The sequence below is a fragment of the Poeciliopsis prolifica genome, unplaced genomic scaffold, assembly GCF_027474105.1.
Source record: "Poeciliopsis prolifica strain line A6 unplaced genomic scaffold, Auburn_PproV2 SCAFFOLD010, whole genome shotgun sequence".
Taxonomy (NCBI): domain Eukaryota; kingdom Metazoa; phylum Chordata; class Actinopteri; order Cyprinodontiformes; family Poeciliidae; genus Poeciliopsis; species Poeciliopsis prolifica.
The window spans coordinates 2,480,376-2,552,037 of record NW_026562385.1 but is presented as its reverse complement, the minus strand read 5'-3'; the positions used below and the strand labels follow the sequence as shown (position 1 = coordinate 2,552,037).

At 37.3% G+C, this 71,662-nt stretch overlaps 3 protein-coding genes across 7 annotated transcripts; 1 reads left to right on the top strand and 2 right to left on the bottom strand.

Annotated features, from left to right (window-relative positions):
- Positions 1 to 22,741: 22,741 nt before the first annotated feature.
- rnf213a (ring finger protein 213a) lies at positions 22,742 to 60,837 on the bottom strand. Of its 4 annotated transcripts, none has more exons than XM_055035412.1 (67): positions 60,710 to 60,837; positions 59,380 to 59,493; positions 58,397 to 58,554; positions 57,295 to 57,953; positions 57,043 to 57,191; positions 56,787 to 56,957; positions 56,164 to 56,369; positions 55,752 to 56,041; positions 55,412 to 55,668; positions 55,029 to 55,238; positions 54,743 to 54,935; positions 54,461 to 54,516; positions 53,377 to 53,551; positions 53,142 to 53,300; positions 52,956 to 53,054; positions 52,745 to 52,867; positions 52,353 to 52,536; positions 51,973 to 52,146; positions 51,726 to 51,878; positions 51,025 to 51,641; positions 47,612 to 47,771; positions 47,304 to 47,521; positions 47,040 to 47,177; positions 45,214 to 45,378; positions 42,913 to 44,179; positions 42,646 to 42,827; positions 42,231 to 42,386; positions 38,538 to 42,143; positions 38,330 to 38,454; positions 37,315 to 37,431; positions 37,110 to 37,234; positions 36,910 to 37,032; positions 36,671 to 36,726; positions 36,091 to 36,244; positions 35,671 to 35,806; positions 35,389 to 35,580; positions 35,180 to 35,310; positions 34,932 to 35,089; positions 34,636 to 34,842; positions 34,348 to 34,535; positions 34,140 to 34,260; positions 33,936 to 34,036; positions 33,118 to 33,300; positions 32,871 to 33,037; positions 32,685 to 32,787; positions 31,439 to 31,553; positions 31,128 to 31,335; positions 30,846 to 31,042; positions 30,629 to 30,751; positions 30,419 to 30,529; positions 30,053 to 30,295; positions 29,898 to 29,973; positions 29,764 to 29,798; positions 29,570 to 29,670; positions 29,320 to 29,476; positions 28,723 to 28,897; positions 27,298 to 27,392; positions 26,945 to 27,196; positions 26,337 to 26,469; positions 25,966 to 26,049; positions 25,710 to 25,890; positions 25,365 to 25,566; positions 25,199 to 25,276; positions 24,567 to 24,764; positions 24,255 to 24,344; positions 23,971 to 24,149; positions 22,742 to 23,459 (listed from the first exon to the last, which is right to left on the bottom strand). In XM_055035412.1, the coding sequence occupies exons 4-67, from the start codon at positions 57,790 to 57,792 to the stop codon at positions 23,303 to 23,305; spliced, it is 15,183 nt and encodes a 5,060-aa protein (XP_054891387.1). In that variant the 5' UTR covers positions 57,793 to 57,953; positions 58,397 to 58,554; positions 59,380 to 59,493; positions 60,710 to 60,837; the 3' UTR covers positions 22,742 to 23,302. The 4 variants fall into 4 exon arrangements, with proteins under 4 accessions (XP_054891387.1, XP_054891386.1, XP_054891388.1 ...); XM_055035411.1 differs by having other exon boundaries at positions 58,403 to 58,554; XM_055035413.1 differs by lacking the exon at positions 60,710 to 60,837 and adding an exon at positions 60,595 to 60,667 and having other exon boundaries at positions 58,403 to 58,554.
- Positions 60,838 to 65,177: 4,340 nt separating this feature from the next.
- LOC129363656 (B-cell receptor CD22-like) lies at positions 65,178 to 68,694 on the bottom strand. 2 transcript variants are annotated; one of them, XM_055035884.1, is made up of 9 exons: positions 68,445 to 68,694; positions 68,045 to 68,371; positions 67,717 to 67,962; positions 67,032 to 67,286; positions 66,804 to 66,894; positions 66,371 to 66,422; positions 66,004 to 66,140; positions 65,865 to 65,915; positions 65,178 to 65,782 (listed from the first exon to the last, which is right to left on the bottom strand). In XM_055035884.1, exons 1-9 carry the CDS (start codon positions 68,497 to 68,499, stop codon positions 65,776 to 65,778), a joined length of 1,221 nt encoding a protein of 406 aa, XP_054891859.1. In that variant the 5' UTR covers positions 68,500 to 68,694; the 3' UTR covers positions 65,178 to 65,775. The 2 variants fall into 2 exon arrangements, with proteins under 2 accessions (XP_054891859.1, XP_054891860.1); XM_055035885.1 differs by lacking the exon at positions 67,717 to 67,962.
- A 950-nt stretch (positions 68,695 to 69,644) lies between these two features.
- LOC129363694 (neuropeptide B-like) lies at positions 69,645 to 70,790 on the top strand. The gene is made up of 2 exons (XM_055035939.1): positions 69,645 to 69,966; positions 70,432 to 70,790. The coding sequence occupies exons 1-2, from the start codon at positions 69,709 to 69,711 to the stop codon at positions 70,558 to 70,560; spliced, it is 387 nt and encodes a 128-aa protein (XP_054891914.1). The 5' UTR covers positions 69,645 to 69,708; the 3' UTR covers positions 70,561 to 70,790.
- Positions 70,791 to 71,662: the final 872 nt, after the last annotated feature.

Genomic DNA, 71,662 nt, shown 5'->3' with positions numbered 1-71,662 from the left:
GATTACATACATAAGGTAAATCTGATGCGACCTGTCCATGGTGACCCAGTCTCTCGCCCAAAACATTCACTGGAGATAGACACCAGCACCCCTCTTGACCCCACTGGGAGATAGACACCAGCACCCCTCTTGACCACACTGGGAGTAAGGGTGAACAGAAAACAAATGGATGGACGGACGGGCGGACAGATGGACGGATGGATGAAGGTAAATCTGTGCAAGAAGACATGACAACTGACTCTAGTTAAGCTGTTTGATTACAAACATTCACAAATGTACAAAAACAGCACATCCTTGTAAATGCTGCCATGTAATTCACTTATAAATGTTGCAAATGTATAGGTCTTGTAAACCAAATTCTTGGATCAATTATCGCTTAAGAGTCCTATCAAGGTTACACTTTTGCTTTTGCTGAAGTGTCTTTCATTACCACACATTTCCCTGTGGAAATGAATTCATTAAATGAATATGATGTTACATTTTCTAATTATTTTTCAAATTTTTCAAGATACTGAATTTTGAGTTCCTAAAATCTAGTCAATATATGCATTTCATTTTTAAGAATAGGTGACAAAAATGGCACTTTTTCATTCACATTCAAAATTGTTAATGCATACTATTTTTTAGGATCCCCAAAAAATAGTATGGAAGTTAAATGTGGGTGAAGCCTTTTCTTTTTTAAGCTGATCTTATTTTCCATGGCACAGTTAATATTATTATCTATTTTTCTAAATGGGGAAAAAAAAGAAAACATACAACTGTAGTATAGAAAATGAGTATTCAGTTTCATAAGTCCAGACGTGGCTAAAACAGGACAGCCGCTTGCCTCAAACTTGGACATTTCTGCAGGGACAGCAATAGTTAAATAGTTAAAAAGAACTAAATCTGAAACAAACAAAGCTGGTCTTTGATCCAGGTTTATGTTCCCATTATGCACAGTGGGGAGGACTGTGAGGAAGGCAAAGAAAAAAAAAAACCCTTAAAGCTCACTGTTCAGGTACGATAAAGGTAAATGGTGCTGCAAACCACTTTTTGCTCAAGCACTTAAGCACTTACTGTTTAATTTATATCCAGCTAAAAAGGACATGTTAAAATATAAAAGAAAATAAATTGGTATTTGTTTGCTATTTTTTGATGAAAAGTGATTCATTTTTCAAATGTCATCAGTTTCTCAAAAAAGCACATAATTTGGTTGCATGTTGAATAGAAAACAACTGTTAATATATTGTTTTGTCTGTTTTTACTGTGCTGTATATATATATATATATATATATATATATATATATATATATATATATATAGATTTGTTGATTTTTTTTTTCTTAGCATTCACTTATTTACTCATTCATTTATCTACTTAGTAATATTTATTGTATTTGGTTATGCGTACCTGATTATGTTTATGTAAAGACTCAAAGTTCAATAAAACCCTTTAACAGTTCACTCAATATATGTAGGAAAATTGCTGGTATCTTAATAGTACTATATAGTGTCATTTTGTTGATGTGCAAGGATTACTATGATCAAATACTGATAACTTGGCCCTAAAAGTAAACAGTTAGATGAAACATAAGATTCCAAAAACGATGAATATTAACTTTGTCCAACCAAAACAGGACAGGAATTGAGATTTATACAACACTGTATGTTGTGTTAATTATATTTGAATTGTGCTGTTTAAATATTGTTGTTGTATTTCTTATTCTTTAACATCAAGAAAGCAAATGTAGTATCATGAAAGTCAAACTGCAATTGAAGTACTACCTACAGCTAAGCTGTAAAACTTTAGTCTTGGGGGATGAAGTGTATATGAAAGCCTTACTGGTTTTGTTAGCATACCTGTAGAGCTGTATTTATTTCTGTGTTTAATCAAGGAAAATTATTTCCATGTGCTAAGAGGTTATTGTTGTGCTTGTTATAAAAGGTTTCAGCAGAACACTTGATTAATTGGCCATGTCTTTGCTGCTGCAGTTGGGCTGAAGCTAACCGACCAATTATCATAATCCAGGGCTGTTTATTTTCCCTCCACTGCCAGTCATGACACATCAACTAAGCCACTGGTTCAACAGAGCAAGGCCTGATGACAAGAGATGCTCAGTAGCCTGGGAGATGGGGGGAGGAGGCAGGACAAGGTCTGTTCAGTATGTCAGTCAAATACAATACTGTGGTGTCTGCAAGATGATCTGTCTCTGTTGGCTTAGCTTGTGGACACCAATGATGAACACAGAGAAGAAAAAAAAAACTTTCACTTAGTTTATAGCATAATGTAAATCCTTTTTAAAGCTTTATTGTTGGAAATTTTAAGGCAAATTTTAAAAAAGCCACATTTTAACTCCTGTGTCTACAAAGTCTTATGGGTATGTCAGAGTCTACTCACAGTTAGAGAAAAAGTCTATGTTATTATGAGGTTATCGGGAAGGAAAAAGTAATTCAACTTCCGCCACTCAGAATGAGTCTTTTTACCATACATGCTGGCATATATTTCTCTCTTTTCCTCTGTCTAGACATGCAGAGCAGGACCGCAGCTTGCATACCGGACAATGGAGCCATACAGGTCTCTGGAGAACCATGAACAACCAATGCAAAGTTTTTAAGGCTCCCTTGCAGGAGTTGTGCAAGTTAAGTATATGTGTTAAAGTTTGCCTCAAATATCAAAATGCATTTTGATGGAGATTTACATCAAATGATAACACTGTTAGTCGACCTTGCTTATCCACGCTGTGGAAGGTAGATCAGTGGCACACGCACTTCTTCAGTTGTCATCCACATTTATTTTTCAGGAATCAAGAATTTTTATAAGTCCAGTTTAGGTCAAACCTAAACTGACCAGGTCAATCATGGATCTAATGCCAAAAAAGTAAGCAGCATTGCTTACTACATAATGATCAAATCTACTTCAGAATTGTTAATTTAGTGGTGGCAGTTCAAATGATGCTGCTACTGTCTGGTTGACAAGAATTTTGTTGCTACTATGTAGGTATCATTTCACCCCACCGGTGATCAGGAGGGAAATTGAATTTCCTTTCTTGCTTTACCTGTTAAAGGGCCTTGTCCAGAAACCTGCTACTTTCTGACCTTTGTTTCAACCTGTTACAACCATAGTGACACAGTCTGCCTCATGTCACTCACCTTGTAACATTGACTGCACTAGTCCACCAGGCGTTAATTGCCACATTTACTACTCAGGGCCTTAGTTAATCTTTGAGCTACATGCATTTCCTTACCCAGTAGCACCAACAGTCATTGTTGAGGTTAATAGTCGCAGATGTTGTGTTTTTGGAGCCTTTTCTAAACACCTTTTTTGTAATAATAATAAAAAAAAATTCTCATTTGGCTAAACAGAATATAAACCACAGGAGCAATGTAGAGTGAATCAGGTGTTTAAATCATAAAATCATAAAGCTTTTTTGCTAACATTTGATTCAAATCAAGAGGGGGACAACATTTGAACCAAAGTTTAGCCTTGTTATAATTCAACATATTAGGGTGAAATTAGTCAGACATAAATGTCATGTTAAGAAGATTTCAGAAATCTACCAAAGAAGATAAGATGTCTTACTTTGCAATTTACCTCCATCCCAACAGAAGCACAATTATTCAATACATGAAATATTCAGTGACTTGCTAAAGTATTTCAACACAAATAACTTTTCAACAATGTTAATGTGATGAATCAAATTTAGGTGGTAATAGACGAAAGGAAGGTGCATGAGTAAAAACATCTTGTTTCAGATATTTATTGGTAAAAAAAATTGTTGGAATTTTTTTTTTAATTTAAATACAACTACATTCTACTTTGTAGTTGTAGCATAACAAAACACAAACTATTTTTGCAACGCACCATCGATGACATAAGATTTTTCATAAAATTTGATAACATGCTAAAAAAAGTTTAAATCTTTACTTCAAAAAAATCCTAAACATCCATGTGTGAATTTTCCACTGTCTTTTATGACAAACATAAGCTCTTTCTGAGATATAATGTTGCATATTAAAATATGTGTTAAAGTGACTCTTTCAGCAGCTCATAAATTCCTCACACTGTACCCTCTCTGCCAAGAGACTTTCACTATTTTTCTTATCTTGAGCTCGACTCGCCGGAGCAGGGGCAGCAGTATAGCAGTGACTGTCCGCAGAGGAAATTAAAGTGAAATACATCCCCCTTTGTGGCTCTCACACTTCACACGCCAGTGAAGCACCTTTCCGTGAATGTCATATTTACAGCCAGCCAAAGCTACTATAAACACAATTTTTCATGCGACTGAATAAATCAGAGCTTCACTATTTTAAATCCACACCAATGTTAAAGCACGCTCTTGGCGCTTTTACTGCACCTAAATTTAAAGATCAAGAGCTGAAACTTTTTGTCATTGTCTAAGAAAATATATACCATTTTATAGGTTGGTGTGTGAAGTTCAGGTTGGAGAAGTAGAGCTTCTTCTAACACTGAATGGATCTTTTCATCTCTGACAGAACTGATCAGAAGGACGACTTAGAGAAACCTGCTGACAGAAAATCTCTTGCGAAAATATTTGAGTGCTCATACAGTCCGACAAACACATCATATGTTAAAAATATAAACATTCCGAAACAAGCGTGGTTGAGACTGAAGTCCGAGTCACCCTCTACCATCCCCATGTACTCTATAAATAACCTATAATTCTCAGGAGACTGAATACTCCTCAGTGCCATAACTGTCAGCATGACAGACTCATGTCTCATGTTGTTATTCCACAACTATTCCATCATCGGTCATGATTTATTCAAAGGTAACATTTCATTTAAGGGCACTTTTCATGAGTTTTAAGCTTTTTCTTTGTCATTTGTCTTGAAGCTTTCAGCTTAAAGGTGGATATTGCATATTTTCCAGGCACATAATGCCATTTTACAACTCAGGCAAGTAACTACGTGATCATTTGTTGCAGTTTTATGTCAAAAATAGCTTAAAAGAAATTAAACGATACCAATTAATGCCTTAAAATTGGGCCTTTGTCTCTTTAAGAGACTTCATCACGCACTTGCTAATTGGTGGTGCCACGAGTCTGATGGAGATAAATGTGTGTATATATAGGTATCTGTGTGCGTGTGTGTGTTAAAGAGACTCTTTCAGCAGCTCATAAAATATTAAATAAAAAATATACAATTGTATACAAATGAAAAAATACATTTTTTAATATATTTAAAAGTTTTAATTAAAAAAGATGATACCGCACAGAATCATGGGTAAAAATTGCCTCAGGAAAATAGTGAAACATTTCAAGTATATAAAACATAGTTTAGAATTTTGTCCTTCAACCAGAAATAGGTTGGTTAGTTTGTTCTTGTTAATGGAGAAACACCTACATTTATTTAAAGAAAAAGAGAAGCGAAAAAAATGAAGAAAGAAAGAAAATACCAGGACTTCAGATACAAAAACTTGCATTTGCACAAGTCTGCTTTATACTGATGCAGTGGGACTGTCCACAGTAAAACTGTCATGGTTCATAAATATAACTAACCAGTGCTTTTCTGAGAGGGAAAGGCATGCTCCAACTGCAGCACAGACCTTTGAGGATTAAACCCAGGATTCTCACGGTGATGCAACTGCTCAACAGTGAAATGCTGCTGCCTTGTCCATGGCTGCTCCAAAGAGAAGAGGGCCCCATGTGATTTCAGAGAGATTTAAATCACTTCACGTGGAATGTTCCTGCTGTTTGGTACCTACAGAAAACTGCATTTAAATTGCTCCTTTTCAGCCCTTGTGAGAGACACCACTGAAGAAATGGATTATTAATCTCTTTATCGTCAAAAAGAAACAAAACCAAATGTGTTTGCAGCATATCTGGCACCTCATCTGTTGAATCAGAAGAGTGTGAGAACATGTGAGGAGTTTGCTTTCTTTTACTTTCACTCTTCATTAGTCATGAATTTCAAAACTTGCATTCTGAACATTATAAAATTGCTGTGATTTATCCAAATCACGATTGTGTATGTTTGCACATGTTTAAATCCTTTAACTGTGAATTTAAAGGCATAATGGCCTGAGCTGAAATCGCCACAGTATTTCATTAAAATCTGATAGTTATAGCTGGTGACAAAGTTGCTGGCAAGGTTTGTGGTCTTGAGTAACAGAAAACAATGTTTAACAACTCTGAATCCCTAACCACTGTAACTTTGTGCAAATGGACTGCAAAACGTCAAGATAGACATCGCAGAGATACAGGACAAATCTGCTGATCTGTGGATGAAATAGCCAGTTCAGCTATTAACAAAACTGGCTACATTTGTCTGCCATTAGGGCCATTTATGTTCAAAGACATGGAAACAACAAGCTGATTAGCTTGACATTGCACCACCCTCATTTCAATCTACAGTAGGAGCCTGTATGCATGTGTGTGTGTGTGTCACCAAGGCCAAAATGAGAGGAAAAATTTTTTTCTTCAGATTGGATAATAACGTTGCAAATCTGATAAATTCAACCTTACTCGCAGCTTATTAGATCTGGTGAATTTAACACTAAATAATGGTCATTTAGTTCTGACCAGCAGTTTGGGGTACATTTGAAGGTTGTACATAGTGAGTTTAAAAGAGATTAAAATTTACTGAACATCACGTAATCCTGCTTTTAGGAAACTTCTTAATAAAGGTTAAGAAAATAAAAGTTTGGCTCTTATATAAATATGTTTAAAAATTAGAACACGTTTGAAATCCACCCTGCCTATTGATGTGTGCGTGTGTGATTGTGTGTGCTGTTTTCTATTTCAGTTTTCATAAAAATTCCTGAAGAATAATCCCATAATTAGAGCAGATAGAACATGAAGTTTATTCAGGTGGGTTTGCTTTAAATGAGCCTAACTACCTTCTCTTCTACAGTTAAGGAAAAAAGGCTTCAAGATGGAAGACTGTCACTTGCTTTAACTGGTAAAAGTCTGCTACTATTAATGTCTTCTATTTGAAATCATTAAGGTTTCTTATTCAGCTTCCATGACAATAAACAAAGGAAGGTGGACTGAACCAAAATTTGATGTCAACTTTTTATAGAAGCATTTTTTTTCTCTGCCAAATGTTGGCAAATATTTCATTGTTTATTGCTATAGAATAGAGACCTGTCACCACCTGTTGCCTGATGACCGCTGGAGGGACAAGCATGGACATTAATTGATCTCTGCAAATTTTCCTTTCGAACATGAATGTGCTTGGTTGTTTGTCCTGTGTGTGTGTCTACGTTGCCCTGTGATGGACTCCTGACCTGGCGGATGGGTAATTTAATTATTTTATAATTCCTTCATCTATCCATCAATTGTTTTATCTTTTAGTAGGTGACTATTGGTGAAACTAAATATCATAATGATCTGTTTTTATAAATTAATAAAAAAAACAGACAGTACTGGCAATATTAAATTACCTTGACAAAATATTATCCTTATTCCATGAGCTGAGCAGTAACTCTTTTCTCTACTGCCCATGCTTGTAACAAACATTTGTTTTTGTTGTTTCTGTTTTATACAACATATTCAACTACACAAAAACAGGAAAATGGTAATACATTTGTTTTAAACTCAATTTGCTACAATTTTAGAACAGCACTTCAGGCGCCTAGCATTAAACTCTTTGGTTTAGAGACAGGAAGCAGATGGCCTTCCTTCACCCTCCATGTGGGATCATATACCCTCCATAAGCCCATTAACACCTCAAATCTGGTAGCCTTGCTCATGTGGTGTGCATTAATCTATGACGCACATCTTCAATTTGCTCCATGTTGTTGTCTTGTCAACTACAAACAGTCTTGCTTTAGCTGGGTGAAGCCATCAGTTAAAGCTCATGCACGGTGTGAAAACAAAGTTGCAACCATGTGGTTTTAAACTGCCTCCTCCTCGCCATGTTTTTGGAATCATTTCCAGCTGTTCCACAGCCACTAATGGCACTGTGGGCCCACATTGGTGTTTTAACATGGGCCAAGTCTCAGCCTCTCTCTTGCCTGGTAGAAGCGGAGGAGGTTTTTAGCTACTGTTTAACAAATGGTTTTTCAACCCACATTGTGAGTAATAAAAGACATCCCACTGAGTGTCCTGAACACTATCCTCAAGCATAGCATTAGAGCTTTCTGGATGAAAATCATTAAAGATTTTGAGGTTTAATAGTTTTATGAACGGGCATAAACAAATCAGGGAGACAACAGTCTCAGAATAAACTGAATCTGCATATTTGTACAAACTGTTCAACCTGACATACTCAATTTAGTTTTACATACAGCTTCAAAACAAATTTGTGAAATTCTGCAGCCTTGGCCTCTTGTTCACATAATAATTGGTAAAGATCACCAGGCATATTGTTTGAAGCATGTTGTAAGTTAAACCTGTTTTTTTTTTTTGTTTGTTTTTTGGTTTTTTAATGCAGTATATCTGCACATTCATCTATAAAAAGAAGCAAGAATGGCATTTGTTTGGAAATAATGGTAAATCTGAATCTGTGGTATGACTTCCCAAGTTCAGTGATAGCATTTATTATGCTATATCAGTAAAAACAGAACAGGTTCAAAGAGAAAATTTGCTAAAGTCATTTAAATTGAGTAAATTAGTGATTTATTGAGTTGATACATTTTAGTGTATTATCAAGCCCTGAAATTGTACAAATGTCCATTTTAAAAACTTTATTTACATGTGCATTCTTGAGATTTTTTTTATTTCTTCCATGTGTAATCTTTGACCTGCTGGAGATTAAGCCAAATTAAATTAGAGCAATGCTTAATTTCTCTCATCTTGGCTTCTCGTGCTTAATAAAGGTTTATTTATGTATTTTTAAATCTGATTACAATTGTAAATTTACTTGCGAAAAGTAAAAACCTTAGCAAAAGTTTTCAAGTAAGACTGAAAACCAAGACTTTGTTCAAAGACTGCATAAAATGCTTTAGCCTCAATAGATCTTGTTTTAGAAAACATTAGCTCCTTCGTGAGGAGTTTATATAAACGTTTTATTTTGTGAAAGAAGGTCACATTCACAATGTTTCAAAATTGAAAAAAATAATTCTGAGTTTTAAAAGCAAACCTATAGAGCAAGTTAACCCATCAGCTCACTTTACAAATAACACTTGAACCAACTTTGTGAAGCTGAAAACCCCTGACTAAATCAAAAGGTGTCTTGATTAGCCTGGATCTTGACTAATGGTAGAAGCTCGAATATGTTTTAGAAAATGAACAATAGTTTAAGTCCTGCATGATTTAATCATTTAGAGAAACGTCAAGTCAAATTTATAAACAGGATATAAATGTTATCAATATTCTATGCAAAATAACTTTTATGAACTAGATGTAAACAAATTAATTTGTAAAGCATTAAGTTTGGAAAATGTTAACTGAAATGTTTTGGACTTCTTGCACAGGAGAAATCTATCATGAATAAATAAAAATACCTTTAAAGCTTAACTTGTGCAAGAATTTCTGATCTAGAGATCTGTTTCATTTTTTCCTCAGGATTGAATAGTTACAGTAATGAGAGTTATGACAATTGTATCCATAAACAAACCTGTTAGCATAAAAAATAAGTCATGCAGCCTCTGACACAAATGATTTTTGTGGATCATATCACATAAAATAAAAACTTTAGTTGATAACAGCTTGTTATCAAAGAAAAGCAGCATTTGCATCATTTAGCAAAAAAGCAACTGCAAAATACTGTTATTTATACTAATACTATAGTGTTTTAATTTTTCCATCATCTAATGACAAAAATAATTTCAAGTGGAACATTTTGGTTGACGCACGTGATTTAGTTGCCTTTTTAAAATACAATCATAATGATTCAGTACTGCAAAAGCTGCCAGCTTGGATCATATTTGTAGCATTTTATGCCTCATTGCAGGAGCAACTCATAGAAAACTTCATACATCAGTAGGGACTGGAAACATGACATTTCAATACTTGCCTTTATGCGTACATGCATGTGTTCATACACATTTATGATGATTGCTCCCCACAAATTTTGCCGGCTGCTCAGATGGCCAATTAGTATGTGAACCTTTTTGCCCTATTAAAAGAAAAGAGGCAGGACACATCTGGTGTCAATGCATCTAAAAAAACCTATTGTAATGCTCCTTTTCCTGGACTGAACGTGCTGGGAAAGAAGCCCATTTAAAAACGTGTCAGACAGCTAAGAGCTGCATTTGTTCAAGTGGAACCAGACTGCCATCATAAGCTCAGAAAAGGTACTGCAGCAGAGATGCTGCAAAGCAGAAATTAATTGAGAAAAAAAATAGTTGTGTAAATTCTGTATTTTATATTTTAAGCTATGGTAGAAATGTTCTCTGTAAGATTTTGTTTGATTTTGGCTAGAAAGGTGCAAACATAAAATATTGTTTGCTTGAGCAGATTATTAAATCGTCGTAGGAATATTAAATATCACCAGTTAAACGTGCAGAAAATATTTTTAGTAAGGCTTATCTTAGCAGATGTTTGGAAAAGCTAGAATTTCAAGCTCCATAAAAACTGCAGATCATAACGTCAGATTAAAAGACCTGTGCTGTTCAAGTGCTTGTCTTGTTTATATGGCTGGAAAACAGGGAATCAATGTGAAATGGCTTTGAATGGAGTCTTTGGAACAAAGTAGGTTGGTCTGCTATGTATTTGATTAAACTGATTCTCAGAGAAAAAAATAGGAAAATAAACATATGTCTGCCACAGTATTTATGTCAACAAAAATTACATGTTCCACTTATAGAATCAAAAGGAAAACCAATTGTTGGCGTCAAAGATACTGAAGTGGATTTGGAATAAGCTGAAACGTTAGTGGTTAAAACACAGGCTGAGGCGATAGAGAAACAGACGCTGGTCACTCTGTGACCCTGCCTATGTACACTCGCCAAACCGTAAATGACAGCGAGCAGGGAGGAGTGCCCCAGAGTCAGGATTACTTCATCCTGACCACCACAAGCATGCCATCATCTTTTGGCAGCTACCATCTTCGTCAGGAAGGCCAACATCTATGACGGCGCGGATATCTAAAGCTGTACTGTAGACATATGGGCGTATGGGATCATGCGTTGATGCAAACACAGGGAAAACACGAGTTATCTAAGTATATCTGAACATTTGCAATTGTTACAGGTCCTGAGTGTCAGGACTGCTATAACAATGTTGAACACAAGCTGGAGGATAATAAAATAGAAGTCACCAATGATGACCGAAGCGCTGTCTTTAGCATCCATATTGCCTTTTTTTCTTTATTTGTTAACAACCAAACTTTTTACAGTGTACATCTTGGTTTTCAGATTTGTGCATTTCAATATAAATATGTCTTTTGTATTCTGAGTTCCTTGTCTTATTCTCGAATTTTACATTTAGATCCTTTTCTGCTCTGCCTTGTTGGTTATTCTGTTGCCCATGGATTATTTCAATGCACTTCCAATGCCATTCTCCTTCTGCTCGCCAAGATATCTGAACAGATATTTGTCAGTGCCTGCTGGAATAGCAGTGCAAACATCTACCTAGTGCACAGATTGCCTTACCAAAGGCCTATGTTGCACTCCCACTGACTGTGGATATGTACACGGTCATGTAGAACATGTGGAGATAGAAAAGACCACTCAAACAAAAGGGAAGCTATGACTATAGCAAAAAACAAAACAACAACAACAACAAAACAGAAGCTTATCAATATGTTTAAAGCTTGAATTCTAACATTTGTAACCAAAAGAACATAAAAGCTTGGTTTTCTAAGAACTTTATTGGCTATTGCCCATGTTCATCAGTCTACTAGGCAAGGGACTGAAGGATTGTCCTATTTATGTAATGTATTTATAGGGAACTGTAACGGCATGCAATGCATGTAATCTTTACATTATTGTTTGTCTCTATGGGAATATCTATTGCTTTTTTCTCCAAAAATACTAGAATCATATTAAAGAGGTATTATTCTATTTTAGTTAGAGAGTAATTCCAAAGAAAGACCTTCTCAAAACAGCAAAAAAAAGTAAAAATTCAATAATAATCAATAAATAAATTGTGTATTTGTCACATTTTTTTTTCATTTAAACATTTTTGAGAGTAAAGCACAATTTGCTTGTTAAAAAAATTAAAGGTGACACAAAAGTAAAGGAACAGCAGCCTGTCTGGTCACACATGAACTTTCATCCTTCAGGCAGTAATACTTTCACCCTGAGGACCTGAATTTATTCGACACATAGATTCACCACGTTGAAGCGCTGAGGCCCAGAGGAGCCACACCACTGACAGACTCATAGAAAAGAAGGGGGAGAAACTCAGGGCTTCCTCCCTCGGAGAATAATGCCACTTCCCTTTCACGAGGATATGCATAAACACATGCGCTCTCCTCACAGCTGCCGAACACGTGCATTTCCATCCAGCTCCAGCTAAAGACATGGATACTGCTGCAAATTCACACCTGCTAGCAGTGGCAATGACGGCCAGGCCTGACAGTTTCCTTCTGGCCATCATCACTTCTCAATCGCAGGAGCACAGTCCAAGCAAACAGTCCATCAGCAATGTCCCGGAAGACTTTGCCATACGGCTTTATGATCAACATCCACATCTCTGCTAATTACCACACAAAACGCTTCACTGACTGAAGGCTGTTTGTTCAAATTTGAGCCAGCAGATAACATAACTTGATGTTGTTTATATAAGACCTGTTGATATTTAATCAATCAGCAAGATTTGATTGACTGCAGGTATTTAAAAGAAAAAAATCAGATGAACAAAAGAAAAATTCTATTGAGATTAAATTAACAAATCTTTCACATCATTAAAAATTTGTTTGAGAGATACATCTGCCTAAACAATGCTTGAACTTTAAACAGGTCTAAAGACAGTGAACTCTTACTGATGATGTACTGCACCACCTCGTTTTTACCTCTTTCTTTCCTAAGGCTGATAAAATCTACTGTATTGTTCAGCTAAGCTACCGTATGCACTTGATATTTTAGTTGCGTTGGCTTCCAGTGCAACTTATAAAAGCTCAAAATCAACTTCAACAATCTTGCTTTTGTGTTATTGGAGCTTTTCATATACAAGCACCAGAACCGGAAAAGTTCCCTCCATTATTTCCCAAGCAAGTCTTTTAAGTTGTGTAATCAGTCCAAACAGAAAATCTTCAACTGACCCCCTGACATGATATTTGTCTGTTTTTTCACCATTGTTTTTTTTATATATATAAATCAGCTAAAAATATGCATTTTTGTAAACAATAAAACTATTGTTTCAATAGTTTTATTTGTTTTTTGTTTGTTTGTTAGTGAACAACTTTGCAATTTCTATCCTGATTGCTGCTAGCAATCAGGAAAAATTGCACATGCAGTGAGATTAATTTGACCAACCATGATCAACCATTTTTGTCACTGAAAAAGTACTGGATGATAAATTGCATGTTGTCACTAATCAAGGTCGAAACATGCCGCTATAAATCTGTGAGATTTCTTCTGAAATGAGTGGAAATTGTCAGATTTACATGTTTGCATCGTGAAAAAGACCTCAACAGAAAATTTAATCCCATCTACACACAATGAAAGCTAAAGTAGGCTGTCTCCATGTCTGTCTGACTCCATAGCAGATAATAAATTGGCAGCTCTTACTCTACAGCGAGGGAGACAGGATGTTAAACGCCTTTCTGGCATGAACTCTGAATCTTCATTGTCTGCTTATCTGCACTAAAGACCTTCAGACGGATGACTCTGAAGGGGGAACGAAAGCTGTGTGGTAAAGTCATCACACTATGATGTAAAGCAGACGCATGCCGAGGCTTCTCTACAACAGTTCAAAACAAAATAAAACACTTGTTTAAGTTTTTACCCATTTCTCCCCTCAAGTCACCTCCTTTACTTCCATCTTTCCTCCTTTACTGGATTTATTAATGTTATTTCAGACATCAGCTGCATAATGTATGCCATAGATTTATATGGTTGACCAAATTTTGATCCGGTGTCAAGGTCTTACATAGAGAGCCTGACTTAGAAAGCCCTGCGACTGACCCCAAAGATATGAACTACGGATATCTCCAAGTGTCTTTAGAATAACAACCTCTTCAATTCCTCTTTCGGTAATGGTTTGAAAAAGAGGGCTCTTCAAAATACTTAAAAGCCAGCTATATTATCCCTCATAGTTTTTTCACGTTTTGTCATGTTACAACCAAGAACTTAAAAAAATTCCACTGAGATGTTTATGTGATGAACACGAACATCTCACAGAGGACCTTTTAATTCAACTTTAAAAACCTGTGGATATCTGCAACTCCTCCAGATATACCACTGGGTTTTTTGTTTGCTTCCTTGGGTTTTTTCAGCCTGACCTGCCAGTTGGGGTTGATGGTCATGTCTTGGTTTCGCCATTCTCTTTCCAGTTTTGAATAATTAAGTGTACAAAACTTGAAATTTTGCTTTATAACCTAATCCTGAATTAAAACACTCAATAATTCTATCTCTTTTATATTAATTTTTCTGTTAATCCAGAATTATGCACAACTTGCAACGGGTATGAATACTTTTGCAGGACACTGCAATTTGGTGTACTTGTATTTCAACTTTATTTGTGTGTGCATGTGCGTGTGTGTGGAAACAGAACCCTCCATGCTTGTGAGAAATGGAGGGAGAACAGCCCTGAGGTGTCAGAATACACTCACACAGGGAGGAAGTATTAGGCCAGTGTCTCGACCTTAAGGTCTCCTTGTAAAGACTGCCAGATTTTGGAGAGAGAGAAAGTAAGAATGAACTCATGAAAACAGCAGATGACCTCAGAGAGGGTACTCTTTACACATTTGTTATTTTAAACCACCAAATGATCGCAATATCAGTCTTGTCCAGGCTGTATACAAAACCCCTAACTTCTCCTGAGGCTAAAAGATTAAGCAGAGGTGGGAGAGGTTGATAACCTGGGATGGCCTCCAGCCCACACAGATGACTATTTCCTAACTGGGAGATAATCAAGGTCAGTGCAGCTGGTTGAAGATAGCTTGTTCTTAAGGAAGTACTTACTTCAAAATATATCAGTTTGTGTTCAGCAAAAACACAAAAACGTGTGGTTAAATGTGAGAAAACATTAAAAAGCTTAGGAGGAATGAAACATGTTGTAAGGTATGGGGTTTCTGTTTTCTCAGATGATTTGACAGAATTTACGCAAATTGAAACCGCATCAGGTCAGTTTATTTTAAAATCTATTTTCTCAAAAGAGAAGGAGCTGATTTATTTTAGATACTGGATACCATTTATTTTGGTCAGAACATTCATTTATAACATTTAATTACAGAACATGCTTCTGTTATCATGTGCTTGAAATCATGTAACACAAGATATTTTGAAATTAGTCTGAACTTGTGGAAATTTTAAGTATACAGTTTGGACAACCACCCCAGAGGCATTGCAAGGTAGCATAAACAGGCTGTTTGTCAAAGCTAAGAGCACTTGAGAAAAATATGCATAAATGGACTGCAACTGGCATTTTGTACATTTTATATTAAACCAAAAGTCGACTAAGACTCTATTTCTACTTTAACCACAATCCTAATTTGCCTGGAAATAATGCTGCTGTTGACTGGCAAAAAAAAAATACACGACTTATGTGTTTTTGGAAATTAGAGAAAGAACAGGTTGAGGCTGCCAGAGAGCAGCAGTAATAACGAAATGTCTGCTCCCAGCAGGAAATGACACGCATGTCGTTCCTGGGCATTGCAGAGTAGAGCTGAGTTGCCCAAATAAGGCTCTGCCAGAAATAACAACATTATACACAGATCTTTCTATGTGTGCATGTTAAAAAATAAAAAATAAATAAAAATCTGAAATTGGCCAGTGTACCTTCCTCTCATTATTTCCATCAACTTCCCCAGCACGAAAATCCTCAATCCTCTGATGCCATTTGTCAGAGCCAAAACAACTAACAAATCCCACGCTGATCTGTAGAACCAAAATGATGAATTACAGGCTAACCAGAAATGAGAAGGATGAGCTGAAGATACACACTGTGCTTAGTGGCACACATTAAAACAACCAGCACAGTAATGAGGCATATTATGACTACTTGGACCAAGCAAAAGGGTCCAAGCTAAATGTTGGGATTTAGGCAATGAATTACAAAGTTATAGTTGTATGTGAACATTTCCCTTTGTCTGTTTCTTTATTAAAGAAGCTCAATTTTACCCAAGCTTTTTGAGGGACATAGCAAATGGAGAAGGTCCTCTGATCAGATGAAACCAAACCTGAACTTTTTTTCCGACATGCAAAACAAAATGTTCTTTAGAAAACTCTCTGTGCACATAACTCTAAATAGCAGGTCAACTCTCAAACATGGTTGTGATAGTATAGTTATGCAGTGGGAAGGCCTTTTTCACCTGGCTGAGAGAAGCTGGAGAGAGCAGACTGAAGGATGAGGTTAAATATGAGGGCAGCCCTTTGTTGGCTGTCTATACACTGTGTATTAATAAAGTTATGAATGTTTTGGTTCTTTGTTTCTGTCTGGTGCCTTTGTTTTACATATGCCCCTACGGCCACTACTCACATGTCTCACAAGTGTATATTCAAGATGGTGTCGGATTTCCCCATAGCAATGCATGCATTCACCACCAGAACAAATATACAGCTAAGTGGTTCTATATTGCTGAGAATCTCTTAATGGTTACATTGCTTATTTTGCACTACAGCTCGGTAGAGTAAAAGGTTCTAGAGAGCAAAGGGGGAGCCCACTTCAACAAGGCTCAAGGTCGCCCTGCTTTGTCTGCTGCCACTGTACTTTGCTCAAGAATCCCTTCTGAGGAATTATAATTGAGGATAAATATTATCAAGTGCAATCCGAGAGGGTGTTGTGTATTTGTGCTGGGGCCAAGACGAGAAACTCAGTGAAACTGAACACCAGTTTGAGCCCTGACCACAGGAGAGCTTAGATGGAGGCAGGGGACCCATCTCGTTCTTTTGCCTGCCTCAGGCAGCAGGGAATACGGAGGTCAAAGGTCAAGGTAAGAAGTATAACGTCTTCAACAAAAACTCCATACTCGGGAGTACATCTAACAAAAAGCTGAACATTGAACAAGTTTTATAACAAACAAGGGGTAGGGATTACTTTCACTCATGACAGCCTTGTTCCTGGGGGTCTACATTCAGCCTTTTCTTCTAGTCTCTCATCACCAGGTGGAAGAACAACAATCCATAATCCATCCGCTCTAATCTTGTGGAGGATAACTGTCAGCACCTACATACACTGTGAAATGCTTTCCGGCCTGGTTACAACGCTGGCACCAGTGGTAATCACTCTAATCCTGATGTATCCATGGTAAACAAAACCCTTTTGCACAGTCATTATCTATTCACAGCCAAAGGCCGTCAGATAACAAAGCAGATCTGGGTAAAGAGAGTGAGTGAAAGAAGAGAGAATGAAAAATAGTTTTGGAGGAAGTCAATGAAGCTGACAATTGAGGGAACAAGAGAAGGTGGGATACTATTTAATTGCATTATATAACAATATGTGTGGTTTGCCAACTGGCTTTTGGTTTACTTCATGCGGATGAGGATTTTGTGTTGCAAAACCTACAGTTTTTCTCAGTCTTGATGTAAAAAGATATTTTATTGTTCCACTGAACCAGTGCAGTCCTAGAGCAAAAGTGCAGAATAGACACATTTCTAGGAATCTGAATTACAGTAATTCTCGAAACAATAAAAAAGCAGCAAAAACAACAAAAAACAGCTTCTTGAAACAATATCCGACATATTTTTTGTTGTACACAATAACAAGCAAGGTGCTAGCAAGATGATGGAGATAAAAATTGTGTTAAAAAATTCTAAGAAAACTCATAAAACTAACAGAATGGTGCAGAACTTTGGAGTTTGGATACACACAATGGCATTCGGTGAGGAGTAAATGAAAACAGCCTGTTTAAAGGCAGAGTGATCAGTGGCATTGACATCAGGTGAGGAATGGATGGTAGCGTCCACTGACACAGAGGACAGACAGACAAATACCCAACATAGAATAATTAACTACAAATTATCAAAAATAAATAAATCATCAAAAGCACAGAAATATCCTCAAAAAATAAAAATCAAACCTCAGTGAAATTTAAATTCAAAGTCCTTAGACCGACACAAAGAAGTTTATTATTGTGAAACAGATAGATAAACACATAATTTTCAAAAATTCTGAAAAAGCTGAAAAATGTTTTTCACCCTAAATAACTAATATACATAAAACCCAGTGTAACCACTTGCCTGCAGAAGTTAGTAATTAGTGTCCTCTTCAACCCAATATAATCTCAGTATAAATGCAGCTGTCCTGTGAAGGCTTCTAAAGTTTGATGGAGGAAATAAGAGGACAGCATTATGGATCCCAAGGACTACAGCAAAGACAATCTCTTGGTATGACCATGATTAGCCACACACATCACAAATCTGACCTCCTATACAAAGGAGGCAAAGGCAAAAACCATTGTTAGGAGAAAGCCAAAAGAACTTTTTGACCTCCATGTAAAATGGTGGAAAACTACCACTGCTCATTCCTTTGAACACACCGCACTCGTTTGCAGTTCCATATAGTGATTTTAAGAAGAGGAAAACGGCGTAGAGTTAATGGAAAAATGGGTGGAGCTAAATACAACACAATCTTGGAAGATACTCAGAGGTTTCAAAAGACCAGACATTCATTGATATGCATGTTTAGTGAGGCAAAATGTGAAGCTTAAGGCTTATGAATACTTTTGCAGGGCACTGTATCATAATTTGGAAGCGTCTCAAAATTTTTGAATAACACATGCCTCACTGGGCTGAAAAGAGAAACAAAGTAATGGTTTTCGGAGCAACCACAAAGTTTCCTTTATATCCATTAATTTAATTTGGATATGTTTACTAAAAGAAATTTAAGGATTAAATTCATGTTACATTTTCTTGTTCATTTTCATGGAGCTGAGAACATATTGGAGCGTCTTCATGCAGCATTATTGCAAACAAAAGTCAGTGAAGACAGCAAACATTTCCCACATAATGGACCTGGAACACACTCTTGACCTTGCTCCTTATTATTACTTATGGAATGGTAGACATATTTTGGGGCTCTCAAACGCCTTCTCGTCTTTCCATAACAATTTGATTCGATAATATATGATATTTATGTTATGGATTCAAAGAATGAGCTGTGGTGCTGTAAGAGACTTTTGAGTTGAAGCACTGAAACAGGTATGCTTGAAGGTAAAAGAGGTAAAGAAAAAAAATCTGCTTCAGCAAAAGCATCGTCAAACAGCAGTTTAAATCTCAGAAGCGTACTTCAAATGCCACACATTCGTATGAATGTCCTCTGTTGTCTGTTTGCCAGGCAAACATGCACACGGCATAGTTTTTAAATCTGAAATCTTTAAATGCTGAGCCCCCTTATAATCCCATGTGGTATGTTCCCACTTTACTAGTAATTGTATTTTCTCTTCACTTATTTAACAGAACAACATGGCGGCAGTGCTCCTAATTTCTTCCTTCTGCTTGGAGGACAACTCAAGTGTTGAGTGCAAAGAGAAGTGCACACAATTAGCTAATATAATTCACAGATGTGCTCATGGAGCATTTCTGCCTCTCTGTTCTTCATCTTAAAGCTGCACAGCGGGCCAAGCAACCTGAGAGTTATAACACGGCCCTCTGAGCTTTAACCTCACAGTGACCTTCTGGCACATACATTTCATATGACGTAGTAATTAAAATACACTAATTTGATAATAATGCAATAACAGCAGCACCTGAAGGGCTAATTTAAAGAAAACATTTCCGCAGACTCCCAGTGAAGCATAAAGCTCCATAGAAAATACAGTAGCCTGTCGGTGCTCTTTCTAAGGTCTCTGGGGTATTTTGAGGTACTGATTTCATACCAGAGTCATTAAAAACCTTGTTCCCCTTTGGCTGTGAGCGCCTGCCTGGCGTCAAAGCCTGTGAGTGATATTAGATCCCCAAGGTGTAAACCTGATGAATATCTGAGGTTGTTTTGGAAAGGGTTAAGGCTGAAGCTCTTTCATAGCTCACGGTACAGAAGAGATTCAAAGTCAAATATGAGCAGGTATCCCAGACTGGAGAATTGGTTCCATTTAAAACTTCTATACCTTTTAGGCCTGTTTTCTTAATATTTTTTTACACAACTGTTCAAAGTGATGAGTCTAGTGATGAACAAGATCAGGATAACAAAATGAGATGCGACAACACATCAAAAATGTTCTAAGAGAAATTCAGACAAAATTATTTCTTAGAACCAGTAAAGATACATGCATGTAAAAATATCAATTTTCTGTACATCCTTGTGCCTCGTGGGGGAGGGACGGGGGGGAAGGGACGGGTGCTGGTGCTCATCTCCAGTGAACTCTTCGGGTGAGAGGTGCGGTCTGTCGTCACACTCACTAAAATTGAACATCCACTTTTATATAATGGCAAAGACTGTCAAAGCTTGGAAAGCTATCACAGCTGTATTTTGCTTTCCAAACATTGCATAATTATTTTTATGAGGACAACTTTTGGGGTTGTCCTCAATTACTTCACGATTGCTCCTTTTCACTTTCACCACTTTTATACATAATTCTCAGCTTTAGATACTCTACCACCATCATTAGCAACAGACCCAAATACAATGAAGGAAATGTTGTCAAATTAATATATGTAAAAGCTAAAGCATTAAATAAGGTTTGCAAAGTAATTCCACCGTCTATTATTAACAAAGTTTTAGGTGCTGAAGTCGAAAACTCTTCACATCCTGGATGACTGAGAATCTACCAGAGTATTAACAAAGTTATGAACTCAGCCCCTCCCACAAGCTGTCCAGCTTCATTAATCATAACAAACCTCTCCATGGAAAGGCTCCAGACCTAATCCAAAGTGTGCATTGACCATGATTGTTATTGACTGCAAACTACCAAGTTGTCTCTGATTCTTCCTCATTAAAAACAAAGACAGGAAACTGAAAGCTGGAAAATAATTTGTTCCTCCCTTTCTTCCACAGGCCTGGTGGCTTTTGAAGCCTACAGGAGTGGAAGGGAACTGATTGAACTTATTCAGTGAAGCTTGCTCTACAAGACTAAGTTACACAAATCATGCCACTAACCCATTTGTGGGTGTGTTTATTGAGTCGATGTCCAGTTTCTTTTTCCTTCTAATGATCAGCACTGACACAATGAGGCAGGTGGGATGTCTGCATGATGCCATTGAACTCTACTGAAAAAATGAGAACATCAACTTAGAGATAGTTATTGTTTCCTCAAAAAAATTTTCATTATATTTCATCAGTTTAGGCACACTGGTAAGGATCTAAAGTGCATATCTAAAGTTTTGTGCCCTCCTCGAGGGTGGTCATGGACATAGTTTACTTTCACAGGCAAAGGCTTCCATTTGCCATTGTTGTGCTAAACACTGCTTTGGCACGGAGGAAATTGAATCAAGGAGCTATCCAGCGGCGTTCTTTGGGCTGTCTTGTCCTTATCATTTCCATCAGCCTGATCAGAAACACATTGGGCTCCCACCAGCCAAGGGTCAAAAAGGCACAAAACCTTTGGCAGGCAGACATTTCCTGAGCACTGCATCATAGGTTGCCAGTGCTGGATTTTTGCCGGTGGTGTAATTCGTAAAAAAGGACTAATTTATTTAGCCAGCAGCACTCAAGTTGTTGAAAACCATACATCAGTAGTGAAAAGGAAAGAAGGCTTTATTTACTTTTTTTTTTTTTTTTGGGCATAGTGTTATTTTGATGCAAATTGACCTTTTATATTAGTAGATCATTTGCAAGGTGATTAATAAAAAAAAGAACATAGAACATCTACAACAATAGTTTTACATTGCAAAATGTTTTTCTAAAAATATCTTTTGTCTTCATCGTCATAAAGCAGTATATCTACTTCTTTATATACTCCACCTTACTATAACTTGATTATTTTTAGTATGACCTAATCAGTTTCAAATCTTTAGAGGTGCTTTAGTTCACTCTTCTTTTTAAGACCCTTCAACTCGTTCCACACAGTCGCATCCCATCTTGCACACGTAATTGGAGTATCACATATTTTGAAGGAGTATGTGATACTCCAAAATATGTGGAGTATCACATATTTTGAAGTAATTGGAGTATCACATATTTTCTGTTTAAATGTCATAATTAGTTTTGTGCAAAAACATTGAACTTAAATCTGGAGGTGGAGAACATTTAAAACAACAACCAGAAGTCCAAGGTATGGTCATCTAGGCAAGTTCATACCAAGAGCACACTAAAGATGCCAAAACAAAGTCACTAAAATCTAAAACCTTAGTTTCAGCACTCGCATTACGCTTTTACCTCTGTTGATGAGAAGGTCCATGTCTGGATAATCGGAAAGAGACTGCACATGTTTAACTTCCATAAAAGGTATGAAAGACGCAAATACAGCGGATATATACATACTACAACGTCAATTTGTTTTTCCTAATGCGCAGTAGGAAAAAAATATTTCTATTAAACAGAACAAGTTTTCACTTTGTTCTGGGGAAGATACTTTTTATCCTTATGTCAAAATGGGATCAATGTAGGTTTCTCTGAGCCAGAATATATAAGGTCATATTAATCAGTATCTTAAGCTTCTTGCAAAAGAAGCTCCATTTTATTCACTGCATCCATGTGGATTTTTTTGGTTCAGGTAACAGAATGAACACTGCTCTTTGTTTTTAAAAGCAGGTATCATGGCTTCTTTCATTTTTTTTTCCCTAAAAATAAGGACACGCAACGTTTAACATAGCACCTCATACCATCGGAACAAGAAAAGAAACTACAGGCCACAACATATTATTATTATAAGGTGCCTTTTATGTCACATTGTTATAAGAACACGAATGCAATTAGGAATCAAACCACTGAGAAACAGCAAATCTAAATAAAAAAAAACTATTATATGAAAAAAATGGAATGACAGCAGAGTTCAAAATGGAGTAAACATGAAATAGAATTAGAAAACTGAATAGTGGTAAAACAAATATAAGCAGGCGAAATATATTATTCATTTTTAAGGGTTTGGGATGTTTTCAGCTTACATCTCCATATCTACCCCTACATTTTGTACCTGAGATTTTTTTTCTTCAATTATTCTTATTGCGAGTAAAGAAGTAAAGTACAATTAAAGAAATTTAAACTGCAAAAATCTATTCCCAACCTCATTGAGAGAAATGCAAAACAAAAAGCATACCAAAGTTTAGATTTTCATAAGGGTAAATGACACTCTTATTTCAAGGCTCTCTGCTCCTAAAAAGGCACAGCATTTTGATTTATGTGCAAAAACATGATACAACCATATTGTCATTTAACAAGAGCAATTGAATTTAAGTACAAAGGCAGCAAAAATAGCACTTTTGTTCCCAATCTCTTCATTGTCTCTGACCACGCTCCTGCTTAAAAGAAATGATGAACTTCCAGGCTTCAACATAGTGGGACAGCAAGATTTCTTCTGGGAAGTGCTCCTCCACATCTGGAGGTATGTCCATGTCTTTTTGTTCCATGTAAGACACTAAAGATTCTTTCAAGCTTGAGAAAGAAAAAAGAACAATTTCAAAACAGAGTAGTAAAAATGCTGCATAAGGCATGAAACAGTCATTAAAATTATCTCTATAAAAGTGAAGTAAAATGACATAAAAATTTTGATAGGTGTATTAGGTGTTGTGAACCTTTGTTTTGATAGGGATAATATTTTGTCCAACAGGAAGTCACAAAAAAGGCTTAACATGACAGATTATCTTCAATAAATTTGCCTAGACAGCTCCCCAACAGTACAGCTGACATGAAATCACAGACAGCAACAGGATATGTGATTCATCAAAACACTGGTAATTAAAAATGCCTTGATAAAACAATATTTTTGGAAAAGTAGACCAAATACTCATGGATATTAAGCAAAATAAATAAAATTTGAAGTTTAATATTCCTATGTAATTGAGGAAGATCTGGTAAAAAAAATCTTTAGTTTCCAAATGTATACAGTGTTTAAGAATTATACATCATCAACGATAAGAAAAATATTTAGTAAAAATTATATTACCCCCAGTCAGGCCTGTAGGCATCAGGATCATTGGACTTTTTAAGAACCAGAACCAAGAACTCGTGCATTTCTAACAGGAAAGTGTCAGCACTGTTCCTTGAGAAGAAGGCAGTAAGCAGCCTGTGCTCTTCCTCTCCCAGAGGCTGCTTGTACTTTTCAGGGACTCCCACAAATGGGTCCTGAAAAACAAAAGAATCAGCAACACAACATTTAGTCATTCTTCTAGAATAAACTAGAGAATGTCACCAACTGGACTAGTAGGAGAAGGGAAAGTGACATCTTACCCTCTTCAGCCGCAGCATGTTTTCCGATTTAAGCGAAACCAACAGCTGCCACAGAGCAACACAATGCTTTAGGCAACACATGCTGAAAACCTGTGAGCAAAGATGGAGACCATTCCCTGATAAACACCTCATGCACAAGACTATGTTCACTAAAATGAAATATCATAGCTTTAAATTTGGTTAACAAAAAAGTTGCAACAAGAGGCAAGTGTGTGTGCTTTGTGGATGTAGAATGTAACCAAACAGTCTAGACTGCGGAAGAGGGAGTGAACATGTAGAAGATAGTATGGCCGGTGTCTCAGATAGGCTGACCTTGACGATATGCTGAGCGACTTGGTTTCCCATCTGCAGCACTTCCTCAACGTAGCAGGACAGCTGCATGTGAGGCTCCCCCCCCGTCATGGCGAGGAAGCCGAGCGCCACTTCCAGCGTGGACAAGGCCTCGCACACCTCGCTGTAGGAGTGCAGCTCCCCAGCGACGGAGAAGAGGGTGAGGGTCTGCAGGGGCTCCTGATGGCATAATCAAAGACATTCCAGATACTCATGTGAGTTTGTATAGAAATACTTATACAATATGTCATGTATTATGCATGAACAATAATCAGAACCTCTCACAAGAACTGATACCACTGGAACTTTTTCACGGCTAGTCACGTTACAATGCCAAAATATTTTATTTTTCATTGGGATTCTAAATGATCGACCAACACTAAGTAGTACATAATTATTAATATTGATAATTAACTTTAAACTTTTTCACAACGTTATCCCTGACCTCTAGGCTGTTGGTCATCACGATCCTGTTTGTTCTACTATTGTCCAACATAAACCTCTGAGGCCTGCTTAGAAATGTAGATGGTTTGGTTAGACTGGACTTTATTAAGGTGAATCAGGATAAGGGCTGTAAATGCGATTAAATATTAATAATATTATTAATAACTTACTTGCTTGACTTTGGTTTTAACATCTCTGAGGATTATCTTGTAGTCACGATCGTGTCTGTTAACTAGTGTAGGAATACCCTGCAGTAAGAAGACATTCATATAAAGGTTAAACAAAGTTTTGCTGAACTTCAAAAAGTTGCTGTAGTTGTGTTTTGCATGTACTCACATCGAGAGTGATTCGAGGTTTTCCAAGCAGAAAGCGTGAAATGATCTGCTGCTGGATCTTGACCAAGTCATATTCATGAAGGGTCTCTTGGCCCTTCTCGATGGTGTACTGAGTATTGGACAGAATCAGGGGCATCAAGTCCCGCTCCAGCTCATAACGGATAACATGCAGATCAGAGAGATCTGCAGGGCTCACTTTGTAGCTGTGAAATTAATACATGCAAATAAGGCAGTTTGTTAGTTGCATGCTACCCTGATTATCTAAATACCTAAAAACACACAGAATGCATTTTCAGGATAAGTTCAAACATGAAGATGAGGAAAAATGAGGCAAGAGCGCCCTCACCTGGTCTCCTCTCCAGTATGCTTGTCCACACAGTAGATGAGGTCATTGTGCAGAGCAATCAGGTAGCTGATGAGAGCCGTGGAGCACAGGCCTGCGCCCTGCCGCTGAGGCAAAAGCACCTTGAAGTCACTGTTCAGGTCCAGGTCCTTCTGGCAGAACTCATTTGGGATTTTAATCTCACCTGAAGGACATTTTCACGCAAATTAGACTAACACTCCGCAACTAGAGCAAGTTTACTGTTGTTGTTTGTGTTTACCATTGGTTGCCAGAGACACTCTAAGCTGGTTCCAGGTTGTTAGGAAGATTTTGATGTATTTCTCATACCAGGCTTTAAGTGAAGCTGTGACCAGAAAGAAACCAGACATGTTTTAAGACGCATGGAGCCACTGTTCACTATGCAGACTGACCACAACATATTTACACTTTTTTTTTTCCTCTTTTCAAGGATACTGTATCATTGTCCTATTTTAGGATAAATGTACCCATTTCCTGGCAAACAAGAATACAAAATGCATTCGGCCAAGTATCTGACCATGAGATTTAAAAGAAAACTCAACATGTAGTTCAATGACTACTGCATAATGCCAGTCACATGGTTTAAAAAGCTGAAAGCGATGTGTCTGGTACCGGCTTTCTGTCTGCGAAGAAATTCATTCATTGTCTCGTAGGTTAGCTCAGTGATGTTCTGAAACTTCTTCACCAGATTCTTCTGCAGTGTGAGGATGTCAGGGAGATACTTCACCAGTTGGAGCTCTGCCTCCTACAAAAACAAATTGTTACAAAAATTTTTATTTAACTTTTTTTTTACTAGTGAGTAACGAAGTGATTATAGAAAGTTATGCAACGGGAAATAACATTTAAACATTTTTACAGCACAGAATTGCACTGCATGTCATCTCATGTGAAAACATATCCCAGCTATCTAATGTATAATGCTGATAACTCTCTGTTTTAGAATAGCCTCCTTGACATTTAGTACCACTTGTTAAAAATGTGTAATGGTTTATAAAACAAATTCACCTTTCATTGCAGTGACAAAATCTAAAGCAGAAAGTTGTAGAAAGTACAAAATTGTACTAATATAAATTTTAGTACAGCAAAACTGCTGCTACAATTTCTTTCTTTTTTCACAGATTTTTACCATGCGAACCAAAAAGTCTTTAAGGTGTTCAAAGTAACCTACCACCAGAGAACCAGCTCTTAAAGCTTGCAACTTTTTGCTGCCATTTTCTCACCTTGTGGAGAAATCTCCAAAGCACAGGCGTAGCGTCTTTGCCATCGTTCTGCTCTAGGATGTGAGTCAGGCTCAGCACACACACTTTCTCCCTGCAGCTCCACACAGCGGAACAGTGGAGCAGAGAGTTCGCAGGCAGAGACGTCAAAAACAGACGAGGGTCACCATACACCAGCTTCATGATTGGGTTGGCAGAGATCCGAGAGTCTGCCCGGATGAAGGCATTCACTTCTTTTAGTTGTCTATCCAAGTGCTGGTGAAGAGAATATGCAGATGGGTATATGTTTTACTTAGGTCCCCCATGAGCATCGATGACAGAATCCTCTCCTGATTCCAATACTTTATATGTACTACCTTTAGCTGAGGTGTGATGACAGCATTGCTCATTTCCGACTCCCATCCGTTTCTGGCCTCTTTATTTGAAAGTCGATTGTCAAAAGGAACTGGCCCTGGAAAAGAAGCTCAAATAATGTAAACTTGATTCATCAGTAAGTCAAAGTTAAAAAATTGCAATGATAGAAGCCCCATTATAAATTCTTTATTTTACTAAATGCAACAATGTTTTGTTTTTCTTGGCCACTAGAGATCGCTGTTTCTCAAACAAAGATATGGAAAAAAATAACTCTCAGATGCATAGCCTGAGTTTAATAGGTAAGAGGCAAAAAAAAGAAGAAAAAACAAAAAGATTCAAGATTCAATGCCCAGTAACTTTCTTTAAAGTTCCCACAAAATATTATTTGGTGTAAAGCAGTGGTCCCCAACCCCTGGTCGGTCCATGGCCCAATTGGGATCGTCTCATTGCAGAGAAACATTAGTCATTACCAAGAGTTAAAATTTCCACGAAAGTAAAATGTTCGGTTTTGTGGCGTATCTGTATCTTATTTTGAAGGGATATGTAAACGTTAGCATAGCGACCAGAGTCAGAGAGCATTAGGGCAGTGGTCAAGACGAGATGAGAGGAGTAGAGCTTGTGAGTTTTAGGTCTGGTTCACACGACACAATTTAAGAAATGTCAGCCGATTTTCCAAACCTCTGTGACCTCACATAACACGAGCCGATTAAAGTCCAAAGTTCATGTGTCCAGCCACACAGCAGGAGCAACACGCCACAGACTGAGACTCCACTCACGAACATCCCGATTCCAAAAGAAAACACAGTAAAACCCCCAACATACGATGCGTGAATTTAGAATAATCAAACACGGATGACGATGTAGAAGCACTAGTGATAGTTTGTGGACTCAGTTTAAGCGATAAAAGACGTAACAAAAACAAAAGGCGTTGTATGAAAGACGACGGGAGCAGCCACTGAATTTGCTGCACTATGATTTGAAGGCAAGTTATTTTTTTCGTAGTTTAAGGTTTAACTGAATAAACATGTTTATGAATCACATGATATGTCTCCACATATCATCTCTGATGTCCACCGGCCTTTGGGTTGTGCCATGTAAACTGTTCAGAATTCCCCTCCATTCTTACGTCACCACACTTTCTGATTGGCTACCTGTCACATTCAACAGGCTGTGTTCTCACTCCCTGTCAGGGAAACCCTACAGGCTGAGGTAATTGGGGCAAGACACCACCACGCAACACACCGCAGGACGTTGTAAGATTTTCATAAAGGGAAAATCAGGGCAAAAAAAAAAAAAAAAAAAAGGCTTTAGTGGGAACACCGACATGCAGAAGCATTATCTGACGATTCTCCCCAGGAGCAAAATTGCAAAGTCTTGACTGGTCTGCGGTAATAAGAAGGTTTGGGTGTAAAGAGCCACTAACTTACATCTCTGTTGCTGGTGCGGTCCCAGCAAGCTGCTGATTATCAGGTGAACTGTTGTGATTGTGTCATCGGTCCCCTTTCCCAGTGATTTGATCAGATGTTCCATATCTTTTCTCAGGTGATCAAGTAGGAATGCAGCAGGATCTGGAACTGGAGGCTTGATGATTGCAGAGATGAACTGAAAAGACAAAAAAAGAAACTATTAATGATGAGAAACAAAATCTGACAGGAATACTGCGGTCACATTACTCAATTGTGCTGTGTCTTTGTAGCCTAGTATTTAATTAAATACTTCTGTTTTATTTTTATTGATATTTAATTTTGTTTAGGTTATTTTACATTGTCAATTTAATTTGGTTCTATGAATTACCTTTATTTCATCACACATCATATTTTTTATGTTTAAAATGATAAATTATAATTAATGGTAAGTTCAATAAACATTTCCTTGTTCATTATTGCAATATCATTGCCCCTATTTTTTTTTATAAAATTGTGTTGTTAGTTGCCTCAAAATTGTTATTTTTCCTTTTTTTGCTTTTAAACACTATAAAGTATGTTCATGTTCCCAAAAAGTGCAAAATAAAATGGGACTGTTACCTGTGTTTGATTACAGGCCCCAAGCAGCATCGCCATGTGAGTGAGCATCCGGACAACATTAAAGGGAACAGGAGACATGTCCTTTGTGTCCAGCATATCGGGATTGTCCCGGCGACTTGGCTCACCGAGGATGTGGCCTGTCTGGGTGCGGTCACCTCTGTCAAAGGACATTAAAAGAAGAAGAAAGTCCTTACGCAAATGTGATCAACTTTCTTTGCACATTTTCCCCTGGATTTTGGAAAACACTTACTGCATTCCAAGAACCTGAAAACCTGCCACAGGCATATGGTTATTTCCTCCAATTACAGCACCACAGTCTACGCAACGACTGGTCTGCATTGGCTGGCCACACTAGAAAAACACAATTTTACAATATAAAAGATAAAGCTCTAGAAATATTTGAGTTTTTACACTATTTTTCTAATTTGACTGAACATAGTATACCTCCCCAATGGTGCAGGGATGACCATTTGGACAACCTGTGTGATCATATAAAACAGTTCAACTTTTAATATTATGGGAGTCTGACCTGAAATTTCTAGAGTGAGTCTATAAAATTATTGATATTTTTTACTTACGGTACCACTGCACGGTACCCAAAGCTTGTTGAGCTGCTGCTACTATATCTTCTGGCATAGAGGGCAAAAACGATGTCTGTAAAATAGAATTCAAAAAGTTATACACTAATTTCAAAGTTATATTTGTTATGACCAAAAACAGATTTAACACAAACCTGCATGTTGACAGGTGTCAGTGCCAGCTGCTGAAGGGGAGCTATGATCCCCTGGTTTCCAGAGAGCAGTACAGCAGCTAAGTGAACAGCTAATTCCACTGCTACAATTTGGGCCCCAGAGATACCGGGGCGGACAGAAAGAGGCCCCATTTTGTTGGCCACCAGGTCTTGAGCAAAGGTCTTCACCTCTGGGCTGGCAAGAATTTTGGATGTCTGGATGTAAGCTGAAAGTGCTTCAAGTTGCTGTTGGTACAATTATACAGAAAATATCCAACATCAGTTATAAATACACAAAATTTTTTAAAGAATTTTATAACTGGGATCTGACCGAGGTGATAATAGGAAAATTAAAATTTAAAAATGTACCTGCAGTTTGGGATGGAAGGCCTCATTAGCGTGTCCATAAAGAGTGGTGATTTCTCTGTATAGTGCTAAAAGAAGGTAAACTGCTTTCAGTTGTGGCACACATCTGCAGCCCTGTAATACATCAAGAGAACATAAAGATACTCATGAAATCATACAGAAAGAAGCCAAGTCCTGGACTAAATACAAATTAACAATAAGTAACAACGATACCTCACAGGCCTCATCCAGTCCTTCTACTTTGCCTTCCATAATTGTCTTTGCAACAGCTTCTCTGATTGTCTTGTAATCTTTTCCGCAGACAAGATAGTGATCTACTGGGGGGGTCTCCTCATCCTGGGGGCAGGGAAAAAAAACCCACAACAGTTAATAAGCGTCAATGGACATAAGTGAGCAACTTCTGTCATTAAAAACAAAAATCACGCTGAACCTGGAGCTGAACTTCTTCAGGGAAGAGCCAACTCATCTGACCCTGCCTAAGACGTTTCTGGACAAACTCCACTCCATATTGGCTGCAAATCTTGCGTATCAAATAGACACGATACCAATCGTTCCCACTCCGCCTGCACAGGTTCACCACACTGTCCAGAAAGGCTGCGGCTCCATTATGACCACCTTCAGGTAAGCCTGGAAAAGGAAGAGAACATTTGATAAACTCCTAAAGTAAAAGAGAAGAAGCATTCTTCTGCACCATAACACCAGCATTACAGACCTGTTTCTCTCAAATTTTCCACAATCAGACTAGCAGTCCTGTCCAGGTCTATTCGCACTCTGGCCAACTGCTGCAGATATTCCACAGATGGTTTTTCAGCATGCTGACCGTGTGTTTGCAGAAAGTCAGTCAGAAAGGCACTTTCATTCTGATAATACGCCTTCTGATCTGCAGCAGACCTGAACTGGAGCCTTTCAAACATGGAATCCTGGAGAGAATACAGACGGGATGAAATGGTAAAAAAAAAAAAAAAAAATTCACTGTATTGTAAAATTCTACAATCTGGATGGAGCTTTCAAAGCTAAGCTCACCTCCAGACAGTTGATGTACATGCAGTAGAGTTCAGTTTTGTCTGTCTCATCCAAGATGTTGCTCTGTTCAACAGCCACCAGATGTTGCTGCAGATATTCTTTCACTTCATTAAAGCTGAAAAGAAATATGAGATATCAGCACATACAGAAGCTTCCACCCAAATCTGTTTCTCAGCACAGATGTGCTTAAACAGCTAAAACCATTGCAAAAAAAAAGACTCTGAAAAAATATTTGTTTTTTTCTATCATTAAAAAAAAAAAGCAAAATATTAACTAATTGAAGACTCCTTTAAATTAATTATTTTCTTTTTGAACTTGATTTGTTTTTAGGTGTTCAAGGTAATAACCCTAGATTTTCTGCTTCTTTGGGGCATAAATGAAATGACACAGAGACTTTATTTAGCCATTCTTCAAAATGGAAAGAAAAGACAAAGTGCCTTTCAAATAAAGGCAGTGTGTCGTCAACTAAATTTTGGCTAGCTAAAACTTGCCAAGGTTCACAGTAAAAGCACCAAAAATAGGTTAATAGAACTGGAAGTGTGATGAAACATGTTTAAACAAGGGCCTGAGTTTCTCTTGCCACCAGGCACAATTTGGAGGCATGAAAAAGACGTAAAATTCGATCTCCAAAGTTGACTGTTGCATCTTGGGGTCAGAAGTTTTCCTCAACAACATCTACATTCAAACTGCCCCGTTTGTATAAATAATATCAAAAATATTCTTAAAGGGCTTCAAGTCAGATGAGTTTCCTGGCCCATTAGGTGTTGCACTGAATTTTGAAATGTTATCAAGAAAAAATGAAAGCATTAAAAGCAGATGTGCTAATAAATAACACACACACACACACACATATATATATATATATATATATATATATATATATATATAGATCCCAGGAACAACATCAGACATCTCAGTCCAGAAATGTGCAGTCCTTGGCACAGCCAAGATACTGCGCAGAACCTCAAGCTCCCAGGCCTCTGGTAGAGGACCCGAGCTCAGAGGATAAGAACCACCCGCGGTGGGTGAGAAGGAAATTTTATATATATATATATATATATATATATATATATATATATATATAATGCATTACCTTCCCCCCACTTAATAAAAGTATTAGAAGGAAAACTGGAATGTTCTAGATGTACCGAGAGACGTTATGCTTTTGATTTTTCTGCAGGGCTCTGAATATGAGAAGCATACAAACACACTATAGCTAAAATAACATGCAACCATAACACCTCACCTGTACTTCATCAGAAGTTTGAGCACCACTGACCGAACAACCGGATTTTTATCAGCAGAGTCATCAAATGGAGAAAGCACTTTTGTCAGCATTTGTCGATTGGCTGAAAAAAAAGGTGTTTTTTGGATTTTACACACACATTTGACAAAAAATAGCAAGCAGGGTGATAAGTCTGTATCACAGTACCTCTGAGCAAGGGAACCGGGCTGGCCTCCACCATGAGAAAAGACAGCAAATGAAAGATGACAGCTGAAGATGGCGGAGAGTTGTCCTTGAAGCACACAGTAGACACCAGGTCTATGAAGAAAGCGTTGCAGCGCTTCCTGAACTGAGCATGCTGACTAACACGAACCCTAAACAAAGCAAGACAAACAGAGACATTAAATAAATTACAGTTCATGTCAGATGATCCCAAATTAAAAAATGTACTCACCTCATCTCATTTGAAGGAACCAAGGTGAAGTTTTCCTCAACTGGCTGCATGCAAAGCGGGCAGTACATCTGACCGGGGACTAGCCACTGTTTGATACAAGCTACACAGTAGATGTGATTACATGATAGGCAGAGTGGATCTTGAGGGTCTCCCATGCAAACTGGACATACCATATGACCGAACCTGAACACAAAAAATACAAACATTACTTACTACAAGAGCTATGTTTTATCCACAAAATATCTATTTTCAGGAGGAAATTTTGAGTTACAGATTTAGTAAGTATTCTCTACATCTTAACATTTAATACCCCTGTTGCCCAAAACAAAAAAGTATGTTTTAAAAACAGTTGCACAGTTTTTTTGCATTAACAAAAAGGCCATTGTAAAAGCAACCAAACAGAAAAAATTGATGAACTAAGCAATAAATTAATTTAGAGAATATTTCACTACTCTCGCACATTATTACAGGAAAGGTAGTAAAAGATAAACTATTTGGCTTGTACCAAGAGTAACATTTATACCCTAGTTGGAAAGGCTTTGATTGAGTTTCAAATGTATTTCATAGCCACATCTAATATAGTGACTTAGAAATGAAAAGAGAGCAAAGCAGATTATTTGCAATTAACCTTGTCATAGCAATGTTCAACAACAGAATTGCAATGTTACGTTTTCCTAATAATATGAAAGCTCAAGTTTAATTTGAAGGAAATAATTGTCATCCACTTTAGAGTAAATTTACATCTTGATAATATTAAATGTACTACACATAATTCTGACTAGTTACAGCAAATATACTTTGCAATGTTGATTTTTCACCTGAAAATCCGTTCCACAGCTCCATCTTTGCAGTTTTTCAGCAAACCAATTACAGCCTCGAAAATCTGCTGAGTTTTAACGTCAGAATTTTTTTCAAGAATCTTGATGGGAAAGAAAAATGGAGACAAAATGAAAAGTAAGCACAAAGGCAGCTCCATGCTAACAGGCTTATCTCAAAAAAGAAAAAGGCAAAGAAGTACAAACCTTGCCAAGCCCTCGCATATTTTCCAACACTACAGGTGTGAGCTTCGTGTCCAACTGTTCAATTTCCATCAACATGTGCTCAACGAACAAAGAGAGAGAAAATATGCGATTCCATCCAGATCTACATGCAAAGAACAACAATTTAATTCCTCAGTCTGTTATTAAGTAATAAACTTTGTTCTCTGATTACGGCTTTCTCTTGACTTACTGGACTCTGAGGACTATCATCTTGCTCCTCTCTCCATAATGTCTCACACTGTCTTCTGAACAGATCAGCTCAATGGGAACTTGAAGTTTCTTCACCTGCCTGAGCCACGCTTGTCTTTGAGCATCAGTGTCCAGCACTCTGGGCTCCAGGTGCTCCAAACAAGCAAAAGCAGCATAAACGTCGAGGACCTTGGAGGCAAGGAACATGTGTTTTAAGATTTGAAAGCCAAAAGCCTGAAGACTAACTCAAAAAATATATAAATTATAAATTATGAGGGTTAAGGCTTACAAGTTCAGCGCTGTCTCCTGCATGTGGGTTTCCCAGAAGGTCTTTTGTCACCTGGGGTTCAGTACATGTAATTCTGGAGAGGTTCTGAAGCCGGTTTTTGAACTTGTTATAAGCAGCATGAACCCATGGAAGAGCAGTCATTTTCTCTGTGTCGTTCAGCTGTAGTCGTAGTTCACTGACGCAACTATTCAAGGCACCACAGAGGAGCTAAAAAAGCAGATCATGTGGTTTAATACAATGTGTCCAACTTCTCAGACAGTGTGACATTTTATGCCATTAATTAAAATCAAGACAACCTGCAGATCTTCTGGAGCAGTGACATTCATCGACATGGAGATAAAATCTTGAAGGTAGCGATGGTAAAACTCCATTTGAGTCTCTGAATCAGCTTTCTCAATGTAACGCCCAAGTGGTGTATTCCAAAAGATCTCAATCAGTTTTAGTTGATTGTGTCCTGTAAAATCAAATTTGTTACAAAAATGGCAACGTCTGTATATTTGCATCTGTGACAGATTAACTTAAAGACCTATTAAAATGCCAATACCTTCATTCTGAAGGACATGAACGCAAAGTTCCTCCAAATAGTCCTTAATTCTCCAGCTGAAGGGCATGCTGCAGCCTATGTTTCTATCTTGAGGAATGTAGTTCTGCACAAGGATTGTTCTTGTCTCAGAGCTGAGAAAGATAGAAATATGAAAAGGTAAACAGAATGTTCAAGTAAATTACATGATAAAAAACATAACTTCCACTAACCTGGAGTCGATTGCTTGGTGTGAGATTTCCACCAGTTTTTCATTGCCAAAGATATCCAACCACAATCTTTTCACTGCCTCAGAGCAGTTTTTGTCAAGCAAGAGATCCATGTTTTGGTCCCGGTCAATCACTGACACTAGATGTGCCAAAATGGGGACCACCATAGCTTGAACACGTTTCCATAAGGTGTGTCTGATATAATGGCAAAACAAGTCAAGAAAAGCTTTCAAAGACACTACTTTGCATTCTATTTTTTGAGGTAATAGTATTACGAGTAGTTACCTGAAAGTGCCTCCTTCCTGCAAAGCATCAATGTTTGAAGCCTCTTTGAGGACCCAGTTGCTCTTCATGAACGTGTTCCCATCATGAATCAGTAACAACGAGTGAAGACGCTTCTTCACAGTTTGAAGAAATTCACCTGAAGACACACAAAATGACAAGATCAGAAACTGTAGGGAACATACAAATACATCATTCTTATAAAATATTTAAAACAAAAATGCTAATAATTTCACTGCAATAATTTAAGAAACCAAAAAACTTTTATTCCTACCAATGTTTTATTCAATTAATTCTCAGAATAATCAATATCACTTGATTTTTATTGGCATTTCATTACATATCATAGCAAATGTATGAAGCAACATTTTTCTAAATTATCTAAACTGTGAAAATGAAAGAAAAACATGATTTCTGTTGTACCTCTTAGTTCATCAGTGTCACTCAGGAGAGTTAAAAGGATCTCAACCCGTCGAGTACTGCGAAAGCCGCATGTCACTTGGTCCCTCAGCATACCAACAGCAGTTTGCACACAGCTCCGGAGCAATGATGTGGTATCCACAACATTATCCAAGTCCTTTGTAAAGAAAAAAAGACATATTAAAATAAGAATATGCACTTGCAGTGAACAGAATGTAAACACAAAAAAATGTATGCGTTACAGACATATTCAATAAATTAGTTAAGCTTCTTTGCAGATTAAAAGTACCACTTGAAAATAACCTTTGAGCAAGTACTGAACATTTAGCAACCTACTCTATATTAACAATCTTTATATCATGGTCTAATGTAATATTTATGTTTTTATTAGCTGCATCCTGACCTGAAAGTCATCACAACATAGCAAAACACTTGAAAACATCAGTCTTTGTATTGTGAAATAATTTACTGAAAAAAACATTTAAATAATATTCTTAATAGCTAATATTTTTGACATCATCATCATTGTATAAGACATTAGTTTTACCTAACTAAAAATTTAAAATATATTGTCTATACTTACGTTTTCTTCCAACTCTTGTTGCACACTCTCAGTGTACATGTCATCAGTCTCCATAGCTGTAATCATGTAAACACACACATATATACATTATATACAATATAATTGAAATATTTGCATATATATATATTTTTGCATATATATATTTCAATAAATATACATGCAATACATATATTATGTAATTTACATTAAGTATTGCATATATAATGTATAATACATATATATTTAACATTTTCTTTTACCTTCAGGCCGAGTTGTTTTTGTTTCAAACATTTGACTGATTTTCATGTTTTGCAAGGTCTTGATATCTGAAACAATGTCCTTTGACCTTCTGAGGTCATCAATATGAACTGATCTCCAGGGTCCTATAAAAAGCACAGTGTCTTGGATTATTTCCTGGTCAGATAAAAAACAAAATATTTTCAAATAGTAACATGTTTACCTCCATGAAAACCAATGTAAGATGTCCCTCCTTCCATCCTTGGCAACCTTGTGATAAAGTAGACAAACACCCTACTTCCTGTACTCTCCTGTGTAACTTTGTTGATCTCATTTAGTGATGAATACCTGAAAATGGACCACAACACTCAACATGGTAACAGGACACAGTGGTAAAATCCATATAGAAAATTAATAATGGGACTTACTTTGCAGATGCAATCAGGTTCGTGCTCTTACAGGGTTCATCAAAATCACACTGAATAATGAGGATTCGGTTACAGGGTCCAGTCATACTTCCTCCATTTTCAGTTGTGAGGAAGTTCCTTCAAATAAAAACAGAATATCATCTTTCAATTTAAGAATATCCCTTATAAATATGAGTACAATTTTCTTTAACATTACATTTTAATTAATTATTGTGTAAAGAAATAGTGAAATATTTTAACAATAATTTGAAAATAGCTAATATTTTTGACATCATTGAATTGCCACAGATATATTTTACTCAACAGAAGAACAAAACCTTGCTTCTACATGTACACAAGATTACTATAAAAGACACATAGCGGTCATTTGGGCTACTTTATATATGCTATTCAAAAATTATTTATTCTTCAAGGTAAATTAAAATAATTATGAACCCGTAGAAAGTACTGTTGGCTATTGATGCTATGCTCAATTTAAGCAAGATCCAATAGAGTTGATGATTAATATGTTAAAATTCAAAAATAATTTATTGATCCCAAAGGAAAATTAAATGTTGTTTTAACTCAGAAATTCAAATTCTTCAAAGTGACCATTCTAACCACTGTTGGCAATACAAACTAATAATAATCGATTTCTTCATAGTTATGTTTTCTGTGACTGATTTAATACATACAAATAAAAAGTGCATGCAATTTTGTTTCAACAACTACAGCAAGAGGGACATTTTGGATGATGCTTCTACTCACAATTTTGTAGTTCTGGAGGTTATTTTTTTAACTTTAACTTTATAAACTTCAGCTTAAACTAAAAATCAAACTCTTAAATAGATGCTTCACCCAACCAACTGCCAGTAAATATGAAAGATTAATTTGATATTTTTGTTGTTTCTTGTTTTGTTGTAAAAGTGTCTTAAAAATGTATTTTAAACATGTTGGTATTTGGAAACATAGTATTCATTTTAAGTACTTGTAATTATATTCTATAATAACCGAATCAGTACATTTAGAAACAAACCTTATTTTCTTTAGGAAGGAGTGTTCTGTGTCAAACTGTTGAAGTGAGAGAAGCTCAACGCTATAAAACATTTTCTCCAGAGGTTCCATGTCAAATGCAGTCAAAAGTCTGGAGAATGTGGTCACCTAAAGTTTGACATTCACATTAGATCCTATTATCTGAAACAAGTAAAGGACTGATGTGAAAATAAAAGGCCAGTAAGGATTACCTCTGTGAAGAATGTGTTGATCTTGGTTTCCTGTCTTGTGTGAGCATGGATGTAGTCAGCTAAACAGCTATTGCTTTGTTCCTCAAAGTACACCTTGGCCATATGTTGACTTTCCACTTTTGGTAGGCCCGTGCAATCCAATCGTACCACAGAGTCTGGTGTAGCACATTTGAGAAGTATGAGTTTGGCCTGATCAAGCAGTCCTCTCTGAGAATCTGAAGTTTCCAAATTGTCCTTCTGCTCCTCTATTACTTGAAGAATCACAGAAGCACAGGTGTCTGAGTGGTAGCCAATGAAAACATCAGGGATTGTGTACTTGTACATATCAGCTGCTCCAGCATGCTGACCAGTAAGAGATACAAATAGCTTTGCCCATCTCCCTAGTTCTTCAACCATCTTTTTCTGCTCAGCTTTAAGGACAGTATGGATGTCAAGGTAGTGTTTCTCCAGCCGGTTAATTAGAGGTATTGGAAATTGTTTGTAGACCACTTCTCTTTCCTCAATGACAATTAGCCGGAAGTCTTTGTGCACTCTGCATTTTACACGATGGGTTCCCAATCCAAGATCGACATATTTCTGTCCTCCCAAGCATACGTAGTACTGATTGAGAGCATCATAGAGGCTTTCATAGAGATTCTGCAAGTTTAGAAGCACAACTGTTTGGCCTGTCTCCATGCAGATTTTCACTCTGTTGATGTTGCGACAGATTTGGGTGTACTCTTGGTCTTTTGGAAAGCTAGATCCAAAGATAATTTCCGGTTGACCACCTTCTGAAAAGAATGTTTGCTGTAGGATCTGTAGGGCTGCATAGTTTTTTGTTAGCACAAGAAGGTACCGACACTCTTCATCTTGTCCAACTGATTGAATGTTTTCTTTCACAAAGTCAATGGTGTTGATGTTCTCCAAATTTGGAGAAATTTTAAGTCTTTGGGTAAAGACAGAAACTACATCAACATCATCCCTGCCACTGAAATTTCTCAAAACAACCTTGACAATCTCCTCTGCTGCAGGTTTTCGTTGAGAGGTCTTGGCCACAGCAAAGATCATCTTTATCAAGCTGTAATAGTCACGTAGGCCAAAAAATCCTTTCCCTTGTTTCCGGCAAATGTTCAAATAGGATCTTGCAAATGGTTGTAAGAAATCCCTGACTTTCTCAAGGACCATCACATCAGACGAGCATATGCCTTTAGCACTCTCAATGAGCTCTTTCTCATCAGGGTCACCACGTGAGACAAAAATGCCTCTGTTCATCTTTGCAGGGTCCAATGCCCAGTTGGAAATACCAATGAATCCAACTTTTTTGTGCGGTAGTGGTTCATCATCAATGCATCCCTCTTCCAGCAATGGGTGAAGAGTTTTTAGTGGCATCTTTGGAGAGTCCTCTGCCAGCCCAATTTCATCAAGAACCACAACCGAAATATATTCATTGAGGTTTTTTCCTTCCTGAAAGCGGCCACATTGCTTAAATGTGTTGATGATACCTTCAGGTGTCGAATGAGGACTACACTGAAAGGATACCAAATGGATCTGTTTGAGCATCTTATAGAGTTCAGAATGAGCAGCTTGCCCCTGCATGGCATCTGCTACTAGAGTTTTGGAAAGGGACTTTGAACTTCCAGGTTTTCCAACTAAGAACAAGGGGATTCTTAACTCAATGCAGAGAACCATCATGAAGACATTTTCTTTGAGGGCACTGTTTCTTGCAATAGTATCTCCCATTGGAACACCACTCAAGAGTAAATCTTGCATGAGTGAAATTTCATGCATTACTCTCATTGGGGTGTATGATGGTAATTTGGTACAGATTTTTTGTCTGTATTTGTCCTTATTTTCAAGGCAGGCATGGTAACATACTCCTATGGCCATGACAAGGGACCACAGAACAGGGTCTTGAACATCAGGTTGTCTTTGTTGCCGTTCATTTCTGTCATCGTTTTGAGTAGCTTCAAATTTTTGAAGCTCTGAAAAGAACATCTCATGGTGGTCATGAAACCAAACAAAAGCTTGCATGCAGCGCTCTACATCTCTTAAGCTGACAAAGCTGCATTCATCCTTCCTGGTTCTCATGTACTTCTGTGAGGCTGAAAGAACATCTGTGATGCATTTGATGTAGGTTTCATCTATTGATTTACTTGTAGTGACTCTTTGCACAATCTGCTGGATGTATATTTTTTCTGTGTGATCATTTAACTGTCCAAAGTCCCATACCAGAGGAATCATGCTTGGTGGCAATGCTTGAACTCTATACACCAGCTGGCGCAAAGGTATAGACCCCAGTTTTTCATCAGTCTCTTCCGCTCGAACTCGATACCCAAGACCAGCAGATTCCAACCTTTGAATCATGTCAGCTGTGTGCTTTCTGTAGGGATTGCATGCTGCAATAATCTGTAACCCTGAGTTGGGTGTTAAACGTTCTCCCTTCACAGTCTTGTCACAAAGGACCTCCTTGATACTGCTGATAGCCTCTGTAGTATTGGCCTCATCAAAGAAGAGGACAGAGTCAAATCCATAGTCTTGCTTGTTGATTGAAGCAATGTTTTCTGCTTCTCTGACTTTACCATAGATCATCTCTGAAGTTGTCCCTCCATGAACCTTGACCAGTTTCATGTTCTCAGTTGCAACTCCACTCCTTCGCAATTCACAAAGGAATTTTATTAGCCGGGTTTTTCCACAGCCTGTTTCTCCCATTACGATGACAGGTATGCCACATCTGAACCGCATGTGGATAGCTAGCATCTTTAAAATGTTGTCTGTGGTAAGTTCATACGTTTCATCAGGGTCAAGAGGCCACTGGATACCAAGAACATTGCAGATTCGCTCTATTTTCTCCCATCTTGGGAGACTATCAAAGTCTATATTGAAAGGAACTCTTTGGAGCTGTAAGCCTTCATACAATGCTCTGGTCATGACATTCTCTCTGATCACCCTTCCAGAGGTGGGTTCAATGGCATCAACAAAGTTCTGATCATTGGGTTGAAGATGAAAGCCAATAAAGGTCATGGAGGTGTGATCATCATTGAAGAAGATGTATGGATGTGGCTCTGTTTCCCATCTTTTTCTGATGAGAAAAGGAGCCAGGTCTTCATCTCGGACACCAACCAGATTAAATTGTGACATGCCAGGACTCTGGTCAGAGATACTAAGTGATGGAGTGGCAAAGTCCTTTGCCATCAGAATCATAAAATCCACCACAAAGGTTTTGAATCCAGTTAGTGTGTCTCCAGTGAAAGTGGCATCACAAAAGACTGACGTCTCACAGTCTCTTAGTTGAAGGTTAAGAAACCAAGTGAAATTTCTAAGTTCAGCCCAGGAGGGGTCCATTACCCCACAGTACATGAGAAGCATCTGAAGACATTCTACGTGTGACCCCTCAACACCATGATATGTGAAAACATCTAGATCGATTTTGTTGTGGAACCGTGTCAAGTACTGGTATGGCCGCTGAAAGGCCTCACTCCTGAACTCTTTATCATCCATCAGTGGGTCCTCACTGCTCACAATAGTAGGATTCTCCTGCTGTCTCATCTCTAGCATAAGGACCTCTTTGGGTGGTCGGCAGAAGATTTTAGGAAACATGTCCAAAAAAGTGTTACTTGCTGTTTGTACCTATTAAGAAAAGTAGTAAGAAGAAAACAGGTAAAGTAGACAAAGATATACAAAGACTGAAAAAATACTAATTGTTAAAAGTCTTACCTCCCGAGTAGCATTTCCCGTTGACTTGACAGTGGGCTCTAAAATCTCAATGACATACAGCTGCTTGTCATTGCACCGCCACATTTTCCCCTCAGAGTCCATCAAATAGCGCAGAATCAACAATTTGAATAGGAATTCTGGAAGTCCTTTCTGGACCTTTTCAGGAGCAAAAAGTACAGAGTAAAAAAAGGTTACTCGAGGTTGAGAATCAGATGGCTGATTTTACACACTATTAAAACTACATCACATAAATGTTTACACTACAGGGCAGTTTCTCCTGTCTTAGTCTGTAAGGACAACCAAACGTTGCTTTTCTTTTTTATCCGTGTAATAGCTTGACGGACAATAAACAATAAAACACAGTCTGTCAAAGTAATTATTTCAATGACTTAATATTAAATAACATAATATTTACCGATGATGTGACATCAAAATGGAAGATAATGAGTTCTTTCCTTTTGGGAGTGTCAAGCAAAGATTGAAGGATGACAGTCTCGTCAACTTTAGGTTCAATCAAGCAAATACATTTCAACATTGACTGCTTTTTAGTAGAGTGTTTAAGTTTTTCATACATCCTCCTGATGTACAAGGATTTACCTGTAATTTAAAAAAAAAATAAATTCAGAGCTGTAAACAATTAAAAAAAGTTTCCAGTAGTGATACTGTATTTTCATATACTCACCAACACCAGCCCTTTGAGATGAAACAACACCAACGCACAGTCTATCTTTAAAAGCTGCTGCAGCACTGCACTGTTCTGCTGGGACAGTGTAGTGTTGTTGCAGGTACTGCTGGATCCTTGCTAATGGCTCTTGGGGAATCATGTGCAACCTGTACTGGCTGAAGGCAGATGGAAGATAGGCATGTTCTCTCTCTGAGCTACAAATAACAACAAGCCTGTAATCCTTCCTGCTTTGCATTTTCATCAGCTGGAAAAAGTTTTCAACTTTAGAGCTCACATCGTAACTCAGGAGATCTCCATATACCAAAGAGTATATTTTTTGTCCCCTGTAGCCATTGCCAAGGCAGCGTCTGAGGAACAGCTCCACTTGCTCATATGGGGTCGAGTGGTTGCACAGTAGGACTTCATCATAGGTTGGAAGAGCTTCATCTTCGCTGCTCATGTAAATTGAGATGCAGGACGCCAAGGCATCATCATGAGGACAAACAATGAGATTTGGCTTTCCATTAACAAAACCTCTGGGCAGTTGCCTGTTAATGAGCTGTCCACTGCTGTCATCAGAAATGTCTTCTTCTTCATCTTCATCATCTTTGTTGGCCAGTAGTTCTAACACTCGGCCAAGACTTTTTATATCAAGAATGTCTGGGAGAAAATTCTTCATATCTTTCATGTAAGCATTCCATATGTGATCAAATCCCTGCAGACCCTTTGCTTTTTCTACAAGACTTTGCAAAGGATCCAGTTCACTTGTAAACTCTTCCAGGTCACTTGTTGACACCACAACAAAAGTCTGAAACTCAATGTCCTCATTTTGATCCTGGGGTTTAGTAATGATTTCATACTGGAGCTCATGCCACACTTGCCTCAGATCTGTGGATGTGCAATTTGGCTTGATAAAGGAAAGCATCATAAGGACTTGGTCCTCAACCTTGTTTACATTTTGTTGTGTCAGCTTGCTACAAAGGTAGACAATCTGCTCAGCAGTGTAGTAGTTTAAGAAATATTGTTGGGATCTCTGTTTGTGTACAAAGTTCATCCAGAATTCCAGACATTTCTCCATTTTTCTGCAGAGCTCAGGAAGCTGCTCCTCTGGGCTGCCCTCCACAATGACACTAAGAGCCCTGTCCAAATTAAAATCCATCAAAATGCTGGGTTCAGCATAACTTGAAGAGCAATTAATCTGCACTTCCCAGTATCTGAATAGAGGATTTCCAGCAGTGTAAAGAGCAATGAAGGCCTCTGTCAGTCTTTGAACACTGGCAAAAACCTGTAACACAGAAAGAGCAACTTACAAGACAGAAAATACCCTTATGAATGAATTTTAAAAACTATTTAGGATTTTATATACAATCTCTGATTAAATGAATAATCGATATTGCTTAACATGTAGTACATGGCACCAGCTCATAAAGCCTCAGCATGTAACTTTTATGAACAACATATTTCTTAAAACTATCACCATATAAAGATAATATGAGACTGAAAAAATTTAGCTTCTCAACCTCGTCTACTATTGCTGTCTGAAGAAATGCACCACTGAAAAGCAATCAGTCAGAGCCAGGAGGAGCCTCTTAGCACTGTCAATCAACCTCGTGTACGCATTGATAAATGGTGGAGAAACAACTTACCTTAACAGGAAAACTGTTTATCTGCCACCATCTGTAGCCATGCTAACTAGCCTTAGCATTCATGTCAGGTTCTACCGACAAGGAGAAGCTGCATGTATCAGAGCGTAAAGGGGCAATGGGAAAAGGAGTGACCGGCACACACATGGCCATGATTGACAGTGCTAACACCCCCCCAAACTCTGACTGATTGTTTCCAGTTAGCACTTGGATTTTTCACAGACTGTCTCATACTATTCTGTCATGACAGTGACAGTTTCAACAAATACAGAAAAATACATATATTATATAAAAGTAACATACTGCAGCTTTAATGTGCTGACAGAGATCATGTCAAAAACACTTCATTAAAGTGACCATCATTATGAATGAGATTTTGACGATTAAGAATTATGCACAATTATAAATCATGACATAACACTGTTGGCAAGAAAGCAGATCCAATTAATGTATTGCAAATGCAAATCTCTTGATAATGCAAGACATTTGCATGTCTTGATAATGCAAATCTCCACAGTGATGATCATGAATTTTGTAACATGTCAAAAATAATCCATTTGTAATTTTGATAACATTTCAAACTTCTTGTCATAAGTTCAATCAATTTGTAATGAAATAATGCTTATAGAAATATGATTAAATGGTCTTTCTACAGTATTTAATAATTTCATTTTACCTCTACAAAACGTTCAACTTCATTCTGCCCTTGGTCCCCTTTTCCAGACATGAGCATGAGTTTGTTTTGTAGCTCCCTCAGGTCTTCAAGAGAGTAGCAGCGCATCTGCTGACCTTCATCGTGCTCCTCTGGAATCTGACACTTCAGGGCCGTTTCAAGACTCAACTAGATAAAAGAAACATACATAAGCTTGTATCCATAATATTTGAACCAGATATATATATACCAAATAAAAAGACATGTACACTTTTTTTCTCACCGTCTTAGGTAAAGTCTGACAAAACCTCTCTTTTTTTATGTCGTTTAGAATTACTCAAATTATTTATTTTCCTAAATGCCAAAAAAACTTAAGAACAATTTTAGAAATATTTGTATAATTTTTCTCAAATTCAACAGTTTACGTACATTTGATCAGTCTTTTAAACTGTGTGTCATATGTAAAACATTTTGGGCTTCCTTCCACAAACTTTGATAGATCAACTGACACTTTTGAGTTAACTGGAGGCACACCTATGCATGTATTTTTAGGATACACATGAAATGCGTCGCTTTCTTGTTTGACACAATGGGAAGCTCCAAAGAAATTAGCCAAGACATCAGGAGAAGAACTGTGGAGCTGTACAAGTACAAGTGTAGTTCATCATTGAAACAATGTACCCTAACCCTACATACATCTGTTCAAACAATTATATGAAAGCATAGACATGATGAAAATGTCCAACCATCCAAGCATACTGCTCATGAAGGAGATTGGCTCTGTGTGCCAGAGATGAATGTTTTGGTACAAAATGTCCAGATTGACTTAAGAATAACAGTCAAAGATCTAATGTAATGTTGGCTAGTAAGGCAGTGTCATTATCCAGAGTGAAATGTGTCCTATATTGAGATGGGCTGAAAGGCCATTGAGGAAAAAGCTTTATTTCAAAAGAAGCATAAAAAGCCACATTGCAGTTTGCAGATGTACACAGCAACAAAGATCTCCATTTTTGGAGATATGAGCTGTAGTCTGATGAAAATATTTGGGCATAACAACCAACATTTAGAGGAACAGGGATGCTTAAAAGTACAGGGGGTGGCAGTGTCACATGCTGATGCAGTTTTGATTCAGGAGTAACAAGTGCATTTCATAAAATAGATGTTTTCATGACATCTATTTGTCATGATGACATCTATATAAAGAACATTATATAGAAATATCAATGTAACAGCCAAAGACATCAGTAAAAGCATGAGCTCAAATGGGTTTTTCAAATGGAATATAACCCTAAGTGTGCAGCTGAAGTGGGTACAGAGAGGCGTAAGAATAACAAAGTCAATGTTTTGGTGTGGCAATTACAAAGTCCAGATCTTAGTTCTATGGAGAACTTGAGGAAAGATCTGAAAAGGCTTGTGCGAGATACAAAATGGACTCAGTTACACCAGTTCTGTCAAGTGGAATGAGCCAGAACTCCAGGAAACTATTGTGAGAAGCTTGTGGAAGGAAACCTAAAACATCAGACCCAAGTCATACAGTTCAAAAGACAGTTTTCCCTGAAACTGTATGACATGTATGTAAATGTTTGAATTCAAGGAAAGTTACAAAAAATATTGTAATTGTAATGTAACAAGATGCTCTTACTAAGTGTTCTGGTATTTAGGAAATAGAAATAATTCTGGCCATTCTGACATAAAACAAGAGAGGTTTGATCAAGTTTAACTTCAGACAGTGAAAAATGTGTATGTATTTTTATTTGGTGAAGGTAAATATTAGGTTTCAACAGTATTTTCTTAAAGATTACCTCTTTAGTGCCTAAACAGACCAATCTATCTTACTGAAGTGTTTTTACCTTTTTCACATCCCGTGCATTGATTAGGTAGATGCCTTTGTTGTTGATGGCTGAGGCCAATGAGAGAGATGATAGCTCCACTGATCCATGGCTGTCCTTCACAGTTTTTAGCCACTCCAAGTGACGTGCACTGTCACGCTACAATATTTTTTAAACAAAAATATCATAAAATATCCTTTTCCCCAAATATTAACATTGATATGAATGTTAATTGGAAATAATCTTAATTAAAATCTTATTTATTTTTATAATGTCTCCTCTCACCAGTTTTTTTGGCAAATTGTTGTCATTCTCCAAAGCCCTCCAGAGCTTGTTCAGCACATCTTTGAAGGCACGAAAACCAGCGTCTGCTTTGAGCTCATAAAGTACAGAAGAGTAACCAAGGACCGCATCATGGAAACAAGCTACACGATCCACATCCATGTCATTCTCTCCAGCAGAGATAGAAGCCAAGTCGACAAACACCTTCAACTCATTGATATCTAAAATTACAATTTAAATGAACATTTTCAAATAGTTTCCCAACATACCACTTACATGAATTTAATACATAAAACCATAAGCATACACACCCTCTAGGGCATCCTTTACCCATCTGACAAAGGGTCGTTTGTGTCCCAGTTCATTCAAACACAACCGGCGAGGCTCTGTGATGTCAACCAGCACCATCTTTGCCTGCATCAAGTCATTATCAATCCTATTTAGTGGTTCTCTCTTGAAGTCTTGACGAATCTGAAGAGAAATGGGAATTGAGTTTAAGTGTGTTATTAAGAACAAACTCTATGAATGTGTAATATTCATAAACACACCCCATCTAACCTTAAACACACCTTTAACTAAATGCCCTTGGTACACTAAGATTAAGTATAATCAACCTTTTATACTCAAGACATCTTGAATATTTAACATTCAAGATGTCACTGAATGTTATGACCCTGAAGTGATGTAATTTTAGTTTTATTTAAATGTTTATCAATATGTAAAAATTGATATATGTATTTTTTTTTCCTCTATGTCTGCAATTTTATTTCTGGGTTCCCAACTAATTGATTGTTCAGAACTGAGGAACTATCCAGTCAACACACAGAACTAAAACTAATAATGTTCCATTAATAAGTTTCTGAGGAAAACATAACTACTATTGAAGCAGAAGCTCACTGTCACTTCCATTTGACATACAACAGAAACTTACATGGCCTACACTAAGTTATTTTCTGGTGTTGGTGACACTGGCGTGTCATGGTAATAGGGAAAATAACATGTAATAGTTGTTTGGAAACTTTGAATTCTTCTCTTCTTTCTCCCTCTTTCAAATTATTTTCCCTTCTAGAACCCCCTCGCTTTTTTAAATGTGATTCAAGTCATTCAATAGGTGAATCCTTCAGACAAACTCTCAATACTTTGACTGATTATGTTTCATGACACTGCTTATTCACATACATTAACTTGTCTAAACAAGACAAGATGAAAGACAAGATGGCGGCGCGTGTAGACGCAGCGGCTCGGAGCTCCCGTGTTTTCGTTTTTGTTAGCCGTTTTTATTGATGTCTTCGCTCAACACACTACTGGAAGCCTTGACAACTTATAGCAGATCAGAACTGTAGAACATAGGGGCACAGTTTGGACTTCACACACCCACCAAGCTGGACTTTATTCCTCCAGAGCTGCTTCGAACACCTGGAACTATGATCATTCCCCCCCTGCTGCGAAGGCGACGGAGGAGGCAGCGCAAACAAAAGAGGGGCAAGAGAGCCGGCGTGCGTGCAAGGCTACAAGCTAACCCTCACAGACCGGCCCTCCCCAGCCTCTTCCTCGCCAACGCCAGGTCCCTCGTCAACAAAATCGACGAGGTGCGACTCCGAATTATCTCTCGCCGGATGGACAGCTGTGTGACTGTTGTCACAGAGACCTGGCTGGATGAAAACATCCCAGACTCAGCGGTGGAGATAACGGGGCGCGCTCTGTTCCGGGCGGATCGGACGGCAGCTTCGGGTAAGAGCAGAGGCGGAGGTTTGGCATTGTATGTACACAATGCCTGGTGTACAGCCACACACTCTGTCGGCACATTCTGCTCTCCTGACTTGGAATATCTGGCGGTGAAATGCAGACCCTTCAAGTTGGTGAGAGAACTCTCGTCCATTGTGATCGTGGCCGTCTACATACCACCGCGGGATAATGCTAAGTTAGCATTAGAGGAGCTATACTGCCTGATCAGCGGGCAGATGAACTCCAACCCGGAGGCGGCCATGATTGTGGCGGGGGACTTTAATCACGTGGAACTGAAGGCTGTGTTTCCCAAATTCCACAAGTTCATAAACTTTCCCACCAGAGACAATAACATTTTGGATCAGGTTTACTGCAATACCCCCGGAGCCTACAAGGCTGTAGCAGGTCCACATCTGGGCATGTCTGACCACATCTCAGTGGAGCTGATTCCTGTACAAGCCTCTGGCCTGCAGAACTAAGCTAACCACCAGAATAGTTCAGGTCTGGACTGAGGAGGCCTCCTCTGCACTTCAGGACTGCTTTGAGCACACAGACTGGAGTGTGTTCAGGGACGGAGCAGACTTGGAGGAATACTCATCGTCCGTTCTGTCCTATATTCAGTTCTGCACCGATGCTGTCCTCCCTGTTAAGTCCATAAAAGTGTTTCCAAACCAGAAACCATGGCTGGATAGCACAGTACGGGCCCTGCTGAAAGCCCGGGATGCTGCCTACAGATCTGGAGACAGGTTGGCTTATAGCAGGGCCCGGTCGGAACTGAAAAAAGGAATTAAGCAGGCCAAGCTCCAGTACAAACAGCGGATTGAGGAACACTTCATCAACAACAACCCCCGAAGCATGTGGAGAGGCATCAGGACCATGACAGACTACAAACACAGCACTCAGCTGACCAGCCGCGACCCCACCCTGCCTGACACCTTAAACAGCTTCTTTGCCCGCTTTGACACAGTGGGCAGCAGAGAAGCTGTACATCTACCCCGACTGGAAGAGCAGTACCAGCCTCTCGTCCTGCAGCAGCACCAGGTGACGTCCACCCTGAGGAGGATCAACACCCGCAAAGCTACAGGACCGGACAAGGTGTCAGGCCAGACGCTGAAAACGTGCGCCCCACAGCCGTCAGAGCCATTACTCCCTGCCGCCCCCTCCCACACATATCATAACCTCACATACCCCCCCCCACCCCCACACAGCCATATTGTTCTGCACTTGCACTGTCACATCATCTGCACTTTACCATAATTGGACCTGCTGCTTCTTCTTTGGTGTGGTTGAGTGCCTTTAGTTAATTTTAGTTGTATATATTATTATTATTGTGTGTTTGTTTATTTAACCCTCCTCTTGTCTTCGGGTCATTTTGACCCGAAGACAACAGGAGGTTGTTCTTATTTTTTTCGTCAAGTTCACATTTGAATTGCTCCAGCAGAAAATTCCATCTGAGTTGTGAACACTGTAGGTCTGATTCAGGACTGTTAGATTTCAAGTTTCTGTATGCAGTTGCAATTAAAAAAATGTTTTATAAGGGCTTGTCCTCGGGTCATGTCAACCCGAGGGCAACAGGAAGGGGGGGAAATTTGAAAAGATATCAGTTTTACGGAGATCAATGATGCCATTCCATACTGTTTGCCTGTCCAGCTGTAATTTCCTTAGTCTTCCGGTCAGTCTGACCTGAGGCCTGGGTTTGGTTATCTTTATTTCTTTTGTAAAGTTCACATTTGGATTGCTTGAGCCTAAACTTCCCCCTGAGTTGTGCACACCATAGTTCTGATGCAGGACTGTTAGATTGAAGTTTCTGTATGCAGCTGCAATTGAAAAACATATTTTTTAAGGGCTTGTCCTCGGTCGACATGAGCCGAGGACAACAGGAGGGTTAATATTGTATTTTTTGACTTTTTGCACGGGAGTTGCAATAGAAATTTCGTTGAATCCTGTTCAATGACAATAAATGCTATTCTATTCTATTCTTCTATTCTATTCTACTTACAATGTCCGTCAGCGTTTCCAAGACCTTGAAGTCCCCTTGGAGGCCAAGTGTGTCTTTGACCATCATAATAACTTTAGCAGATTCCACAGCGAGATGAAGCTCATGATATTGCTGGACTTGTTGGACCCTCTGATGAATCCACTGTTTGTTTTCAGATGTATCCTGTTTGGACATGATATCAAGCTCTTGAGTGAGATCATCATACTTGTCCTTGTAGGCTTTGAAAAGATGATCGACTTCTTCAAGTCTTATGCTTCCATTTTTTAAGCGAGTGTAGATGTCTTTGTATTCATCCCTACAAGGCAAGTAGATCTCATCATATATCATTTCTGGTGTGGCATCAATATCCTCCTCAGAGGGCTCCTCATCCACATCTTCAGTTTCGTCTCTGACCATTTGTATGGCAAATTTTTCCCAACACATTTTTAGGACAATACTTTCATTGAATTTGTATAGGAATGTTGCCATGTCTCTCATTTCCTCGTCCAGGCTGAAGAAGGTAACAATTCCAGACATTGCGGTAGCCACTTGGTCAAAATGATGAACTTCCATGAAATGGTTCAAGGGCATCATCTCAATGTTGATTTGTGTTTTGTCCTCCAGGTCAGAAACATCAACTAATAAAATAAACAAAATAACCACTCGTTAGCTTTGCAACAACAAATCAAAATTAACTAAACTTCTTTATGTAAGCCTCATACCTCTCATATGTTCTTCAAGTTTGTGGCTCATTGATAATATGACAACCACAAGCTCCTTTTCGTGGTACACAGACTTCACTTCTTCTGCTCTGTGTTGCAAAAACCTTTTCATTTTGGAAAGATCTCTGTGTTGTTCTTTCTCTGTGAGGCAGTCTTTTAAAAACATAACATACAAAAATATCAAGTTTCTTTTCGATTTTATTTAGTCAATTGTTTCAACTTCAGTTTTTATTTTAAAAGAATTTACCGATCTTCAGCAAATCTAAGAAGGCATCTTTCCTCTCCAGAATGATGTTGAGCAGACTGATTTTAATGTCTCCATGTATCAGCTGATTGATTATGGCTGTGAAGGCTGATATGGCTATAGCCAATCGGTCTCTGGCATCTTGAGAGAGCTTTTCAATCAGCTTTGTGTCTGCACCTGTATATACAGAATTTAAAAGTAATTGTCTCTTTATCCCAAAGCAAACAGCCAAATCACGTATTAATTATCTCCAGTTTGTGGTTTGTTGTTTAATTGATTTTTAAACAAGGGGTTACTCAGTTTTGTGTGCCTCTCCAAGCTAAAGAATGCTTTTCTTCAGACTATACTGTTTCATAGGATCTTTTTAAAGTAAAAAAAAATACCATATAGGTGAAAAATATCTTTAGCTGCAGTCCAGGAGAGGAGGTGCTGAAGAACCATTTCTTCTTCCTCCTGATATTTTCCTTGACCATCCCTCGGCCAGGACTTTTGGATGATTGCAGAGATGAGCTTCCCGAACTTCCAGTTTATATTTAACCTCTCAAACAGTTTTCCTTCAGACCTAGTCTGCATACAATGAGAAGACAATCATTCAGCTAATCAATGGGAAAAATTCAAATGTGCAGTCTATTTTCATTATTTTTTCCTTTCTTGTCAAGGAGCTTATAATATATTTAAGAAACATAACCATTTTGCCCATTGGATACATTTTCACATAACCAAGACTTCCAAAAGCTAGTGAAGCATTTGATAAATAAAATCAAAAGTGTCATACCTGGCACAAAGTCGTGACGGCTTCAAGAGCACACTTCTCAATGCTCCCAGCAACATGTGGATAGCAATCACTAAACTCCTCTATATTTTTACAGTAGAATTCAATTTGATCAAGTGAAGATTCCTAAAACAAAAACAAAAATTTCATAAATTAATTAAATCACTGTTATCTCTGACTGAAAATAATCTCAACTCTCCAGTGCATCACCTACCTGTTTGAACTTGCCCTCAAAGTCCATAATAAATGTTTCCCTCCATTCTTTTGTACATTTTTTATCTTTGAAGTTAATGGAAATAATGTTGTTCCATGTCTGAAATGTAAGAATTAAAAAACTCATAAGATGCATGTTTTGTCAATATTTGGCTAAAAAGATAAAAAAAAATAAAAAAAAACTCACCTCCAGTTCCGTTGTTTTTGCTGAGTAAAGGCTTGTTAGTCTCCACTTTAGTAAATTTTGTTTGAATGACCGATTCACCCAGTTTCTCATTACTTCCATCCCCTGAGAGATTACCAAGTCTTTTGCATGTTGCTGTTCTCCATCTGCATCCTCAGACTCCTAAATAGTATTTACAATTTTCAATTTGTACAAACAAACGTAAGTCAAACTCTGCTGATAAGACCTATGGATTTACCTGTTCCTTGTTAGACAAAAAGAAATCTGAAACTAAAGCAAGAAGATTTGTCGCTGCCACAGGGATCTGTGGAAAGTTTTGGGTAGACGTTTCTGGTTTGACTCCTTTGCAGAGCTTCTCTAACAACGTCATCGCAGTTGTCAGACATTCCTTCCTGTAAGCCTGTGTGAAGCCGCTATGATGAAGAAAATTAATAGATGAGTTGGGTGATACTCAAACATGAAATGGCTCTTAATAATTTAAAGTCCTGGGTGAGTTCCTTACCACGTTTTTGTAAAGAAAATATTAAGCATAGCCAAAATAATCTGTACCAATTGCCCACCTTACATCCGTAAATTATTATTTTTTTAAATCAAATCCATAGCTACTCTATACACATATGACAAACTCACTCACTATGCCTTGCGTTAGCTGCAGTAGACTTTTTTTTTTTCTATCTGAGCAAAATGAATAAAAATTCATTTGTGCAAAGAAGTGAGATTTTCACCAACTTCCATTGACTGTTTGGTTTTGTTTCCTTTTCCTAAATCAAGTACTCCATGGCTCAATACTGTACAGAATTAGGAAAAAAGATCGAAGAGGAATAAGACATGCCCATTAGTCATTTCAAATCTGCCAGAAGCAAAGCAGCCAGAGCTCAGAGCTCATACTAAATGAACTCCTCCGAAATGGACAAACTCCACATAACTCTTTGCTTTGTGAATTCACATTGGATGTGAATATTTTGCAATCAACCATCAGTTGAGTAGCCATGTTTAGTGTTCTTTAAACAACAGCATGTACATACAGTAACTATTCTAAGTAACACACCTAAACATAATTGATGCTTTTAAATTATCTACTGTTAAAGATGAGAACTTTGAAAATTTAAATAACTTTTTTAATTATTTTTTTCTAGATTTCAATCTTTACCTTTTCAGTTTTATTGTGAGCCATCTCTAACAACTCATACTCATCTAATGTTGAGAATTGTCCTTTATGTAAAAGTCAAAGATCACTGGTTGAATCCTTAACTGGTAGTCATAAATAAATAGATACAATTTGCAGGCTTCACAAACACAAAAGATTTTATTGATGTCACTACCTGTATTTTTCCTCAATGAGATGCTCTTGGATGTGTGCAAGAATTTTAGTGACATCCTAGAAAACATAACAGAAAACCAGAAATAATATTAAGTGACACTGTCACCAATAACTCCTGACTCTCATTTTAGAAGGCAACAAATTTCCATGCAGTTAGAGGTTCATATGCAGACATAGATATATGCCATAAAGCATAATGCCAAGTAAAGACTTCTAAAAAGCTGGTGATTTCAGAAATACAATAATGAATGATAATCTAAATTTAGCACTGATTTCCACTCACCTCAGAGCTGCTGGCAGTAATGTCGTGAGGAACCTTATTAGTAAAAACATAAAGTATGTCCAGAAGCTCGGGTTTAACGCTGGAGCTACAGTCCAGCTGTTCCTCAAGTGGCATTAAGTACAAGCAGGACCGAACTAAAAGTGGATCCAGCTTCATCAAGTGACTGTTTTTCTTCATCACATTCATAAGTTCTCTGAAAAAGAAACAATCAAAAAGTAACATTGATCTATTTGAAAATAAAAACTTAAAAATAATCTGCAGACAGTTAAAAACTGATGGAACTTACTTCCTGCTTTGAATGTTAAAGTGTATTTGGTTAAAGTCAATGCCTTCCAAACCTGCCCAGGACAAACTATAGTTTCTGTTTCCAGAGGTTTTTCCTTCAAAAGGCTTTATGGTACCTCTCAGCAGATGAAGGAGTGGCAGTAATGTAATCCAGTGAGGCATTGAAGCACTTTTGACCATTTTGATGAGATCCACCAGCATTTCTGGCAAACTACAAACAAACAGCTTTTAAATATTTATTCATAATCTGTGGGATTTAATGTTTTGCATATAAAGTGTCAGATCATTTCATTCTCCGTCATTGCTTCCAAACAAAGGTCTTAATCTTCTTCTTTACTAAAATTCATGTTTTGTTATTAAAATTAAGATATTTTGGGTACCTACTTTTTGAATACTGAAACAGCTTGAGAAAAATTTGCCCAGAACTGAAGAAATTTGTCCTTCTCTAGTTCAGGCAAACACAGTGCAGAACAGAGGCGGAAGAGCTCAGAATTTTCAAGTTTGAGTTTGTACTGTCTCCACACATGAAGCATGACCACAGCTGCTCTCATGTGGTCTGGGATGTAGAGATTTTTCTCAGCCCTATCCTGGAGCTGAGGGATCACGTGTGTCAGCATGAACTCTTTCAGGATCTTCCTCACCTATAATATTGCATTAAAAATAAGAGTGAGTTAAATTGGCCAAAAATCAGGGTCTAGATTGCAAACACAATTTCTGAACTTACTTCGTCTTCCCCAAAGTGTAAGGAGAACCATTTCTTTTCCTTTTCCTCAAATACAAAAGGGTTTGCATAAACCTGGAAAAACTGATTTAGCTGAATTTGAAAACTTTTTACATTGGTATCACTCCAGCTCATCAGAAGATCAAATATTGAATTCAGCATCACATCGGCAGCAATTTCTCGTCCTTGAATCAGACTTTTACGTTGATCAGGCCAAAGCTTATCCTTGAGGCGAGCCAGCATGCCCTTTGATGGCTCAGCACAGATGATGTCGTCATACTGATGCCAGTCCCCTTTACCAGAAAATAGAAAATAAATACTTGCTACACAATCACAGCGTAAATTGAAATGCTAATATACTAGCTAAAATGACTGCACAGTTTGACTGAGAGACTTTTTTTTGTTATTTATTTACCATCATCAGTGATGAGGTGTTGTTTCACAAACAAGCACCTGTTGATATAGTGATGTGTAGAGTCTAGTTTGTATATGTACTCAAACTCATAACTCTTCTTTTGTTTCTTATAGACAACATATTTGTATGCTATGGACTCAGACACAACTTTGGATTTTCTCGTTGTGAGGCTTCCTTCAACAAGATAACCATGTTCTCCAAGATCCCTGCAGAGGAGAACAAATTATAGGCCACATGCTGTAAAATCAGTGAGACAAGAATGAAGTTCAACTTTGCATGTTTGTGGAATAACTAAAAACAATGTATTTCTCTTAAATTTCATGCATTATTTAAACATCTCTAATTATTCACCATTTCTTTATTGTTTGCAACCAGAGCCAGATCCTCTTTGAAAGTATTCTTAAATAATACTTCTTCAAAGCTTATTTTTTCCTAGCCAGGTCTTACCTCACCATTTTTACGGAATTATTTTTCTAGAAAAGCTTTTCACTCTCAAATATAAACCATTCAAACAATAAAAACCTCCTAAAATCAAAAGGTGAAACAGTTTTGTGTCAGCATTTAACATAACTTAGCAAAGAGTTAAAACCCAAGATTAAATTGAGTTTTTGGCACTTTCCTACCTGGTTACTTCCAGCTCTGCTGCATCTTCATTCCAGCTGTTTGCAATAGGTTTCCCAGCTCTGATAAAGATTCGATCTTCATCAGGATGAAATTTAAAATCTTTTGAAAGAACGGCATGGAAGCAAATTGTCAGCCTGTCTCGTGTGACAATGTTTTTGTTTTGAATTTGCCTAGAAAGCAAAAAGAAGAAAATTGGTTTACTGAACATAATTGTCCAAAAATAAAAGTCGTTTTTGAAAGTTGAACATGTCTTACGTTTTAGGCAGTGGTGCTGCTGGAGTTTTGGCTTTTGTGCTTTTCTTACTGTTTTGACTTTGTTGCTCCTCACTACCTGAAACTTCATTCTGCCTGTTCTCAGACTCCATGTTCTTTTCCGGATCCACAGTGGAGCCTGAGTTATCAGCCTGCAAAGTTAAGCATAAATGCCATTTGTACACACATTACACAGGTCTTTTTCATAAACAGTTTTGTAACACAAACATTAACACAACCATTAACCAACAGTACCTTTGATGGTGCTGACTTCTGCTTCTGGTCCTGCTGACCTTTTCCTTTCTGTTTCTGATCATCTTGACCTTTAGCCTTCTGCTGTGTTTCTTTTGCATTTGGATTTGAATTTGCATTCTTGTCCAGTCTAGATTCTACGGCAACAACAGATTCATTCTTGTTTTTTGAATTTTTTGGGATACCCTTTTGCTCTTTAGAATCAGCAGGCTTTGCCCCCTCAGCTGAAACTGACTGGGGGATCTGCTTGTCTGTTGAGGCTGAAGCTTGAGTTGAAACATCACCTGCTCCTTTCTCAGGTGTTTGATCCTGAACTGACTTATTGGCATCAGTCTCTTTCGCTTTGGTTTCCTCAGACTGACTTGCAGAAGTGTCCTCAGCTATAGGTACAGGTTCTTCAATCACTGTACTTTTAGAGGAGGCTGCTGTGCTATTAGCTGGTAATGAATGCTGTAGGGGTGAGCGGGGATCATCTTGGAGTGAGTCTGTCGTTTCCTCCATATTGGCATCTGAGCTTTCACTGTCACTGGTGTCTCCTCTTCCTTGTGTCACCTTCCTCTGACTGTCTTCCAAAGACACGAGTGACGGGTCAGACTGGCTCTGATCTTGGTCTGAAGGTATGTTGTTACCCTTCTTGTTTTGTTTTTTTTTCTTTTTTTCTTCTATAAAGGCCACAAAGAAAATATATGTTTTAATTCTGGACAAATGAAGGATTAATTCTGGCCTTGTTTCACAGATCATACAATTTCTGAAAGGTTTCTTTACATTTTTAATTCAAAATTCAGTTCTTATGACACAAATTTTCAGATTCCCATTTTCTTAAAAATGTAAATGCATAACTGCATTTCATTGTAAAAAATATACATTATGGTAGATATGTGTACGGTAGTCAGGCTTCAGCAGTTGGAAGATGCTAAAACCGCTGTCTGGAAATAACTAATTGTATTGTATACTCCATTTGCATTGCAATCCTTTATCATACCCCATAGAAAACTTGTTCATTTTATGAACAACTATGAGCTATGTGTCCACATGAACAATTATTGGTGCCAACACTTGAGATGATCTCATCAATAAGAAGAGTAAAACCGTTCAGGTTACTTACTCTCACCTTTTTCTTTGGGTTGAGTTGTTCATCATTGGGTCGTTTGGGAGATTTATTGGAGTCTATGCTCTCTGTGTCATGGACGTTTCTCTGAGAGTTTGATTCCTCCATTTTGCTTTCAGAGTTTGCAATCAGGGACTTAGGCTGATTTCCTGTGTCTGCAACAGAGAAATAAAACTAAGAATAAAAATCTAATTTGAAAAACAGTTACTTGAAAGTTTTTCTTTATTCCAAACTCATAACATTCCACATCAAATTATAACCAGATATCATAGAAGAGAGGTCACCAGATATATATATATTTTCTTTTGTAAATATCCTCTGGCATAAGTTTTAGTGATGCTGTGGGTCTGCTTTGAAAGGGATAAACATACTTAACAATCGGCATGAGGTGTTAAGTGAAAGCTTGTTTCACAACAAGCTTTTTGGTTGTTTCCAAAAAGCTTAATCTTAGTTACAATTCACCAAACATTATTATTTCACTTAAAGTCACAAAACAATAAAATTAAAACACATGAGATGACACTACTACTATAATAGATTAAGTAATTTTAAGTTTTTTTTAAAGCGCTTTAAAACTGATATGTATTATGGTAAATGTTAGGACGAGGACAAAGCTTGCTAAACAAACACTTATTTCTATGCAAGCTCATTATTAATTTGATTAGTAAAGTTTCACAGGATCACATTAAATGCTAGTTACTAAAATGTGCTTTTAAATAAATAACCATACTTTCATGTCACCTTCATCAATAAATTTTCTAAGCTTATTTTTTATTATTCCGAATGTAATAACTTTTCAACTCTCTTGAGAAAATGCTTACCCTTGACAATACCTTGTTAATTTAACAAGGTCAACAGACAGAATATCTGTTAACCTTATATGTTGAATTTTTAAACATATAAGCATACAAACATTTTTTTCTTTTTAATGATTAGTTAATACATGAGAATAAATTGAATCTCTACACTTGTCCACTTACCTTCTGTGTTTGAAGTTGTGGCCGGAAGCTTGAAGCCACACTCACTGCAAAACTTGGATTTCTTATCCAAAATATCATAGTCACAATGTGGACACTTCATCGTCAGGCTTGTGTCTACCAGAAAAGAAGAAAGTACCTTGTATTTGATGCCCCAATATAAGGCAGTATACTTTCACTTTCTGTTATGTCAAGCACGGTCTCATGATAAAGGCCTCAGATTTACAGAGAAAAGTAGTTCAAATCATGATCTTTGACCAACATTTACACAACAAACTGACTTGCAAGTTATTTGTTGTGCATCATAAAAATATTCTTTTACCAATTACCATGTGTTGATACACTTACCTCGCAAAAAATGAGGGGAGAGGTGAAATCTTACACCTTGAGCATTTCAAAAATAAGAAAAGTCCTCATACAACATAAAATTTTTTATTACTGCTAATTGGCTGAAGTTCAACAGACCTCACGTGGTACTCCTAGATAAACACTTTCTGATGGGTTTCCTTTTCCTTTCTCCGCCCTGCAGATAGTTGCTTAGTCATTTGGGGCACAGAAATAGCATATTTAGAGAATTACAACTATTTGGCTCAGATTTAATGCAGAGATAAAAATAATAAGACTATTTATTTACTTTCACTGTATTTTATTCTTTATTATTTCAAGTCAAATTTGGGTCAACCTTATTAATAAATATTTGTGATAACCACGATTTATTTCACATTAATGTGAGTCATTATTAAACTGGTAATAGATGCCGTTTAGTTTTGTCTCTGCTGGAAACCTCCAGTTCTGACCGAACGGTAACAGCTGAAGGCAACACAGTTAATTTTATTTTATTTTACTGTACCGTGCAGCATCACCTGATAACAAACGATCTTTGGCTATATATGTCGGCCAATCACATATCAGCGAAGAACTTCCTTGTTATTTTGACTACGCAAAAACGTGAACGATAGCTTAGCAATTACTTTTACGGCTACTATGATAATTTAAACAACAAGTCCCATCAGGAGTCCTCATTAAAAGCTATAAGTCACGTCAGAAAAATAGCACCACCGCTATAAGCAGCTAGTGAGCTACCTAGCCCAGCAGTTAACACTTGCTAACTTTAGCTTCGTCTCTCCTCTGTCAAACAGAAACTAACCCAATGACAGCTGTAAATTTAGGTGTACGCCGAATCACAACACTGTTTTATCCCAGTAATCCTCCACTTACTCATCTGTGTCTTGTCACACCGAGCTCTTACGGTCTCTCCAGCTAATAGGATTAGGACACTGGCGCAACTGCATGTCTGCTGGCTTGTAGCAAAAACAAACATTTCAGCACTCACCACAAACTGAGTGAGTCCTCAGTTTTCACCTTGCTGCCCAGTTCAGTGAGGTCTGCACACCATCTCTGCTGCATGCAATGTGACTGACTGCTGACTGCTCTGGGTTAAGACGTGTTTTCGCTCGGGCAATTTCCGTCTCTCTTAAAGTTTCGATTCATCCTAAATGGGCGTAAACCCTCAAAGTTTACTTTTATTATAAATCATAAACGTGTGTGTTCCGATCCCAACTTTATCTGAGGATATATAAAAATAAATAAATAAATAAAATAGTGATTTCATCTCCTTTTTTTTAATTTGAAGTACATGGGTGCTTAAGATAATTTTATGTAACAAGATTTCAAGAGCTGTGTAATAAAACAAATCGCCGATTATAAAACAGTGACCCCCTCTGGAAAAAAATGTTCCCCATACGTCCTATTACTTTCCATTTATCCTTGACTAAAATACATGCAGTGCAATGTAAGAACAATGCACCAAAACAAAGATATTAAGTTTCTGGAATTCCAACTAATCAGGTAATGAAAGTTCTTTCTGTTAAGCCCTTTTTAATGGACAAGAGTAACAGAAAGTGGAGAAAAAAAACAAAATATTTACAAAAAGACCATGGGCAGAATTTTGTTAAAAAGCAACATAAAAAAATATTTAAGTGTGGTCTAAATTTCTTGTTTTAATGTGTGGATTTTTCGCACCACTAGTTCGTAGTGTGAAACTAGTGCTTGTACTGGAATGTGCGCAAACACACCTTAGTTTTACAATTATGACCAGTGACTAGTGACACGAATAAAACTATCTTCATCATTTGGGGACAACCTAACCATTTCCAACCCTGGCTGTTGGTTCAAGTGAAGCTTAATATTGAGTCTTTAGTGCAGATTGCTGCTTCCACTTGGCATAAAAAAAACAGTCTTTGGTGAAAAAGAAAACTGAAAATGAAATTAAATTAAACTTGTGTTTAGTTTCATAGAAGGTTAGAATAGTGGCACTAAACGTAGATTAAATTCATCCTGGGTTAAATAGACCAGGTCATGTGTTCAAGTGGGGATGAACAGTAAGTCTGGTCTGTGTTACTGGTTGGTAATGAATATAGCATTTCTACTCCAGATCAGTGGTTCTCTGTTGTCGATAAACTGAACATCTCAGCCTGGGTCAATGAGCCAATGCAGGTGCATTAATATAATTTACAATAATGTAATGTAATTTTCTTGAAAAGAACAACAACCAAATCATGACTGAACCACCAACCTGTTTTGCAGTCAATTTCACACACTATTGTAGTAGAACTTCTTTTAAAAAATACATTGGACATATTTATATTACTTTTTATAAACCTTGAACAACACATACAAAATTGAAAAATTCTGTATTTGCAGAATACAGAATTTTTAAAGCTTAAAAGTGATTCTTGCAAATGTTTCTGTGCTGCCAAAAGTTAATTATGGCTTGGCAATGTAAGGTCTTCATTGCTAGCTTTCACTTTCTCTTTGAAAAACGACCCAGCACTTGTAAGTAGAACTGTACCACTCGAAGTGAAAAGGGATCAAATCAGACTTTTTAAAGTACTGTTAAATTAAACACAAAACCTCCAAATAGAACATGATCTAAAATCACAGAGGAATGTTTAGTTGCCTCGTAGCAGCCATGCTGTGCTCCCAGTTGTTCAGCAGAGGGCAGAGTGGGACAGAATCTGAGTGTGTGTGGAACAAAGTGACATCTAGGCCAAAGGATTTCACAGGTCACGTGGGTTATCTGCCTGAAACACCATAGATTGGTGTTTCAGCAGGATCACTCCATTTTCACATTTTCAGGTTTTTGTTGAAACATAATTCCATGGTAACTTGGATTGCACTCAGAGCTAAAGGTTCACTAGCTGTCATGGTTTAAGATTAGAAAAAGAGTCTTTCATCCTGAAGAATACAGTAGTTACATACAATGCAAAGAGTAATGTGAGACAAAAGCATGATGATATTCTAAACGCTTTACCAAAATTTAAACAAACCAAACAAAAAGTAAAAAAGATGTCGTTTGTGAGGAAATAGAAACTCAAGAGTTCTTTTCAGTTCTTGTCCTGCATTAAAAGCTTGATTGACAATTAATGTTGGGGCATTTTATGAATATGCTTTCTCCTTCATAAAGAAACAGTAACATCAAGAATAAGATGAAAAAGAGGGTTCTGATGTAGGTGGAAATCATTTCATGTCTAGTAGACGTTTGTTTTGTGTTTAAAATGTGGATGTCTTCCTGCTGTTTTTTTGTTCTGCCTCTGATGATTCAATCGAGTGTCTTTATTTAAAGTTTGTGGGTGTAACATGACGGTATGTGAAAAGTTCCAGAGGTGCCATTTCTGTGACTGCAACTTAAATGCAAGTTGGTAAATAACTTTCAAAGACAGTAAGCCTTTGTAAGCCAGATACGTAATTATTTTAGCAGTAACAGACAATAATTGTCTATTATTGTATTGTCATGTCTCTTTCATACGGTTGCCATCAAAGCTTTCTATGTACATCTATAACTCAAAATGACATTGCTTGATGTCTACGATGTGCGGGGTTTAGCGGCAATATTCTGAAAAAGAAAAAAGACATGTTTGTACCAAGACTCCCTTAAGCACTCAGTTATTAATGTTTAACCTATGCTTGCTGAACTTTACCGTAAACTTTGCTGTATATCACACATTTATCACTCACATGGGAGTTCATCTGCTCTAGCCTGCAGGTGAGCAGTCGATGAGAGACTCTGCATCAATGGCGCTATGAAAAAAATTGTTTCCAGCTAAAGAAAATTTCTCACATGTCTATCTTTCTCTTGGAGTTAATAGATGCTTTTATGACCTGAGCGTCACACAAGACTTTCTTTGTGTGTTGGAGGTTTTGCTGTACTAGCTGATGTAGATGAGTTCTGGCTACACAGTAATCCCAAACAAGACTCGGTATAGAATATAATCGTCTCTATGTGTACGTTTGATCTTTGAGTCACTGTCACACCTTTCCGAGCAACAGATCTAGAACATGATAGAATCTGGATGTAGCTTTTGGTGATTTCCATAACCTCAATTTTGCTCATGGTTTTTTAATCATGGAGATGCAAACAATCTTTATAGTTCATTTTGTTAGAGACCTTTACAAACAGCTTTTTTTTTTTCCAAAGAATGTCATCGACAGAGTATGTTGCGTTCCCTATGAGGGCAACAACATCCCCAGACAGTGAGAAGTGTTGAGGCAGACGTAGTTATGACGCCAACATTTCTAAATTCCCTGAAGAGCAAATATATGAAAGGAGGCAATTTGAGGCATCCACGTTAAGTCTAGTTTGTTTTATTTTTTTTTTTACAAACAGTTATAGAATCAAAATTAAATATTAATCTTAGGATGTCATGATACTAAATATTTATTTAAATCTAATCAAATGTGCTTTGCCATAAGAGTGCTTTGCTTTTGTTAATCAAAAGAGTCAGAAGTCTCTGTCTCTTTTGATTAACAAAAGTCAGAAAGGTTTCATTAAATAGATTGAGTGCTGACTTCAAATCTTTTCTTCCAGATGTTGATGCCCATCTGAAAAAATGGTTGTGTTTAACAACCAAACAATGAAGAAATTCACAATTTTACTTCAGAAAATTGTCCAAATGAAAATATGGAAAAATGAATCAATTTTCGAACACCAGCCCAGATTGGTTTGTCTCCTTTCACTTGAGACAAACAGGCTTCCAACCCAGAGAGAGCATATAGTTGGGTGTTTTTATTGTCAGTATCAACATACCTTAATGGATTTTGCATCCATTAAGATCAATAAATTTTGTGTATGAATTGCACAATTATGTACACAGGTACAATTCTTTAAGTCACCTTCAATGGTTATTTTATTTTCATAAATCATGAAAGTATCTGGAAAATAAAATGGAAAATAGCGTTTAGAAAATTGCATTAAATCCAAATGAAGTACTCTAGATAAGTGTGGGGAATTTTCAGCGTAACAATGGCAGAGTCAAACTAAAGAAAAAGCACAGAAATATATGCATATTAAACAAAAAGTCTACTGAACACAAAAAAGAGTGAAAAAATGTGGCAATAAATTAAGAGAAAATCCTTAAATTAATTAAAATAATTTAACAATTTAAAGTTTGCTGAACAAATTGTGCTTTTTGTACTTGTGTAAAGAAATGCAACAAGCAACAACACTGAAATCTATGAAAAGAACATCAGCTGAATGCTGACAGTTTTTCATCTGGTTTGTTAGGAGCAGTTGTACAAGTCGTACACTTTACTGTGCTCCAACAGTGTCATGCATGAGGTTGGAGACATTATCCAGAAGTCTCCCACCACCTGTACTGGGTAGACATCCCAGGATCATGCTTGAATGCATTTTCTACTTCACATCTGAAAGAACCACATAGTTAGGTGACAGGCCACAAAAGCTAAGAAAAAATGGCTAGAAAACAACACAGGAAGTGGTCGCAGGTTGGGAGGCACTGCCGTTTTATTGTGGTGAATGAGTCACTTTTGCACAAACAGACTTTCAGATTTTTCTTTAGAATTTACAGGTAAAGATAAACAGTAATAAGAAACAATACATTTCTTGGGTGTAGAAGTAAAAACTGAACAGTCTTTTCAGGTTTCCTAGACAGGAACACTCGAAACTTTTAAGAGACTTTTCAGAGATGCTTTTTGCATGTTTTTGAGAACATTTCTAAGAAAATTCTAGTGTCTCACAAGAATTATACTATGAGAGATTCCTCACATAAAAGAAATGGAAAGAGGTAACTTAGTGTTAGTCATTGAAAACAACTTTTTCTGTAGTCATATACCAATAAATATGCAGATATCGACAAACAATGGTAGTTTTTGTGTCTCAACGTTTTCTCAGTAAATCTGATTGGAGTTTTATTTTTCAGTTATCATCAAGAGTGATACTTTCTGGCAGTCAGACTAAATGTGAGCGGCTGTACTTCTTTTCATCATCTAAAGGGACATCCACCAACCAGAAAGATCCCACAGGCAGAAGGTTTTGCTCTTACTCTGACTGTGCTGTGAGCAATCACATCAAGGGGATGTCTTGTTTCAGTGGCTCAAAAGCTAGTTCCTAAAACAGAAAAAAAAATGTTTTTAACGAAACAGTTTAAATCAAAAGATTATATATAAAAAACACATTTGCTGGACTTTACCTGCGAACTGTGCTGTAAATAACAGTTTCACTTTCATAATCCTGCTGTTTTCTGAAAGTTAAAATGTATATCAGCAATTGTACCATCTATTGTACTCATTGATTATAACAATGGCTTAACAAATGTCAAAATGTCTCACATGGTTGTCTTTCTTCCCTTTTTAAATTCAATAGTTGCATATATTATTTCTGTTGTAGCTTCTTCAACCTTAAGATTGCTGAAAGCTTGTGACTGGTGACTGTCTTCACACCTAAGTCGATTCACACCATCTGTCCTCTGAATACAAAAATGCAAATATATATTAGTAGATAAATCAAGGAAACAAAAATATTTAAATAAATATTAAAAAGTCAAGATTTTTAAGCCTAGCCATACGAAAGGTGATTTTCCTGCATCTTATCTGTGATGACTCAGAGTTTGAGATGTTTACTTGATTCGGCTTCAGATAACATTTGATTCGAACAATACTGTCTGCGGTTTAAATCAAGGAAACAAAACAAGAAGACCTGCATTTCTTCCAGATGTTCTGTCTCTGCTCTCATTTTGTTTTTGGTGAGCCTGAAATAAAGCAGAATATCTAATTTAGGGTGATTGTTTTTCAATTAAAAAAGAAAATATTACAAATTGATATTGATGAAAAAATGATTCTGTCTTTCTGTCAGTTTCTGTCAGTTTTCTGTATTCAGTTTTTAATATTTATAGAAACATCAGATTCTATGAATAATACATATGTCTATAATTTAAGCTCAGAAAATAAACGCAGTTTGTTCTGTGTAATACTTCACTCAAAAATAAAAAGCGCATCCTACGAAGAAGAGTAATGTGTAAACTGCTGCTTTGTGCGTGCTTTGTGCACACACTAAGGTCGTTAACACTAAAGAATGCATCTGCTTTTAATACTAAAAAAAAGCCAATGCCACACAAGAACAGACAGCTCACCTCCAAACAGCAATAACAGATGTCATGACTAGAAACAGGACAACACTGGCACTGATAATGAAAACCATGACTCTCAGGAATGTCCAATAAGCTGTAAAAAAGGTGTTGTTTAAAATGTTTAAAATGTTAAATATGTAAAAGTGCAAGAAAACAAAACCTAACAAACTTCTTAATGCATTTTCCAAAAACTAGTTCATAGAAGGGCAACAACTTTAGTGAGATACTTACGATTCTCTTTCAAAGTGAAAACTGTGGAGTTCTGACTTCCATGTTTGTTGGAGACACTGCATAAATACTGACCGCCATGAACAGGAAGCAACTCAGCCTGATGTCCAACTTTCTGTATCCAACCGTCTGCTACTTTGAACCAGCTGTAATTTTCCACAGGCGGGTGCGCATCGCTACAGCAGACCAGGACATTGCTGCTGTCTGCGCCCATCTCAGATGATGATCGGACAAACACAGATGTGTTCTTGGGTCCATCTGAAAATAAAGGAAAGAGTTTAGTGTTTAAGCTTTTAGGAGGAAGAGGGGAGATTATTTATCACGACAAAGTTGCAGATTACTCCTGCATGGAACATTTGCAGTCTTGCCTTCATCATTCACTTCTTACAATACAAACTACAGTCACTGCTGTGAACAATAAATTTCTTGGTGAAGACAGCATTTTAAAATTACAAATATCAATTTATCTGAATGGCCACATCTTGAGGGAAAAAAATAACTAAAGAAAAAAAATCAAAAGCACAAAAAAAATCTACTAAAGTTTAATACTTTTCTCAAGGCTCCCTCTCAAACTGTTTTTCAAAAAGTCCCCTTGTGTTGTCAGCGAAAGAAATGCCAGCATTACTCAGAGGGAGCAAATGGGTGATTCTGTACACCTCAAAGTCTTTCTGTCAAGGCTGATACTCACATTCAACATTGACATGAGCGACTCCTGAAGTTGTTTTGTTTTTCATTTTTAGGGAGCAAGTGTAGTTTCCCGAATGTTTAGAGGATACGTTTGTTAAACGAAGTACTGGTCCTTCATTTATGGCTTCTCCATCTTTAAACCAGCTGTACACATAAGAACGTTCTTCACCATCGCAGCGGTTTCTGCAGGTTAGATTTACTGAATCTCCTTCTTTAATCGTCTCTTTTGGCACCAAAATATTCAGATCTATGAAAATGTAATTTTCTTTTAAATTGTCCTTTGTTTGATATGAACAGTACAATTTTAAATGAAATGAGAAATAACTTACCGATAACGTTCAGTATCAAATGTTTAGTGGGGCATCTTTTTTTATTATATCTGAAAAAGTATTTCCCAGCATCATAATGGTTCACTTTGTGTATTTTCAAAGAGCAGTTATGCTCATTGTCTCCAGTGTACTCGAATCTTCCAGATACATTCCCAGGGTAACTTAAAATTAAACGAACTTTAGAAGCTTTCAAATAACCCCACGTGAATGTTTTTACTTCTTGTTTTTCAATATCGTTAAAGATACAAAAGAAGACAACAGGTGACCCTCTGACAGCACAGATGGTTTGCTGGGGGTAATCCACGAAGCACTTGTTGGAGAAAACATCTGGAAAAGAAAACATTCTACATGTTGCAACATACTATGGCTGAAAAATATTTCAAAAGTCATTTGTATTTACCTTCTGCAAATAGAAGCAATAGGGTCCAAATCAATTGTCTGCTTCCAGACAACATTTTCAGGCTGAGTCAAGTTAAATCTTTCAGGTTCTTTTAATTTTAGCAGAAGTTTTAAGATCTGACAGAGTGGAAAAACCGGCAGTCTCTTTTTCTTTTGTGTGCTTTTCTATCTATCGCCTCAATGTGCAGCTTCCTGTCATGAAAAAACAGGGTCTTAGGTCAAAGCTGCACTTCTCAGCCTGTAAAAATCAGGTCACTTACACAAAGCCTGTTTCAGCTCTTCATATTTCAATCTGAGATGTACAAAATCTCTATGCACGAAGCCACGCGTCGTGCACTGCAACCTGATGTTCTTATGTTGTGGTTAACAGTAAGAGCAGGGTTGGAGCCATGAAAGTTTAATAGGTTTTGTGCAACGCGATCACATAGTGTGCCAACATAGTGTTTGTATTTCTGCTGATGATGGGCTATACCACTTTATATATTGGTTCTTAAAGGAGTTTTCTGGTAATTTCTGAATGAAAAATAAAAAAAGAATCTAGTGTTGTTCCAATAGTCCATTGTCATTCTTCAATCTTAAATAATACATATGATTATTATTCATATGATATTCGATAGTTTTTTTGTTGGTGTTTTTTATGATCATAAACAATGTTTGTTCAAAACATCAGTTTTTAATGTTCAAAACATCAGTATTTACAGACCCAGGAAATAATACGTTTGGCTTTGAATTACTAGCAGAACCTTCTCCAACTCATCTCTCCACAACGTTGGTATTTTCCTGTATAATGCAATACTTTTTCATTATATTCCGTAGATTGCTCTCTATATACCTTTTATTTGATGCCGCAACACAATGAAGCTCACTTTCATTTTCTATTATGTCAAGCATAATCTCGTGATAGAGTACTTGGCTTAATAACAATCACAGATTAAAAAAAGTAGGCTATATATATATATATATATATATATATATATATATATATATATATATATATATATATATATATATATATATATATATATATATATATATAAGGCAAATCATAAAATTAGAAAACCTAAGCAAAGTGTTCTGATTTTAGTGCCACAAGAAATTTCTCTCTCGCTCTCCCTTTCTCTCTCTCTCATGACGATGGGATGATCACTGGGATGATCACTGGGATGATCATCTGGATTCCTATAAAAGGCTCTTGGACAGTGAGTTTGTCTCAGACAGAACAACCAGCAGCCGAAGCGACATAAGGAGCAGCTCAGACCTCCGCCATGGAGATGACTTCTAAACTTCTGTTTCCTATCGCAGCGATTGTCTTTCTCGTCGCCTGCAGCCCGTCGGAGGCTTGGTACAAGCAGGTGGCCGGACCGAACTACTACTCTGTGGGCAGAGCGTCCGGCTTGCTGTCCGGGATCCGGAGGTCGTCATCGGTCGCCAGGAGAGAGGAATCCCCGTCAGAGAGCGCAGAGTCTGCCACCAGCAGCGTCTTATCGCAGATGCTCTCCCATAACTCCGTTTTAAAGACGATGGTCAGTGGGAATTCATTTGCTCTGTAAACTTTTCAAACGTGGCAGAAATTTGGCTGCACTCTATTTCCGTTTTCTGTGTATTAATTATTAAACAGTCGCGGTTTATTCAGCGCCATATGGCTCTTCGCTGCAACAGCTTAAAACCTGAAAGACCTAAAAGTTTTGGGCTTGCATTCTGAACTCCGTTTAGACAATAAATATTTTCCACATCAGCAGTACGAAAAAAGTCCTATCTTTACTTTAGAAACTGACCGCCTGCGTAAAATAAATCTGCAATCATTTCTTTTGAAAGTATGGATAGAATATTACAAGATTTGCATGAATGTGCACAGTATGATGTTGCAGAATATTTGTTGCTGTGTAAAAGCAGCTTAAATCATCTTCAATAAGTGCACGAAACTAGTGGTGATTTTAGACACTTCAATTCTGATTCTCTAATGATCTGTCTCCATTCTCTCCAAACAGCCTCTTTGCATTAAAGACATCACCCCAAACCTGCAGAGCTGTGAACTCTTCCAGGAAACCAAGGGATCTCTGAAGTGCAAAGCAGACGTCTTCCTCTCCCTGGACTCCTCAGACTGTGAAGGAGACTGATTGCTGTCCTTGGATCATGAAGCATAATTCTTAACAGGACATTAAAAAACAAACATATGTTTAATGTGATGGGTAATGCTGTTGATGGAAGTTTGTTTTTCATGCACCCTTTTTGCTTGATTTATTTTAATTTTTTTATGATGTAATATGTTTATCTGGTTCAGTATTATTGTTCATATTTGATCTGAGTTCACATCAATAAATGGATCATTCTGTGGATCTAGTTAAAACGCAAATCAAAGACGATTCTTCATTTGATTCTTCACATTTCATCTCTTTGGCACTGGAGAAAACAAGCATCCTCACTTCCTGCCAAGGTTATTATTTCATATTTATGATACATGTCATTCACTAACTCTAGTTTGTCAAACTGAAAAAGTATTTTAGGATAGAACTCAAAATTTTCACATTTAAACCCTAACAAGATGACATCAAGATAAAACATCACCATACCAAGCCACAGCTACTTGAACAATTATGAGTGGGTGAAAATAAATCTAGCACACACTGAGGAGAATCCTTTTACTTCATCCATTAATCTGCAGTGAAATTACAAAATGAACAGAAAAACAAAAAGTTGGAACAGTCAGTGACAGTTGTTTGCTAATCTGACATATGGGAGGATTTAACATGAGACATATGGGAGGATGTAACATGGAACATATGAGATTTTAACTTGAAATATTAACACTAAACAGCTGTTAGGAAGCCTACCCAGTCATATTGATGGGTAAATCAACATGCAAGACTTTCACCAGTCACATTGATTTGTAGAGCGTGGCAATTAGGAAGTATTTAGAAGCATTATCTACCAGTTGTTTTGTTGTTTTTTTTTACTGATTTTTCATAGTAAAATTCTCCAAGTTCAGTCAGAACCAATGAAAAACATCTAGCTTGGAACTTTTAGGTATTTCTAAAAATTCTCAGACATAGATGTAGGTTTTGTCAGAGGTATTTTATTAAATGAACATCCTTTGATCAAAGTCACTTCATTAAACTCTGGCTAGGTTGACTCTTAAATAGTATGCAGCTGTAAATAAGTTATCCAGGATTTCTTTGCATTAAACTTCTTTCAGCTCCCCATAAACTGTGGCCAACTCAA

Bases quoted from the DNA above. Each gene is read 5' to 3' on its own strand.
- rnf213a (XM_055035414.1), bottom strand. The intron at 34,037-34,139 runs GTTTGTACTTCT...TTTCCCATCAAG, and splicing joins ATATGCGAGGGCTTGGCAAG to ATTCTTGAAAAAAATTCTGA. The intron at 29,477-29,569 runs GTAAGTGTTTTC...GTCCTTTGACAG, and splicing joins TTTCAGGTTCTTGGAATGCA to AGGTGACCGCACCCAGACAG.
- LOC129363694 (XM_055035939.1), top strand. From the start codon at position 69,709: ATGGAGATGACTTCTAAACTTCTGTTTCCTATCGCAGCGATTGTCTTT. The intron at 69,967-70,431 runs GTCAGTGGGAAT...CTCTCCAAACAG, and splicing joins ACTCCGTTTTAAAGACGATG to CCTCTTTGCATTAAAGACAT.
- LOC129363656 (XM_055035884.1), bottom strand. From the start codon at position 68,499: ATGTTGTCTGGAAGCAGACAATTGATTTGGACCCTATTGCTTCTATTT. The intron at 66,895-67,031 runs GTAAGTATCTCA...CCTTTTTTACAG, and splicing joins TTTCACTTTGAAAGAGAATC to CTTATTGGACATTCCTGAGA. The intron at 66,423-66,803 runs GTGAGCTGTCTG...GCTTTATTTCAG, and splicing joins TCTGTTATTGCTGTTTGGAG to GCTCACCAAAAACAAAATGA.